This window comes from Pleurodeles waltl, chromosome 10 (genome assembly GCF_031143425.1).
Source record: "Pleurodeles waltl isolate 20211129_DDA chromosome 10, aPleWal1.hap1.20221129, whole genome shotgun sequence".
In the NCBI taxonomy this organism is placed as follows: domain Eukaryota; kingdom Metazoa; phylum Chordata; class Amphibia; order Caudata; family Salamandridae; genus Pleurodeles; species Pleurodeles waltl.
This window is the reverse complement of record NC_090449.1, coordinates 50,036,000-50,108,088: the sequence shown is the minus strand read 5'-3', so window position 1 is coordinate 50,108,088 and position 72,089 is coordinate 50,036,000.

Genomic DNA, 72,089 nt, shown 5'->3' with positions numbered 1-72,089 from the left:
TCCGCCCCCTGCAGCCACGCAAAGACAATTGTACTCACAACTGCGTTTTTATTGATTTCCCTACGCGCTGCCGATGCGTAGAGAAAATTGCTACCGATAGATTATTTAAAGTATATTGCCCTAATTTAAGCTGGGGTTTCACATCATGCGCGATGATGACATCAACGTCATGACAAGGCTCTCTTTTCCTTTGCCGTAGCTTGTTTATCCTGTCATTAACAGAGAAATGCAGATAGAAGTAGAAGTAGGAGTCATTCGTCTTCAGTGATCCATGCGCTGCAGTAAGTCTCTCCAACATTCCTTTTCCCCGTGTGAACTTGCTTTCTTATTGGGGACGGTTGTTATTATGAGATTTATGGCGGGTATTCTGGCCGCCTGAATGTGTGCAGTACAAAACAAAGGAATTCCCTGGGCTGCTGTTTCACATCATCTGGTCCAATACCATATAACAATCAGATACTACATTAAGGTGCTCGTTTATACTTTTACAAATGCACTCTCAAACAGTGCATGGGTCTGCAGTCTGTTCACCCAACCCTGCTGTCTGTGCTTTTCCAGACTCCCTCCTACCACCTCTAGTTTTGCCCAAACCTCCCTCCCCTACTCACCCCCATAGTATTGCTTCCCTGTCCCACCCTACTGCCCCTTCCCACTGTACCCCACCCTCCATGCCACCTCTGGACCTCCCTTTTGCACTGTAAAGGAGAACAGATGCTGCTGCTGAATACATTGTTTCTCCAACGTCTCCTTCTGAAGTTAGGCTTGTCTGAGGTTCATAAATGTCATGCATTTAATGTTGATCTCCAGATAGCCTTGGAAAGCAATCGATTATGTCTGCGGCTGATCTGAATCTCCGTCATGTGATCATTTACAGACGCTCCGTTTCCGTGTAAACATACCTGTTAGCTCCTGATAGCGAGTTTACACCAGCGCTTTATAAAGTATTATAGCAAGCCCAGAAAATGTAGCAACGGGGCTCTCTTACAAGAACTCAGGGAAAGGGACTATCTTGTTTTACATAGCACTTCACCTCACTAATACCATTGCGTCCCACTCTCAGCTATCACCTCTCACCGAGTCTCAGCTGTTTGTGTGCAAGGAACACGCATTTATATTGGAACTAGCAGATTGCTGTTGTGTCTGGTAAACACACAGACAACTCTGAAACTGCTGTTCTTTGTGCACGTTTATTTGTGGAGGTCAAACCCACATGCATCGCATGTCCTGATCCTCCTGCTACACAAACCATCTCACAGGATGTCTCCCATTCAATCCCATGAAACCATAAACATTTTTAAAACATTCAACCCCAACATTCTTAAAACCACAGACATTTTTATTTCAAACCAAACAACAGCTACTTCATTCATCTGTTTTTTGGTAGGTGGACCAACAACAACAATACATAAAACAAAGGAAGGAGGGACAATCCAAGAGAAGTCTGGTTTACGGAGTGTGTGAACAATGCCCATTACTGCTTACACAATAAAGGTGTACCTAAAATGTACATTGATATTGTGCAAACTTCTTTTATCTTTGTAAAACACATTAAATACATTATTCACTTATGAGAGCCAGTAGATGTTGTTTTTGCTGGTGGTTAAAATTAGGATGCTAAGTGGCAACATTTTCATTTTTTACTGCAGATAGAGGAAGAAGGTAAATGGAAGAGCTTTAGTTATATGCAGGGCCACTGGAATTATATGGCAGGAAAGACAAAATTATGAGGCAGGGTTGGCCAATCTGTGTGGCAAGAAATGTCCAGTTATGAATTTACAATACCAATCGCTCTAACTCAAGCAAATGCGAGACCTATTGCATTGCAAATGCTTGTTTATTTTGACATCAATAGACCAAGGACCAGATTTATCAATCCTATACGCAATGCAATGCAGCAAGACATTGCGCTGCAAGAAAGGGATAGTGAGGAATGTGCCATATTTACCAACTTATGACACATTCCTGCTCTGTGCCTGCCCTGGCGCACAATCTGCCGCCTAGTGCCAATGCAGTCACCCTTGCACCATAATGCAAAGGGCCTACATTGCAGACAGCATTGTTTGTGTGCAGGAAGGGAGCCTTCCTGCAAAGAAATACTCCAAGGCTTTTTCCCTCTTTCTAATGGTTTGCAGTACACTTAGGAAAAGGAAACAAGAGGAAATAAAGGTATTTCTCCTAAGTGCACCTCTCCTGGGAAGGTGTAGCATTTTGATGCATTTTCAGGTTTACCAGTCCTGGTGACACTGTGAATGCACCAAAATTCCTGGGTGAATATGTGGGAACACTCATTCTCCACCCATGGAATGCTTTCCCAGGGCAGGGTAATGTAAAGCAGAAAATTGATCTGTCTTGCATTACTTCATGTTTACCAAGCAACGCAAGGTGGCCTTGCGCTGCTTGGTAAATCTGACTTTAGCATTGCGTTGACCTTGTAACACCATGCATGATGCAAGAACATTGGAACAATATGATAAATCTGGCACTAGGAATCTTTCAGACTAATTTAGACTTCTTGGACCTCGATTGTTTGTTAATGTGGGCCTTTGATACCTGGGTCCACTCTGCCCTTCATAGCAGTGCCAGGCATGTGAAATATATATTGAACCCTGTAACAGCACAGAAGTTCTGATACATTCCTCTGGCCTCTCTAAGAAGGATGGGCTCCTTGGTCATATGCAGCAACAGCTCGCAGGAGGGAAAAGGGGAGGGGTGACGCGTGGTGGGAGGGGGGGGCACAATAAAAAAAATAATTGTGTATTAAAACAAAATACTTACCTTACGCGCTGCGCTGGTGATCTGCTCTGCTCCTCTCATCTCATCTACAGCAGGCCCAGGCTCCCATCCTGACCTGTGTCCAATCCTAACACTGCTTTCATGCTGCTGGCAGAATGAAAGCAGCGTTAGGATTGGATGGAGCGCCAGGCCAGGGCAGAGTGAAAGTATTTGCCTGTTACCTCCAACCTAGCAACGCATTTGCTGGGTTAGAGAGAGGCCAGTGCGCATGTGGGTTTGGCCAGCCCGAGACAGCCGGTCAAACATACATGGGCACAGAGTGCACAGCACTACCCCTTCATGCTCGTCACAGCCTCATGGCCCCGCCCTTTTTACTGTAAAACGATAATAAACATAGTTTATTATCGTTTTGAAGTAAATGTTTTGCAGCAGCTGCTGCTGCTGGGAGGGGGGGACAATGTTTCCAATGGTGGGGCCAGCTCATTCAACCGTAATTGAGGCCCTAAATCGTTTGTTTAGAACACATTACTGAGGATTAGAGTTACGTTTTCTGTAACAGAAGAAAAAAATATAAAATTATTTAAAAGTGGTTTCTTTAACACCTATAAAACATTGATGAAGGCTGGGCTGGTCGCCTGGTACATGGCGTTTTTTGTAGAGGTTTGTGTGACCCACACTGGTCCTGTGAATACATTTCAAATAACTTGGAAAAAAACTATTGAAACATTCTGCTTTGGATTACGGTAAAATCTTGGTGAGTGATGATGGACTTGCGTGTAGGAAATGTTCTGAAACCTTTCATAACTCGGAAATAGGAAAACAAGAAACCAACAGAAAGTTGGAGTGAAGATTTCTCCACGTTGTGCAAGTATTTCTAGGGTAATCCTGACCTTGAAATGTAAACAATTATCACACACACACCCGGGTCAGAGGTGCACAGCGCCTCGCCAATCTTTTTGTGTGGCCTCTTTATATGAGAAGATTATACCGTACAGGCTGTGAAGAAGCACTTTATGGTATAGCACTTGCTGATTTTGCTAATACTTTTTTATGTATATTCACTTTGGGCAGCAGGGTCTCTCTCATGTCTGGAAACACACTGAATATATAAGGCAGCTATTCAAAATAAAAAAAAGCTCTTCTGCCCATATAATCAATTCCCTATTATCATGAACCTTAAGATTTGCTATGCATGAGAACAATGCCTGTTTGTAATTTTACTTTTATTGCTCCCCGTTTTTCTCCATAACCCTCTTTCCAATCTCGGCCCACGCAGAATTAGATCCGCATCCCAGTGGCTGGTCTGAAAGTATAATGTTAACTTTTAATTCTTCTCATGTCTGATGCAGTTACATTCGGTACCTGATGAGGGCGGGGATCCAATTTTGCTGTAGGTGTTGTTCAACGAATTTATTGATACAAAGTGTTAAAATTCAAATGCATATTTTGTAAGCTATGTCTGAGTGCCTTTGCACAGTGGAATACTTTCCCATGCCACTGAACCCACCTGTTTGGTTGGCGATGCTCCCATCAAGGCAAGGCACACAGAAGAAACAGCATACCTGCCGCCCTATCATAGCAGACTTCCGGTACCCTGGAGAACAGCTATTACTGCAGACAGACAGAGGAACCTAGAATGATTAGAGGTTAAACCATGTAGGAATCAGTGCATTGAACATATTCTAATTGTATTTATATAGTCCTTACTACCCCTGATGGGGCATTGAAGCGCTTTTCGGTAAGTAGTACACTACTCTGGAACCCAAAAGGATTAGTGGTGGATTCGTAAGGGAAATATGAGTAAAGTATTAGTAGGTAGGTATGTGTTAATTTGAGCGGAGGACATGCGAGTATGTTAGTTGGATTGAGTAGAATAATGGAGGGATGGTGGAGGGAAGAATACAGAAGTGTCAATTGGGAGATCATTGTAGTAAAATGACATTTGGGGTGAGTAAAGGAGGGATGGAGGAGCAAAGAGTCTTTAGAGAGGAATTAGGGGGATTGTAGTAGTAAAATGAGGTTTGGGATGAATCAAAGGAGAGATACATGAGGGAGAATATAGTATGTTTGTTTGGGAGATCATAGTAGTAAACTGAGGTTTGGAGTGAGCCAGGAGGGGTAGAGGAGGAAAGAGTCTAGGAAGAGTTATTTTGGAGATCAGTGTGGTATGGAATGAGTGTGGGATGAGTCGGAGATTGGAGATAGAGGATAGATTGATAGCGGTATAGGGTGATGATGAGACACAGTAAAGCTTTCAAGAGAGTATTTTTTTTCCTCTTGTACAGTGGGACTAAAGTAATAGGTATATTATTCTGGACCTTTTCAGAACATTACACCATTGGTGCACACCTCAGTTAGTGAAGCTTGGTGTAAACCTCAGTCCATCATAACTACAAAACTATTAGGTTTTCAGAATAACTTCTCTTATAGCCGGGAGTACAAGACTGAGGGGTTCCTCGGCCCGCTCCTCAAACGTATGTTAGAGAGCCATCTTGCCATCATGAAATATTCCATGAAGTTGTTCTTCTCTTCCTCTCCAAACATTTATTTCCTACTTTTCATTGCTGTGCTACACTATCCCAGTATTCTTTCTTTCCAACGTCAACTTCTTCAATGCCCCTATTTCATCAATTGTGCAACCAAACAAACAACCAATTCTTCCTCCTGCCAATGTTTATATTCACACTTACATCAAGCAATTTGGCTGAAAAGGACTCGAAAGGTTTCTACAGGCCACAGTCAACTTTTGTGTTAAAATTACTCTTCGAATAAAGAAACAGTTTTTAACTCCAACTTTGGATCATCTTGAATCTCACTCGATCATTGATTGAGATAATTTGGCTTATTTATTAATTAGCTATGCAGTATTAATTTGAAACTTGGGAGTGTGAGGGGTTTTGTCAAAAAGACTGTAGTGCAGAAGGTCAACCCTGGGGCTGTTCTCAGGATGGGTTTGTGGTGATGTATCGCTTGTTTACTCGAGCACCTCAGATGAAACATGGTAGAATTTGGATTTTGTATGGGGATGGTGGTGTGTGCCATATCTCATAAGTACCTCAAATGTCACTTGCAAATTATCTCTCAAACACTGTGTCACTTCAAAGACTTCCAGGCACCCCTTACAAGATTAGAATAGCTCATTGTTCATCTTTCATCTTTCAACCCACTTAAATATCTTACAGGGTTACATAGCCACCCCTGTTTTCTCTTGAATCTTGCACTTTCCACTACATGGTGCAACTCACTTGGCAGACCTTTCCCATGTCCTTCCACTGTGGCTAGCTGCTGCTTTACTCTAGTCTCCAACACAGTAGATTAAATAAAGCCCAAACCTCCAGTGATGAAAGGTTGTTTGAGGCTGTGGGAAGATGTGGAATCATAAACAGATTAAAGTATTAGAACGGAGCAGAGGATACAAGAAGTTACCAGAAACTGTGGTGTAGACATTGGATAAATAAAGGATACAGAGTTGATGAAATGTAGCAAGGGATACAGTCATTGGCAGGTTGGAGGATGCAGGGAAGGCAGAAAGATAGGAATTACTAGTAAGAGTGTTGGAATAGGAAACATTATTAGTGAGAAGTATGAAATAGAAAAAAGACGTGCAGAGTAATATGTAAGATGATATAAAGTGACTTTGAAGATTCTTGTATAAAAAGATATGTAAGGGTCAAGCCAGACATTGCCTCAAATGGGCCATACGAAAACTAGGGTTGTACCTGATGGCTGCAAAATAATATACAGTTGTGGGGGAGTTTATGGATTTATTTAAATCCTGCACAATGAGCAAAAAAGTAAAGAGAAAAAAGAATGTTCTAACGAAGAAGAGAGGAAATTGGGAAAGAGCCTGAGGGTTCCGGCTACTATAGAAAGTAAAAACCTGACATGTTCCACAAACGCTATCTAAGAATAATAAAGTGATAGAAGTATGCCAACATCTAAATGCAGTTAAGTGGATAAGGCAAACCCAGTTTGATGCTATGTGGTTATTAAGGTATCACGAGGAGTCTAGGCCATGAGGTAGAGGAAAAATGAATGCAATGGGTGGAAGTGGACTTGAATCTTTGACTTAGACAAGCCTGCCTTCCGACAGTCCTATATGAGACAATGTTTAAACGTGTGTGGATGGAGTATGTAACCTTTGTGTCTTTTCAAAGTGTCGGGAGAGATCAGAGGACGGATGCTGGAAATCTGAATGTGGGGTCACATCATTGTGGTCAAAGTCCACACCAAAAGCAATTACATGGAAAAGAGTTGGGCTCTTCACAGAAAGATATTAACAATCTAGATTCAAGAAATGGGGACATGAGTTTATCACAGTTATTTCTGATGTTGCTAAGTTTGCAAAGGTAATAGAAGGGCTTTTCTTGCTAGCGATTATCATGGGCTAGTATAACTTGATGTCAGTCTCAGAGGCAGAACTGAGAAAGATAATTTAAAGGTATTTTCTGATAATAAATTGTAGATGGCACAGGCTGCACATGATAAGAACAAAAATACTATAGACTAAAATGAGAAAGGGTTTGAGGAAACTGGGGGCTGTAGGTAAGGGAAGACTGGAAGAAATTTAGAGGTAGTTGGTTGGTGCAGCAGCAAGAAGACTACTAGATGGCCCAAACATGGAACACTTGCCAGGTAAGTGTCCGGGCTTACTCAAATAAAATGAACTCCACCAATCCTACTTAAGAACTGGATGATACTTCGTGAAAGGGATGGGGACTCTAGTTCCATACTTAAAAATGGGAGTTTTTTTCTGGGTGACTAAAGAGAAGGAAGCAGATGGTTTACTGAAGTTCTTAGGTTGCCTGTTGGAGAAGGAAATGGCAACACTGGTACTGCAGATTGCCATTCTGGCTCGAGGATATCAAAAGCTAAAGGAGGTGCACTATCACATGTTGCAAGAAGTGTTTTTTTGTTGATGGGGATCCAAATCAGAAAGGGACTCGATTCAATCAGAGAGTCTGCCACCCTAAAGGAAGAAAAATCACAGCAAGGGAAACTAGTCATATCTTTGTCTTTACTGGATAACGTAGAGCTGATATTGTGATAACCTGAACAGCAGAATGAACAGGTGTGCGCCTTGTATTTTGTAAGGTCTCATTCTTCCTCGAATAAAATAAAATAACCTCTCAATGATGAACAAGTGTTATTTGGTCCTTTAGAAGATTTATCGCATGAATCATCTAAGGTTCCCATCCTGTGGTCCGGGGACCCGCAGGGATCCGCAAAGCCTCCTCAGGGGGTCCGCAACTGCTTAGAAAATTAAATAATATTAGCAAATAATATAGTGTATATAAATAAAGTGGCTAAATGTACAATTGAAATTTTTAAAACGTTCTGTAAATGTCCTTGAATTTGAAATTGAAGGCTAAAAATTAAATTTGTAACCTCAGATTGATTTGTGGGAGCAGTGCAAATGCATAAAACAGAACATAGTATGGACATGTGTGGCTTCAGTTGAATTTAGAAAAGCTCCCACCTTCCTTTTAAAATTGCTGTTTTATTTTTTAATTTATATTTGTTTGAAAATCAAATAAAATGTGTTATTTGTGTATGTGTTTGCTGAATGCTTATTTCTGTATTTTTTTTGTAATGTTCTGCATTTCAAATCATCGATAATGTTTAGGGCAGGGTCCCCGGCTTCCAGTAATGACTCAATGGGGTGTTCCCGGATTCCATTGATGATTCAGCGGGGGTCCCCGGGTTCCAGTAATGATAAAATGGGGGTCCACGGACATCAAAAGGTTGGGAACTACTGATCTAAGATGATTGGTTAGCCGAACCAGTAGGAAAATGAGCAGCATCAGAAGATTAACTTAATGCATCATTGTTATAATTCGATAACATTAATAAGATGCCCAAACATGTTAGTGTTACTCTGCTTGGTGGGATTAACGTAATGATCTTCCTTAGAAAATAATTGAGGACTGACTTTCAGATTAAACCCAGACCTCAGCAGTACGTGCATTCATTCACAGATGCATTTTGCTGACAAAGATAAACAATCAAAGAAAAGGTTCTGTTCTTTACCTTAATTCTTAAGCCAATCTGTCTCTATAAGCCTGACTCACAAAGGTAAGTTATACTTTTAAGTAAGTTTACACTTTGTAGTAAGTTTACTACTTTCGATAGTCTGAAACTCTGAGTGTAACTTTACTAAAAAGTTGCATGTTTCCACCTTCAGACTAGTGCAATTGGCTTGCTCTTGTATGAGTGGATGTGCATCCCTCCTTAAACTCCTCCCAGGCCCTCCCTAAACCTGTCTTACTTCTCCCTAATACCATCCCGATTAGTAGTAAGTCTGCATTTCTCAAACTGCAGTTTGAGAATCAGGCACATAATGTGTTCTGTCATCTAAGACAAGTGTCCTATAGACAGATCATAAGTACAGTTTTTGATATGCAGAACATTAAAATCATACTCACCCCTTGATATTTTCCACCCCATTGAATAGCGCTTTCATTAACGACTAGCTCTAAGCCTGTTAAAGCTCTGCCGTTGTAGATTCCCACTTTCACAAAACTGCTGGTGTCACTGGATGTCATGTGCCAATAAAACAACTCGAATGGTGGTGATGCGTCTCCATTTGAATCAAAAAGGAATTCAGTTCCAGCTGAGCTCCTCATGCCAACATTCCTGAGATAGTGCAACATCTGCATTCAAACCAGAACATATGACTTGAATAGGGATGAAGAAGAAATTTGTAAGGCAGTGTCCTAGATGTATTGGGTCTATACAAACCAGAGACAGTGATATGGCATGGAATAATACTCCATTTTTAATGAAAAAAACAGTGAAGTGGCAATACAAAGGTGCACTCACCTGCCATGGTTGAAAGTCCTTAGGATCTGCACAAAACTTGTTTGAAAATGGACCTTCTTGATGTTTGCAATGGAGTAGATCGTGCAGTGCCATGGCCAAGGCATAGGTGGCTTTGTGCGCATAGTAAGGAATGGTGAAGTCTTTCACCTCAAACACCGAAGCGTCAAGTAACTCCAGCTTCTCTGTCCCAGTGCAGAATCCATTCACAGCTGTCAAGTTCTCGCCATTTGTTACGTTTAATGAAGCCTCCCATATACAATTAAAAACCTGTTCCCAGAATGTCTTCATGAAGATATCCTCAGAGCCCTTCAGTGGATCAATGTTGTAAAGGAAGTCTTTGAACCCATGGATTTCACCCCTCTGCGTTATCATTCCTAGTGTGCCATTCAATGTTTTCCAAAGGTTCCTCTGTGAAAAAACTATTGAAGGAATCCAACTAGTTGATCCTACCCATATTTTTCTGGTGATCCCTTGCAGGGATTTCTCATTTAGAACTAGGGAAATATCCACTGCAGATGCAAAACACACAATAATATTAGAGGAGGATTTTTGGATAATGTTAGTGACACGGCCTAAGAGGGTCCTTTTGGTTTGTGTAGGGAGAGTTTCAAAGAATTCAAAGCAAATCCCATTTTTTGCTGCTTCTTCCTTAAATATTTGGCTGCCCTGGAGACCGAGGTCATTATCTGAGACCAGAACTCCAATCCATGTCCACCTATAGTGAAGAAGTAACTGCACCAAAGCCTCTGCCTGTAAAGTGGCACTTCCCACTGTCCGTAAGAAAGAAGGGAACTGGATTTTGTCACTTAACATGGGGAGTCCTGCAGCATAACTGATCTGTAGTGGATAAAACACTTTTTGTTGTTTAGAACGGTTTCTCTCAGTAAGTTCAACTCTATTATGTTTGCATTGGTAACGCAAACATTTTTAAAGGCTACAAATCACAGGGTACTTAATCATAAATGAAAACAATTGTGATGGGAAATAAAACAGTTAAGGAGGGGAGAAAGGGATGAAGGAAACAGATGGCGCAAGGAAGGAAGAGATGATAAAAAGAAGATTGGAACAAAGAGAGGATAGAAGGTAATAAGGAATAGAAGAAAGTAAGAGATCAAAGATGGGAAGAGGAAATGAGAGTCAAAGTAAGGAATGATCGACTAAATACACTAAGGTTAAGAAAATAGATAACATATATACAGCAATGGAGTATTCATAATACAAACCATGTACATTTTATTATTCAGCTAAAATATGCTCAAGATCTGAAAACAGAAGCTTGGCAAAATCTGTTTTCTGGTTGGCTGATGCAACATCTCCCAGCTCTTACCACAATGATTCTCTTTGTGCAGAACCCGGGAGCTCTGTCATGTCCAATGTTCAATACTGGATGAGTTTATCTAGATGGGACACAACAAGCCATGGCATGATAACAGGAGCTGGAGCTGAACAGGTTTACCAGTTTATGCCAGTAGACTTGGTCCCCTTAGTTCCCTATGGATCTCAGCAAAGCACTTTCTCTAGCTACAAGATTATTGCACATTGGTGCTTGTGCAGCAGTGATAGTACTCTCTAGATGAATGTGAGGTATTCCCGAGGAATGGTACAAATAATCATTGGTGCTACACTGGTCAGGTGGATGCAATACTCCCTTCCCCATCTCAAATGCTGCCAAAAAGGATCACAGGGCGAACAGCACACAGGAACAGGGGAAAGGTGAGAGACAGAGAGAACATGCCTCTTGGTATGCATCCACAGTCTGGCTGCGTACTGTGTGCTAGATGTGATGCACTGGGCAGACAAAACAGTGGAAAAGGCACACTGTTTTACAGATGGAACTGCTATGTGTTTCAATATCCCTCAATAGGGTCCTCTTTGTAAACCTCACCTACCTATAGATATTAGACAGTGCTGCGAACAGTATTCAATCAAACTTACCACTGGTCTGTTAAAGCTACTACTGAAACAACACTAACAACAAGTTTTGCAGACACATTCACCAAATCTAATGCTCATTCATGGTGGAAGGTTCTGGAAGTCCTTTTGCCTTTATCCATTATATCAAGCTTGAGAAAACTGAGAGAGCAGTAGGGTTATAAAATGCCTAGACTTGAAACAAACACCAATGGCATCTAGACAACTGGCGACCTGAAAACAACCAAATGTGAGGTAATTGTTGCACAACAAGGTCAGGTTTGTAATGCCTTGATAGTAGCTAAAAGTCTGAAGTCAGCATACTACAGCAACATGCTGTCCTTATGTACAAAACTGTGAAAAGTGTGCAAATGACGCAAATGAATCATTAACCAATTAACCAATCTATCTTGAATCCTGATCTTCTAGAATGTACTAAAGAACTGTGAACAAGTTTTCTGTCAGTCTTTAAAGAGAGATGCAGAATTACTATGAATCCTAGCCTTCTCTGAGTCTTTCTGAAGGTGTTGAACACACACCCACCTCAGCAGAGAGAGAGAGAGAGGGGGGGGTAACAGAGACGGGGAAGAGAAATATAGGAACACTTGCTGTTGCGGTTTTGGGTTGTTGTGTAACACAATTATTTATTTTAAGAGAAAAACAGCGATCATATACTTTCACACTTGTAATTTATCAATATATTTCAATTTTTTTTGATTTCATAAAAAAAAAATGATAAAAATGTAAAGAACACTGCTTTTTCAAAATATTCATTAATTTTAAATGGTTTAACAGTGTTCAGAGATCTACATCCAGATTATCCATATCATCATAATCATAATTTAAAACTGAAGAGGGCATGGCTTAGCGCAGATTCAAGATGGCCACATCTCCCTGAGCTCAGACGCAGTAGCGGGTGAAAATCGCCAGTTTTTCCTATCAGAAGGGACAAAATGGAATGTAAAGGAAACCACTAATAATGTTTCTGCTACCTGCAGGTTGGTTTTCTTCTACACATATGCCCTTCTCTTTATTTATTTATTGGAGTGAATCCTCTTAGGAGAATACTGCGGCCGCCATTTTGTATTTAAACAACTCTTCATTTTCTTCATAAACAATGCTGCTTTTGCTTTAATAACTTTAATCTTTTCAACAAAACTGTTTTTACTATCTGTTCCAGTATTTCTGGCTCCATGACTTTCATATTTTAACGCATATATTTTTGCGTTGTTAGATTCTGTCTGAATTTCTTGCAATTGTATTGTATTGGTTTATTTGTAGAGCACATTCCGGCAAGAAGCATTGAAGCGCTAATCTGAGCGAGAACACAGGGAGAAGCACAAGCTACCAACTAGGAGTACCTATTGAGAGAAGAGTCAGGTTTTTAGGCTTTTCCTAAAGATAAAATGAGTCGTAGTTTGTCGAAGCGTGACAGGCAGGGCGTTCCAAAGCCTTGCCGCTTCCACCGTAAAGGCACAGTCTCCCCACCTAGCCTTGTTACAGCGAGGAACCACAATCATATATTTCATATCAATATCTTCTATATGTGAAAATATTTTTTTCTCAACCTTCCCAATGAATAATTTTAATTAAACACAAACATATTTTATGGGAAGAACTAAGAGCCAGGCGCAATCTTCTGTTCCCGCTACAACTGCCAAGAATTTTTCAGATAATTCTTTCTCAATTCTTACAACAAATTTGGATGGCAATATTTTTGAAAATGTGGCATCCTCTTCTCCCAATGGGATTCTAACGCAAAATAATAAGTCACCTTCCACACAAAATGTGGGCATGACTTCAGCGACTAAACCTGTTAAAAAGAATCCTCCATCACCAATCAAATCTCCTAATACTATTTCAATGTTAGACAAAATTCGTGCCTTAAGACCCTTTATGGAAGAAACTAATAACCAGTTGCAGACTTTAACAGATCATTGGTCTCTTATGGAAAATAGAGTTACTCAAGTGGAACAACGAGTCAGTGATGTTGAAGATACAGTTCAAAGTTTGCAATTGCTTAAATCTGAAGTACTTCACCTCAGGAAGCATGCTGAAGATTTAGAAAATCGGAGTAGAAGAAATAATCTATGTATCTATGGTTTAACAGAAGGAACGGAAGGTTCAGACCCTATTACATTTTTTCAATCTTTTCTTCCTAAACTTTTAGACCTTCCTTCTACATCTTTACTGAATATACAACGGGCCCACAGATTAGGTCATTCAGCTCATCAAGCATCTTCATCACGAAAGCCGAGAGGTGTTATTATATACTTTCTGGAATATGTTGCACTCCTCCAAATACTTAGAGCCGCTAAATCGAAAGGAAAGATTTCATGGTCGGGTTCACATTTGTTCTTTTCAGAGGACTATGCTAAACCCACAGCTGACAGAAGAAAACAATTTTTGGACATGAGACCCGCTCTTCGTACTTTAAACTCAAGATTTGGACTTTTTCATCCATGCTCTTTTAAAGTAACATATAAAAAAAAAACAATGGTATATGAAGATCCCAAGTTTTTGCAACGCTTCATCAACTCATATAGCGGAGAAGACATGGACATTTCAAGCCAATCTGCAACTTGAATTTCATTCATTTCTTTTTCCCTTCTAGATAGTGTCCTTCGTTTTTCATGTTTTGTTATTCATTCCTATTAATATAAGTAATATTTTATCTTCTTTTCCTCATGTATCTCTTATCTCTTACTGATCTTTTGTCTTTTGTATCAGGTATTGGCTGTTGATATTATTATGATTACGTCATCGTCTCTGTATTTGGTCCGATCCCTCTCCTGTTGGCCTCGTCAAAGTTCCAGTTGCGCCATCTTCTCTCTGTGGAGTCACGACCTTCAATTCCTTCTGTGTTATATAGGTATGTTCATTTTGTTTGTTTATACCTTATGTCTTCTATTTTCTCTACATTACAACTTTTCTTGTTCTTTTTTCCTCCTTTCTTTTCTCTTTTCTTCATTACCTTATTTAAATTCCTTCTTCATAGCTCTATCTGTATATTTTGTCATCTTTTTCTATTTGTTTTTAATGATATCGCTTTACTTAATTTTTCAATTGTTATATATAACTAATTCTTTTCATATTATATTATATTTAGCTATTACCTTGTTGCTACCTTGTTTCAATGGTTAATTTATGTGCCTTTATGTTTACAAGTTCTTTCTTTTTATCCTAAGGGTTCTCTTCTAGATATTATTAGATTTGCTTATGTGTCTATCAATTATAGATATACTGTTACTTTTGTAGAGATTCTTAACTTTAATATAAATTATTACTTATGTCTCTTCGAATAATTATATAGAACGTTAAAGGATTAGGTTCACCTATTAAGAGACTAGGAGTTCTCACACATCTAGCCAAATTGAACACAGACACAACATTGTTGCAAGAAACACGTTATTGATACAGAAGTTAGTAAACTTAAATGTGATTGGGTAGGTTATGCTTTTACATCTCCTGGTACGGGTAAGCGTAATGGTGTTGTTGTTTTATGTAAAAAGAATTTACATGTTAAACTAGTGTCACAAAAAAACGACACAGAAGGCCATTGACTATTTCTAAAACTTATTATCAATAACACACCAATAACAATTTTGAATGTATATGCCCCCACTCATCTAGATAAAACGTTTTAGCCACATACTACCAATAGGTTGATGTCGATTACAGATGATTACTTAATTTTTGGAGGTGATTGTAGCCTTGTTTTTAATCCTTTTCTAGATAGTTCTTCTAAAATTAATTTTATTCCCACATCCATGCACAAACAATTTACTTCAGCCATTTCACAGAGAGCTCTTATTGATTCATGGAGATTTAGTAATCCCATGTTACGAGAATACACTTTTTTTCTCCCTTACACTTTTCCCAATCCAGGATCGATTATGTATTTATATCTAAATCATTACCTCAACATATCCTAGGTTCAGAGATTGGTACTATTCTTATTTCAGATCATGCTCCAGTTACATTAGATCTGGAATTACCTTCTGTTACTCCCAAAAGTAATCGTTGGCGCTTTAATACCTCTCTTTTAACAGACACTACTTTTATTAACAAATTTCAAGATTTTATAAATGAATATTTTTTATTGATTGACACACCTGAACTCTCGTTTCAGACAATATGGGATGCTTTTAAAGCTGCCTCGTGGGATTTTATTTTGACATATGTCTCCAACAAAAAAATCACTCAACATTATTAAACATATTAAATCCCTTGGATATATTTATTATACATCTGAAAACAAAAGAATGTCTAAATGAATTAGTCAAAGCTAAATTACAATTCAATAAACAATAAATTCTCTACGGATAATGCTGCCTCATTTCTTCTTAAATCTAGTGCCAAATACTATGAAGGACAGAACAAAGCAGGCCTATTTCTAGCAAACTACTTAAAAATTAAAAAAGATAGAACCAAAATTAAAATGATTCCACATGATGATCATACCCCAGCCACTAATGATAAAGATATCTTGCATGAATTTTCTGACTACCATAACAAATTTTATACACCAGAAAATTGTCCATCTAATCTGGACATCATTACATACTTAAGTTCTATTAAACAAGAGTTTGCCTCAAATATTGATTTTACCCCTCTAGGTGCTGATATTTCTCTCAAGGACTTTCAGGGAGAAATTAAGTCTATTAAAACAAATAAAGCCCCCGGTCAAGATGGTTTTCCTGTAGCGTACTATTTATCTTTCTCAAAATTGTTAATTCCCAAATTACACAAACTCTTCATCTTTTTTGCAACATCTAACAAAACGTCTGGCATTTTTCAGGATGCTTTGATTTGCCTTATTCCAAAAGAAGGTAAAGACTTTAAATTATGTGAAAATTATCGACCAATATCCCTAGTTAATACTGATTACAAAATCTTCGCTACAATTCTTGCAATTAGACTAGAATCCTTCCTTCCCACTTTAATCGGAAAGGAACAGTTGGGTTTTATTAAAGGTAGATATCATTCAGATAATACTAGACTTTTCTTTGATATTTTAAATACATCTAAGACTTATGCGAAATTATTAGCTGCCATATCCTTAGATGCCGAAAAAGCGTTTGATCGCATTCATTGGGATTATCTTTTTGCTACCCTTTCTTAGTTCGGTTTTGGCCAGAAATTTATCAAACTAGTGTCCATTTTATATAGCTCCCCTAAAGCATCAGTTTTTGTTAATGGTATAACTTCTTCATCCTTTTCTCTTTACAGAGAAGTCAGGCAAGGATGTCCCTTGTCTCCTTTGCTTTTTATCTTGGCACTTGAACCCTTTTTATCTTCTATTGGCCAGAATACTAATGTACAAGGATTTAAATATAGAGACATGCATATCAAATGTTCAGTATATGCTCATGATATCCTATTATATTTAACTTCCCCTGAACTTTCCTTATAACCCTTTTTAGATACAGTCTCAAATTTTGCAACAATTTCGGGTTCTAATCTTAACACTGATAAATGTGAGATTCTTCCACTTAATAAATGGTGCTTTAAACATGAACTTGCATTTTCAAACTTTCTTTGGAACCCCGTAAAAATAAAATATCTAGGCATCTGGTTTACAAATTCTTTGAAAGATACTGTTTCTATTAATTTTGATGCTCTGTTGTCTACCAATAAAAATCTAACAACAAGATGGAATCCTTTGTGTCTACGTGGTGGGGTAGACTCGATTCTATTAAAATGATGCTTGTTTCTGTAATAATTTTCTATCTCTCCAATATTCCCATTAATATTTCCTCTTCCGTCTTTAAGAAAATCAATTCTGTTTTAATCTCCTTTCTATGTAATAATAGGAAACCTCAAATGTCTCTTAATAAACTGCAACAATCTAAGCATGACAGAGAAGTTAATTTTCCACATTTTCAACTTTATTGTACTACTTTTTTCTCAAACATTCAGGGGCATATTTATACTCCGTTTGCGCCGAAATTGTGTCTTTTTTTTTTACGCAATTTCGACGCAAAACTAACTCCATATTTATACTTTGGCGTTAGACGCGTCTAGCGCCAAAGTCCATGGAGTTAGCGTCATTTTTTAGCGTGGACACCTACTTTGCGTTAATTATATGCAAGGTAGGCGTTCCCGTCTAAAAAATCGACTCCGAGGCATGTGCGTGGGATTTATACTCCCGGGCAAAAATCACGCCCGGGAGTGGCCGGGTAAAAAAAAATGACGTACGGCCGCTTTTGCGCCGTTTTTTAGCGCCTGCAAAAGGCAGGCGTTAAGGGAACTGTGGGCTCTGAAGGAGCCCAGAGGTGCCCCCCAATGCCCCCAGGGACACCCCCTGTCACCCATTCCCACCCCAGGAGGACACCCAAGGCTGGAGGGACCCATCCCAGGGACATTAAGGTAAGTTCAGGTAAGTGTTTATTTTTTTATTTTTTGTGGCATAGGGGGGCCTGATTTGTGCCCCCCTACATGCCACTATGCCCAATGACCATGCCCAGGGGACATAAGTCCCCTGGGCATGGCCATTGGGCAAGGGGGCATGACTCCTGTCTTTGCTAAGACAGGAGTCATTTCTATGGGGGTTGGGAGTGAAAAAAAATGTCGCAAATCGGGTTGAGGCGAAAAAATTGCCTCAACCTGACTTGCCCCATTTCTTGACGCCCAAGCTCCATATCCCCCTACGCCGGCGCTGCCTGGTGTACGTCGTTTTTTTTAACGCACACCAGACGGTGCCGCCGGCTAACGCCGGCTAAGGTAATTCAATAAATACGGCGCCCGCATGGCGCTTCAGAATGGCGTTAGCCGGCGCTAATTTTTTTGACGCAAAACGTATAAATATGAGCCTCAATCTATTTGTATCATGAAGATACTTTACACCAAAAAAATGTATGGGTTGAGTTAGAATTATCCTTTATTCATCCATTTTTGTTTAAGGAATTTATTTCTCTCACTCAAAGTCCAGCCAATATGTCATTACCTGTTCTTAAAACTGCTTGTAAAATATTACATCCCATCTTTACTTCTAAATTTTCCAGTTTAGATCAATTTCTTAATTCTTCAATTTTGTACAATAACTGTGTTTTTTGGAAGTCATGGCATGAAAAGGGTTTAATATAGGACAATCGCTCATTACTTTACTTTACACAGGCCAAACAATTATTTAATTTTATTTTCAAAACAAATATCACCTCTTAACCACAGCTATTTTACAATTGTATAGCTCTCTATTGTCCGTAACCTCCCAAGCTCCTACACCTTCCCCTGTATTACAAATTTTACCAACTTTTCTCTCAGCCTCAAAACTTTACTCTCATCTCAACTATTTAGCTCAACCGAGGCAGAAAACATTAGTGGAATTATAATGGGAACATGACTTACAAACCTCATATTCCTATTCCTTTATGGAATAAGATATGGACTAAAATTCGCAAACATCTCGTGTGGCTAATGCTACTCAAACATTATTTTTTCAATATAATAGATTACTACTTATACCACATACTTTAAATAAAACAAATTCTTCTATAATGTCAACATGTTGGACTTGCCAAATCTCTATTTCAACTCAAAAACATATGTTATTTGATTTTAGCTTCAGGTATGGACTCAAATTAATCGAATTTTCCATACCTCCATACCCTTTTCTTTTACAAATGTATTTTTGGGTAGCCTTTCTGATATTTGGATAAATTGTGAAATGAATGTGCAAATCTTGGATTTTTTAACTGCTGTAGATTTCCAGCAAATAACAACAAATTGGAAAAATGCTCTTAATGTTTCTTTTCAGGCATGGTGGTATGGTATTTGCTATGATCATAGATTATATACCAATTTTGTTACTCCATTGTCTTTAGCTATTAAAAGACACATTTGTTGGTTACCTATAACTAATATGCTAAATTGTTCTGCATTAAGAACTAATTTGCATCAACCCATTTCTGAAGAAGTGTTAAAACCCCCTTGAATCTCCCTTATTACCCATCTCAATGGTAATTGTTGAATTGGTTATAATTAATAATTCTTAAGTTACTATTTAATTTATAAGGCTAATATAGTTTTATATTACAAGGTATGCTTATTCACAGTTTATTTTCCTTTTTTATAATATTTGTAACAATTTATTTGTTTGATCCTATATTTTACTCAAATGTTTAATATCAATGTTCTTATTCATTTAAAACAGAATATTTGAATATTTTTACTAAAATTCTTGAAACTTAAAAAATAATTTAAAACTGAGTGCCTATCTTTTTGCTTCATAAGGACAAAACCCTTAATGCATTGAGATGTTATGGTATCCTTAATAGGTCTGTTCTATTTATGTATAGACCATTGAATCAGGAATACAGCCTCAGCCAACAGGTGCTTTATTGATTCATCCACTTCTTAAAGGCTGTGTAATAGCAAAACGAAAAAAAAAGAAAACACGCACATTGAGAGACAGTGAAAACATATTTGGCCTGATTTTGTTTTGCATTTTTATTATTTCATAACAGTGGTATCCATATCAATATATGTTTATATTTTTACTTGTATACATTACATGACCTTTGTAGGGTAGCAGGCAATCGTCTTGATAACATTAGGGGACAGATGTAGCAAACCATTTGCGAGTCGCAAACGGCGAAAATCGCCGTTTGCGAGTCGCAAAAGTGAGTTTGCTATGCAGAAATGCATTTTGCGAGTCGGAACCATTTTAGAGTCGCAAATAGGAAGGGGTGTTCCCTTCCTATTTGCGAGTCGCAGTGGTATGCAACTCCATTTGCGACCGCGTACGCAGTTACCATCCACTTGAAGTGGATGGTAACCCACTCGCAAACGGGAAGGGGTCCCCATGGGACCCCTTCCCCTTTGTGACTGGACCCCAAATTATTTTTTCAGAGCAGGTAGTGGTCCAACGGACCACTACCTGCCCTGAAAAAATCCAAAACAAAAGGTTTCGTTTTTTTTTCTAAGTGCAGCTCGTTTTCCTTTAAAGAAAACGGGCTACACTTGGAAAAAAAAAACTGCTTTATTTAAAAGCAGTCACGGACATGGAGGTCTGCTGACTACAGCAGGCCTCCATACCCGTGAGTTCCCAGAGTCGCTATGGGGCCGCAATTTGCGAACCACCTCATTAATATTAATGAGGTGGGTCTTTGCGACCCCATAGCGACACGCAGACAGTGTCTGAGACACCGTTCTGCATAACAAATTGCGAGTTGCAATTTGTGAGTCACTCGGACTCGCAAATTGCAAGTCGCAATTTGCAAAGTTCCTACATCTGGCCCTAATTCCCAAGATATCTTTAAACATATACTCCGGCAATTAGATGTCAGCTAACAGATTCAATAATTTTTTTCCAGAGTTGCCAAGTTTTCATATGGCTTATGTGTGACATTTCAGTGGTTTCAGGGTGTACATGAGTGACATTCTACTGCTAAATGTGTGACACTTTGAGTGACACTTCCTCGTGAGAAAATCAAAGAAACTAGGTTTAGTGTGCCAGCGAGTTCTCTGTTATTGTACCAGACATATAACACAAAACATACTCTAAAAAAAGCAAGACCAGTTGGCGTTGGAGTTGATGAATGAGCAACTAAAAAGTTTTTGTTGTGAATTGCAAATGTTAAAATATTAGACTGGATTAAACATTTTTAAGGTATGTGGAAGGGGAGTAGCCTTTAGAGTGCTTCGTTCACTCCCAATCACCCGTTCATATCACTTTCCTCTCCAAGTTCTCACTCTTTTACCCACTTGAATTCTTTCTCTCCCCACATTGTTTTGAAATTTTCCATATGATATCTCACATACCATCTCTTTCCTCTTCATCACTGTCTTTATGACCCGTCATTCTGCATGCCCCTACATGTCTCCCCTTTCTTGCTCAAACATGCACTCTCTCCTCACTTGTAAACACAGAGGGCCTCATTATGACCCTGGCGGGCGACAGTAAGCTGGCGGTAACACCGCCAACAGGCTGGCAGTGTTCCGCCAGCTATTATGACCATGGTGCAATAGCCACGCCCATACCGCCGGCCCCTCCACCATACCACCCAAGAACCGCTTCCCCGGGGATTATGAGTCCCCGACTGCCAGCCTGGCCACAGCGGTAAACACCACCATGGAAAGGCTGGCGGTAAGGGGGACTTGGTGGGCCCCTGCACTGCCCATGCACTTGGAATGGGCAGTGCAGGGGCCCCCAGGCATAGCCCCGTCGAGCATTTCACTGCCCGAATTTCGGGCAGTGTAATGCACAACGGGTGCTACTGCACCTGCTGCACATCAGCATGCCGCCGGCTCTATTACGAGCCGGCAGCATTGTTGATGTGACTTTTCCGCTGGGCCAGCGGACAGTAACACTGTAACCATCTTCTGGTCTAGGGGAAAAGCCGTAATAGGGAGCCAAAATACCGCTATTACCGGTATTCTGGCTCCCGCAGCCTCGGCGGTCTTTTGAAAAGTCAGCCGAGGTTGTAATGAGGGCCATATTCTTTTCCTTTGGAGCAGTCAATAATTAACAGTTGTGTAGTACCTCCATAAGCTTTCAAATACAATGATTAATATAATTTGCATTTGTGTTATAATCGCTCTGCAAAGAGGCCAAGGATTGGATGAGCAGTTAGTGTGACATCACACAGCCTAGAGCCAGTCGTAGCTTGCGGTGATTCCTGTGGGCGGGGTGGTGCATGGGGGGGCAGATTAATAACATTTAAAAAAAACTGAAAAAAATTTACTTCCGCTCCCACCCCTTGCCCCGCACCGCTCCTCTGGTCGTCTGCTGCACGCAGGCACAGTCTCCCAGCCTGCCCTGCAGCCAATCCTGATGCTGCTCAGGCAGACTGGGAGCCTGTGCAGGCTCTCTCCAACCCAGCAACTGTGTTGCTGGGCTGGAGAGAGCCCTGTGCACATATGTGTTTGGCTGGGCCGAGACGACCGGCCAAACACACATGCGCTCTGAGGGAAGTATGCAGCTCCCCCAATGCCCTGCCCCTTTCACAAGGAAAGGATAATAAACACAGTTTATTATTCTTTCCTTGTGAAAGGATTTGCAGCGCTTGCTGCTGGCGGGGGGACGCTCCTCCGCCCTTATGGAGGAGCCACCCCTGCCTAGAGCTCACAATCGTATTGCATCATTAACATCCAACCACGTCCCAAACTTGCCCAGACTCCTAGAGGTGACTTGGTCAGAGAATGCAGTGTATGTTGCTTGAAAAAACTACTGAAACACAACATTTGGTAAAGCCAAATACTCTTCAAGAAGTCAAGATGCTATAAACCACCTGAAATGTAAAGATGGACGGCATTGCTGGTCTAGATTACCTTTAGGAATGTTAGTGAATCTTGAGAAATCGATCAACACTTCTCCTGAAGTATAAGCGTCTTACTGGTCACATAGGGGCTCATTGTAAGTTTGGTGGACCGTTTACACCATCAGCTGAACTTCCAATGGGGTGGTTGATGCCATACAGGCTACCTCCCCGCCGGCCCCATTAAGAGTTTCCTGCTAGGTCAGCAGACAGAAACCTGAGTTTCCGCCCAGTGGCCTAGCAGGAAACAGCCTATAGCCTTATCTCCAGCAATGCTGTAGAGCACAGTGTGCAGACAGTGAACATTGCAATGGTGCTGGGCAGGGGGCCCCCTGCACCCCTTCTCCGCCAGCATTTTTATGGTGGTGGTACCCCCACCAAACAGCTGGCAGAGAAGGGGATCGAAATCCCCAGGGCAGTTCTGCTTTCAGCCCTGCCCTGGCAGATTAGGACCGCCACCACCTCCAGACCACCGGGATCTCCGATCCTGGTGGAGCTGGCGATTCCCTGGTGGCCCGACTGCCAGGGTAGTGATGAGGTGCTCCAACCGCCAGGCTCGTAATGAAGCTCTCAATGTCAGGCTTGCTGATAGTTTAGTGCATAAGGAAAAGCTCTGTGAACCCTGCTTTGCTGCTCAGACACTGCTGCACTGATCCTTGTAATTCTTCAGTGGCCCAGCCACCTATGATCTAGACTCCCTCTTGCCAAAACATGAGGAAGTGGTCACAGTAAGCCAGCCACATCATCTGTGAACTCAATTCACCTATCAACCTGTGATTCTAGATGTGGTGTAGAGGGGACATAGACCGTACTGTGTGGAAGAAAGTAATTCAACATACAGAGAGGAAATTGTTGCCCACTCTGTGCATTTACTTGGATAATCTCAGGGCCAGACGGGGCAACAGGAAGACACATGCATTATGTATCTATTTAGGGCACTACAAGGCACAAGAACACCCTGGGCCAGATCAGTGTGACATGTGAGGAGAAGGCCTGAGGCAGCTCTCTCCTGTGCCAAAGTGTTACAATAACTGTGTACCACACCTAATAAACAAGCTGGGTCCATGTAGAGAGGTGGTATCCACAGATAATACTCACCTTCTGCTCGACCTGGACTCTGCTCTGACAGTTCTGGGAAGCACTCTGGCTGCTCTAAGGCTAGAGTTACAGTGCCTTGTTTAAAAGAACTTTTAAATATTATGAGTGATAGCACATTTTAATGTGGTGATGCAAACACCTCCATTAAAATGAGTTATACTGACCTACGGTGTATGGCACTTGGCTGGGCTGCTTTTCTGTTGCGGTCTTTGTTTAATGTCAAAGAAAATAGGTGACGTGAAGAGATAACATAGTTTATTTGGTCACAACACAAGAAATTGAACTACCCCAGGCTGCTAGCAGGCACCTTCTCACCACTTGACCCAACTCCCTTAATAATCAAACCTCACCAACATTCCACATAAAGTCAGCACCACAGGAATCCAAGAGAGAACTCATGAACAGAACACATGACCTTCCCTTTTTTTATTTAATAACAGAGAACAAAGTCAATTTAAAATAACCATGTTGAATAATTCTAAAATAATCTCATTTCAGCTAGAGTAACTAAAGTAAAGATAAAAATACTATGTAAAAAAAACAACCTGAAGTTTGAAAAAAAAAGGAGACGAAAACAGAAAAAGATACCAGTGGTGAGAAGGAAACAGATAAAGATAGGAAAAGATACCGCTGGGGAGTAAAAACAGAAAATGATAATCTGCAGTGAGGTAAGTATTCACAAACTCAGAAAAGAGTGCACAGATTCCGAGGAAAGTTCAACATTATCTATATCTCAAAGGCAACCTGTGATATCTTACACTCTTACACATCGATTGAGGCTCATGAACAGTGACCTACAGACCTGTGCCTCTGATTTTTGAAAGGAGAATCATAATGCCCACCATCTTTTGAGATGAGTATTGGTTAGAAGAAACTTTAACCAATTTAGTGACTTTACACCAATGGCATCCATCAACCCGTGTAGCTACAGATTTTGTCTACCTTAACTGGTTCTGATAATTTGGCATCACCCTCTTGGCAAACATCGCTTTGTTTATACGTACATAATTGGCCACGATAATCGTTTTCACACCCACACTTTTCTTTTGATCATAATACACTTTTTGCTTATGCTGGGCTGAAATTATGTTTGATCGCACAACTGAATCTAAATTATCGATAGATGTTTTGTCGTTTAACAACCTTGCCATCCAATTAGGTCTGAATTGAGTTGCAGGTTTCCTGCCCTTTAGTAATTCAAAAGGCGATACATAGGTTGATGAAGGCAGGTTAGCCGATGGTTTCTTGAGGAGTGTTTTGACTTCTGCATGTTTCCAATTTTTGGGAAAAGGGGCCATGGCAAGTGAGGAGTTGAAGAGGGTGGTAAGCTTGCTGCTGATCCTGTGGCTTCTGAGGTTGAAAATGTGGTTCAGGCAGGGATCTGTGGGGGCTTCTGAGTGAATGGAGTTCATGATGGTGGTGGTGTTGTGGGGGTTGAGCTGGTCCCATGAGGTAGGTCAGTGGTCTCTGTTGATTTAGGTGAGTGCATGAAGGTGAAGGAAGTCTGAGGGCTTGGTATGGGGTTCGAATGTTGTTATAGATGGTGGTGATCTTGTCTTTGAAGATGTTGACTAGTGTGTCACATAGTTCTTGGGAGGGGTGATACTGTTGAAGAGTAGGTGTGGATGAAAAATTCTGCTCTGCTAGTGGAGTTTGCAGAGTTTTGCTCACTCCGCACTCCACTTGGAGCGTGGAGTTCCAGCAAAAGCTCCACCAACCGCCACATGGTGGACTTTTTTCTCACATGCAGCTCGTCAATGTTAAGTTGGCAAGGGCTATTAAGAATTTGCATGCCTTAGCATGAGATTTTTCAATACAGGCAGTCGCGGCAGGTTGGCACCATTTGTTCGGAGAAAGCTGCTGCTCGAGTAGAAAATCTACTCAAGTGGCAAAAAGAAGTAGTGCCCTCTGGCACACCATGTGGTGCAGTTCACATTGGTTTTACAATGTGGGAGGAACTCCTGATTCTAAAAATCAGCACAAGCTTAGCGATGCTTGTGCTGCCCGGTTCTGCCCACTTGTGCAACTCTGCTGAATCTCGCAGAGTTTTTCTATAACCTCTCAAATTCCGTGGCGTGAAACTCTGCAAATTCCATCCAGGCCTATTGAAGAGTACTTTGCTGTGGCTCGAACTGGACTCAATGCAGTTGGCTAGGGCTTTCCTCTTTGTCTCGCTCAGTATCTGGTGGTAGATGTTGAGGGAGGTATAAATGTTGGTCCACTCTGATATGTACTTGCCTGTGGGCCATCTTCTTTTCTGCTCCTTGTAGTGGCGTTTTGCTGTTCTCAGTTCCTTGGTGTACCTTGTTGCCTGCTTGGTGGATCTCCTGTTTCTGCTAGTCTTAATGGGTGCAGTCATGTCAGCACAGTTGATGATCCAGGAGTTGAAGTTTTTGACAGGTTGGACCAATTGATGCAGTGTTAGGGCATAATGTGTTGAGGGCATCGGCCCGTTAACTCTCTGATACTTTTCTCCATCTGTGGTTGGGGACAGGGTAGCTCGAGAGTGGAGATGAGGGGCTGGAGATGTTGAAATGTACAATGGAGTGGTCAGTCCAGGTGAGTTTGGTGATGTGGCTGTACTTGACACTGTTGCTGGAGGTGAAGATAGGGATACAGTGTGTGTCCTGTGTTGTGGGTGGGGTCAGTAACAAGTTGGGTGAGTCTGATGTTGTTTATGCTATAAATGAGGAGGCTGGTGGTGTTGGTATTATTGAGGTCATCAAGGTGGAAGGTGGAAATTCAGATCTCTGAGGAAGATGTGGTCTTTGGAGTCAATGGCGAAGTGAGCGAAGAAGTCAGGGATGAAGGTGCCGAAACAAGGGTGAGGTCAAGGTGGTCTGTAGGTGAGGGTGCTTCTGATGGTGTTTTTTCCATCTGTTTTGGGTTTGAAGTTGAGGCGTTCCAAGGCCTGGAGGGTGCCTTTTGTCAGGTGGTGCAGTGGATGTTTTCTTTGTGGATTATGGCGATCCCTCCTTTGGGTTTGTTGGTGCAGTCTCAGTGTATGATCTAGTATCCATCAGGTGTTGCTGCGGCAATATCAGGAGTGCATGCAGGTGTGAGTCATGTCTCAGTGAAGAAGATGATATTGGGGATGAGGGTGGTGATGAGGATCCAGATCTCTGTGGTATATTTGCAAAACAAGTGTGTTTTTTGAAGGCAGGCAAGTTGTTGTGAATTTGGTGCGTTGTGATAGTTGGGTTTCATGGTGATGGATGGGGTGTTGGTGGGTTATCTGATGATGCAGGAAAATGAGCAGTGGATGCAGGGGAAAGGTAATACTGTGGTATGAGGGGAGGTGTGGTTGCTGCGGTTATCATGGCATCCATGGTTTAGGGCTCAAAGTTCGGTGGTGGTGTAGCTGTGGCGTTTAGGAGAACCAGAATCCTGGCACTGGGTGTAGTCCAGAAACAGACAGGTGTAGACAGGCTTGCCTTTGGCACACCTATTGGATGCCAGCGGCACAACCACCCAGTGGCCTCCTTTAGTAGGTCCTGGGAGAAGGGAGTGGTGCTGGGTGGCATTGGGTGGGGCTAGTGGAAGGCAGGAAACAGGTAGCAGCAAAGAGAGAAAGGGGATAAAGGAAAAGGAGGGAAAAACAATGCACAGGCAGGCATAAAAGGGAAAGGTTCTAGGGCAAAGAGAAAAGGCACAAAAGGCAAAGACCAGAAGAAAGGGAAAACAAAGACCAAGGAGGGCCAATCGTGGTGTACTGTTTTTAGCATTAGTACCACTGAGAATAGACACCAAAGACTTGTGATCTGGTTGAAGTACAAAATGCCTTCCCCATAGATAACATTTGAATTTTTAAATGGCCCAGCAGCCAACAGCTCCTTTTCAATCACTAAATAATAAATTTCGGTACCAAGGAGAACCCTGGAGGCAAACCCAATGGTGAACTCTTCATCTCCAGAGTTCTGCAATAATACTATACCCCTACCCAAGTTGCTGGCATCAACCATCAAAGACCATTTGAGGGTAGGATCATATGATTTGAGAACTTCAACACTTGACAATTGATGTTTGACATCCTTAAATGCTGCTGCACATTCCGTCCCCCCAAGAAAAATCTACTCTTGCCTCCATTAAATTAGAAATGTGTCTGATTCGGGATGCAAAATCAGGAATAAATAGTGCATAAAATTCACAAAGCCCCAAGAAAGACTTGACACCTATCTTATCAACATGAGGTAGTGCCTCAATGATAGCATTGAACAATCCAGGTTTAGGCTGAACACCATCACTGCAAATTTTATGCCCTAAATATTCGACTTAATCCTTTAAGAATTGGCATTTGTTCCCTCTTCAACTCCACTCAATTATCACTTAAGACCATGAGAACTTGTTTGAATATGGCATCATGGGTAATGCTATCATGGGTATATATCAGCATATCATCTTGAAAGATAGTCACATTGGTTATGCCTTTAAGCATAATAGACATTACCCATTGAAACCCTAAGACAGCTGATGCTAGCCTGAACGGCAGTACTGATAGGTACCCCACGGGGAAACAAACACCATCAAATAATGTGATTATGGCTCCAATTCTGTCTGGTGGTATGTCCATGATAAATCCAATTAAGTAAGATTTTATGCTGAAGGAATTGTTGATAACATCTTGGTAATCTTAGGGAGGGCGTGAGAGTAAGCCCAGATCTCTCTCAAGAGAGCTAAAAGATTGACACACACACTCTCAACTCCTCATTTTTTTCTGAGCAACCACTAAAGGAGAAAGCCAAAGTGAGGTTCCAAAGCCTCAATAATGCCTTTATTACACAACCCTTAAAATTTATTTTCCAAGTCATCCCTTGTGGTAAAATATACCTCTCTCACGTTGTGTTTAATGTGTATGGCATTGTCTTTTCTTCTTATCTTATGTTTGTACCCTTTTAATCTCCACAGTTCATCTGAGAACACACTGGGAAACTAGTTCTGTGGTTCCTCAACCAAACTGCTGTTATATACAACTGCCACTTGCTTTCTTGTTCCAGGCCATAATATCAAGCTGGAAAGTCCTTGGTGAAACCACCCAACTATGTTGAAACCCTTTCACTGCAACATCCATTTTCCCTTAAATATGCCTCCTTTTAAACATCAAAATGTCTTCAAAATATACCATTAACTCAATTTTGCGACCTTCTGACAGGTGGTAACAATGGTCGATTGTCCCAGGTCTTTTGGAACAGCTCTTGTGTGATCAGGGTGATCCTAAAACTAGAATCCATTAATAACCTTAAAACTTTGTCCCCACTTGAATATATAAATAGGAATCTACATAGTCCATTAGATCACCATTTCACTCATCACCCCCACTCATGACCAGCACTATGGGGGTCATTATGTACTTGGCGGGATGCCCCACTGCCAACTGAGGCAGTGGTCAACAAAAGACCGCCAGTGGCAGCGGTCGGCATCCCGTCAAATAATGGCGCATGGTGCCTCACCGCCATTAATAGCTGGTTGTCGGTGGCGGGGGTGGATGCTGCTCCACCCTCACCGCCACATCACTCCCTACACTGCTACGCCTATAATGAAGCAGTTATTGGTGTGGCAGCGTATGGAGAGGTGGCGATGGTGGTGTAGCAGCATCCAGGGAGCCCGTTCCCTCCTGAAGCAGCGCAATGGAAAAAGTAAGTTCTGTCTGAGAGGGAAGGGGGAGGGGAGTGTGAGTGTGTGAGTGCATGGGGGTGTGCATGGGTGTATGTGGGGGGATGTGTGTCTGTGTGCATGTATGCATGTGTGCATGTATGTGAATGGGTGCATGTGGATGTGGGGGGGTTGGGGTTTTGGGGGACCTGTATGTATAGGTGGGGGGTTGGGGATCATGAGGCTCGGTGTGGGGGGCCTACATTGGGTTTTAGGGATGGAGGGTTGGGGTGGTCGGTTTTTGGGTTTCGGGGGGTGGGGTGGGGGCATTTCTAGGGGCTTGGAGGGATGGGTAGTGATTGTGGAAATGGGGGAGGGGCCTGGCATGTCACATACAGGTGACAGGAATGATTATTCCTGTCACCTGTATGATTTCCCCCACTGATTACCTGGCGGGGTAACTTGCCAGGGAATCCCTGGTGGAAAGGGGATCATAATACCACAGCCTGTCTAGCCTCCACCACCGGGTCAAATGTTCTCACAGTCGGCCCAGCCATGGAATCTGGCCTGCGGTGGGTGGTGGTGGACTGGGTGCTTTGCAGCCAGTTCACTACTATGTTCAGAATATGGCGGTCTGGACCGCCATGCCATTGGTGGTAATGGCCGACATTGGTGGCGTCGCAGGCCAGACCGCCAAGTTCATAATGACGCCCTATGACTTGATTGTCACTGATCGAATCCTTCACCTCAATTTCTTTATCATTGCAGACAACTGCAATGTTACCACTCTTCTGTTTAATGCTCTGATACACATTACTAAAGTGGTCAATTTTACTACACAATCAACAATGTACGTTTTTTGCATTGATCTCCCACTTTTGTGTGAGACTTGTTTCCACATCTGAAACATAGGTTGGGCTGTTTAAAAAACATATTGTTTAGATGGGTGTAATTTGTCGAAAAAGACAAAAAAAAATCCTCTCCACCTTTCTCCCTTGCTATGAACTGCATTTATATGTTCCGTGGCTCTGTCATCCAGCTCTTTTGCAAAATCGATGGATGTTTATATGCTTTTTGAAATATGGATAGTTTCAGACAATGTAGGATTACCCATCGATAGAGATTTCTCCCTTATTGTCCTATCTGTGCAGTTACAAATGAACTGTAAGAATCAGTTGGTCACTAAAGTCTTTGAATTGGCATTCCCCCACTAGCTTGTGCAACACTGATATGTGCATGTTAACATCCTTACTTTTTGTCTGCACTCTCTTGAAACTACCAGACTTAAAGGGACATCAAATATGTCAGTGAGTTTTTTTACCGCCTCCTGAAATTCATCCAATTCCTCACCCTCACTCACTTAAATTTCTGGCAAGTGCTTAAATGTAGACCTTCCTTCATTCCAAAAGAATGAAGATGGAAGAATTTCTTCCATTTTGATCTAAACCCAGATGTGCCAATTGCCCCAAATACGTTTCAAATCAATCAATCAAAATTTTTTATTAAGCGCGCTACTCACCCGGTAGGGTCTCAAGGCGCTGTGGGGTGGAACGGGGGATGCCCATTTGCTGTTCAAAAAGCCATCTCTTGAGGTGTTTTCTGAAGGTCAGGAGGTCCTGGGTCTTGCGTAGATTGGTGGGGAGGGAGTTCCAGGTCTTGGAGGCAAGGTAGGAGAAGGATCTGCCTCCGGAGGTGGTGCAAAGGATGCGGGGGACTGTGGCGAGGGCGAGGTAAGCGGAGAGGAGCAGACGAGTGGGTGTGTGGAACTTCACTTTTTCGTTGAGGTAGGCTACTCCAGTGTTGTGGAGGCATTTGTGGGCATGTATGAGGATTTTAAAAGTGATCCTTTTGCTGATGGGTAGCCTGTGGAGGAATCTTAGGTGGGCAGATATGTTTTCATGGCATGGGAGGTTCAGGATGAGACATGCGGTTGCGTTCTGGATCCGCTGGAGTTTCTGCTGAAGCTTGACTGTGGTACCAGTGTAGAGGGCGTTTCCGTAGTCTAGTCTGCTGCTGATGAGTGCATGGGTGACGGTCTTCCTGGTTTCTATGGGGATCCATTTGAAGGTCTTACGCAGCATGCAGAGAGTGTTGAAACAGGAGGAAGTTATAGAGTTGATTTGCTGGGCCATGGAGAGAGAAGAGTCTAAGATGATGCCGAGATTGTGTGTGTGGGTGGAGGGTGTTGGAGGTGGTCCTAGGGTGATGGGCCACCAGGAGTCGTTCCATACTGTCTTGTTCGGATGAAGATGATGATTTCAGTTTTGTTGGAGTTGAGTTTGAGGTGGCTTGCTGTCATCCATTTGGCGGTGATGAGGAGTCCGGCGTGGAGGTTTGTCTTGGCGGTGGTGGGGTTCCTGGTGAGGGAGATGACGAGCTGGGTGTCGTCTGCGTAGGATATGATGGTGATTCTGTGAGGGCATAGGATGTTGGCGAGCAGGGCCATGCAAATGTTGAGGATAGGGCTGAGGGAGGACCCTTGGGGGACCCCGCAGATGATCTTGGTTGCTGGGGACTGGAAGGGAGGGAGGCAAACTTTCTGGGTTCTTTCGGTGAGGAAGGAGGTGAGCCAGTCCAGGGCCTTGTGTTGGATTCCTGCGTCGTAAAGGTGTGTTCAGAGGATTTGGTGGCAGACAGTGTCGAAGGCTGCAGAGAGGTCCAGGAGGATTAGTGCGAAGGTCTCGCCCTTTTCAACTCTGGTTCTGAAGTCGCCAGTGCAGGCGATGAGGGCGGTCTCAGTGTTGTGGTTATTGCGTAATCCAGACTGGGAGGCATCAAGTGTGTTGTTTTCCTCTAGGAAGTGAGACAGGTGGGCGTTCACTAGCTTCTCCGCGACCTTGGCGGGGAAGGGGAGAAGAGAAATAGGGCGGTAGTTCATGAGGTCATCCGGGTCTGCTTTGGGTTTTTTGAGGAGTGAGCTTACTTCGGCGTGCTTCCAGGAGTCTCGGAAGGTGGCGTTGTCGAAGGAGCTGTTGATTATGGCACGGAGCTGGGGAGCGATGATTGGGCTGGCCCTGTTTAAGATGTGAAGGGGGCAGGGGTCCGTGGGGGAGCCTGAGTAGATGGAGTTCATAGGTATTTCAGTTTCTTCATCGTTGGTAGGGGCCCAGGTGTGCAGTTGGTTGGAGTGGGGGGGTGGAGTTGTTGGTCATGTCGGTGGTGGTGATGGTGGGTGCAGGTGGTGTGAAGTTGTTGTGTATGTCTAGAATTTTGAGGTGGAAGTGGTTGGAGAGGAAGTTGCAAAGGTTTTGTGTGTGAGTGGGGTCGATGTTGCAGGATTTGGGTTTGGTGAGCTCTTTGATGATGGTAAAGAGTTCCTTGCTGTTATGTGAGTTACTATCTATGCGTTATTTGTAGTAAGCCCTTCTGGTGGTTCGGATGAGTTGGTGATGTTTGCGTATGGTGGTTTTTAGGGTGGAGAAGTTGATCATGGAGGGTTCTTGGCGCCAAGCTTTCTCGGTCTTGGGGCATTCACGCTTGGAGGCTTGCGTTCAGTGGTGAACCAGGGGGCGGTCTTGATGTTGCGGGTGATGTTGTTACTTTTCAGAGGGGCGAGAGAGTCTGCGCAGGTTTTTATCCATTGTGTGAGGTTGTGGGTGGCGATGTTGGGGTCGTTGGTGGAGGGGGAGTTTGTGCAAGCTTGGCATGCAGGTGTTCTGTGGGGATCTTGTCCCACATATGGTAGGGTGTAGTGTGCTGTCGGTAGTGGGTGGGGGGTTTCGTGAAGGAGAAGTGGACGCAGTGGTGGTCGGTCCAGTGGAGTTCGGTGGTGTGTGTGAAAGTTATGTGGTTGCTGGAGGTACAAATTGCACCTATCATGTGTTCTGCTGAGTGAGTGGGTGAGGTGACCAGTTGTTTGAGTCCTAGGTTCGTGAGGTTGTCTAGCAGGGTAGTGGAGTTGTGGTCGTTGGGGTTTTCTAGGTGAAAGTTGATGTCACCAAGGAGGATGTAGTCTGTGGAGGTGAGGGAGTTGGGGCTGATGGTGTCAGCGTTGGCATCACAGAAAGGGGGGCGAGGTCCTGGTGGTCTGTAAATGAGGGTTCCACTGAGGGTGGTGTTGGCGTTTATGTGAATTAAAAAGTGTAGGTGTTATGCGCTGTCTAGGGTGTCGTGGGTGTTGGTGGTGATATTGATGGTGCTTTTATGTATGATGGCGATGCCTCCTCCCAGTTTGTTTAGGCAGTCTCTACAAGAGATTTTGAAGCCTTCTGGGATGGCTATGGCTATGTCGGGTTCAGATGAGGGGTTCATCCAAGTTTCCGTGAGGAAGGCGATGACAGGGGAGTGTGTTGTGATCAGGTCCCAGAGCTCGATTGCGTGCTTGTGTATGGAGCAGGTGTTTAGGAGTATGCAGTTAAGGTGCTTGCGGGGGCTGTTGTTGTTGTGGAGTGTGTTGGTGTTGTTGTGGAGCGTGTTAGTGTTGTTATGGAGCGTGTTAGTGTTGTTGTGTGGCGTGTTAGTGTTGTTGTGGGGTGTGTTATAGTTGGTGTGTGGCATGGTAGAGTTGGTGTGGAGCGTGTTGGTGTTGTTGGTGTTTGTGGGGGTGCAGGAGGAACGGCATGTATGACATGTAAAAGGTCCGTGTGTGTGCTTGGGGTTGGCTTGTGTGCAGGAAGGGTGCTGTCCTCGGTTGAGGACGTGTAGTTTAGTGGAGGAGTAATGCTGCCTTGGGGGTCGGGGAAGCGAAGGCCAGGGATACTGGCGCTGGGCGCGGGCCAGGCGCGGACGGGCACAGACCGGCAGAGATACAAAAGCAGCAAAAATACAGAGGGGGCAGAAATATACAATGCAAAAATGCTTTTAGTGCGAAAGTGAAAACGAAAACGAAAAAACAAGGAAAATAAAAGCAGAGCATAACAAGAAATGCCTACCACTAGGCACCAGGGATGAGGCGCAGGCAGGTGCCTGCAGGTGGTGGAGGGCCTCGAACTTCAGTCCAGGCGGCAGTCGGCAGGGTCAGGGGCACAGAGGCAGGCTGGTGGAGCCAAGTGGACTCCTGGCCAGAACCAGGTCAGGGAGTCACACAGGGCTCCGCGTAGCGGGCACCATTAAGAGGGGGAGGTGGGAGGGTGGAGCAGCTGGGAGGTGGGAGGGGAGGGCCAATGGGTGCTGGAGGGGGGTGGAGACATAGGGGACTCAGCGGCAGGGCAAAACAGGACCGGCGAGAGCCGGCTGAGAAACGGGTGAGCAACGCAAACAAATCGGTTTGCAGAAGGGACAGAGGGGCACAGATACAAAAGCACCAAAAATACAGTGGGGGCAGAAATATACAATTCAAAAATGCTTTTAGTACAAAAAGTGAAAACGAAAACGAAAAAACAAGGAAAATAAAAGCAGAGCACAACAAGAAATGTCTACCACAAGGCACCAGGGATGAGGCGCAGGCGGGTGCCTGCAGGTGGTGGAGGGCCTCGAACTTCAGCCCAGGTGGCAGTCGCCAGGGTCAGGGGCACGAAGTCAGGCTGGTAGAGCCAAGTGGACTCCTGGCCAGAACCAGGTCAGGGTGTCCCTGGAAGTCCAGCCATGCATGTCCAGTTCACATCATCCACTCGTAGTACGTGTGTGCACACCACATACAGGAAGTACGACCACCAGCCGCAGCATCACATTTCAAATGCAGTGAATGACTGTCTCCTAGGGATAGGTGGGTCCAGGGATATCCAGGAAAGGTGGTGGTGGATTAACAACTTCATGTTAGTTTTCACTGCACCACTTAAATATTGAAATGCAGAGGAAAACAAATCACACAAATGGAATATGATGAGCCTGTAGAGCAAACAGTATCTAGTCTGGTATACAATCTACAGTGTAACACAGCACTGAATTAAGTACTCCATCAATGGCAAACCAGCAGCTAGACAGATTACTTGAGAAAGCTCAGTAGTGTACTCGACCAGTACAAATAATGTTTCCATGAAATCTAAACTGTGCCTGTCATTGTAGTATGACATCAAACAGGCTGGCTTAAAGCACACAAAACAGTATGGGTGATGCTGTGTACACAAAGCCCAGTCTTAAAGATTAGATGATGCTGGTGCATTGGTTGAACTAGCATGTATATGGAAGAACTCATTTGTGTGGTAGATTCACTTAAGAATGCTAAGCTCATGCATTGCTGCTGGTTTGACTTCTCCCCAAAGTGATAAAGTGGCTGCTTGTGCTTTACCAAAGTGACACTCAACTCTTCACAGTGTCTACAAACAACATGGAAACATTGTTAACGCTATGAGTGCTTCCCAAAGGTCTTTTAATGGATGCCATGATGTGGCTGTCGTCATTGTATACTTGGGAAATAGGGCCTTGTACAGTTGGTGACTTTCATCGGTGGCCTATTACCGCCCACTATGCTCTTCGCATGCGGTCACAGGGGTGACTGCTGAGACAAAATATTAGAGAAATACTTGTGTCTCTCTCAATCTGTCCGCCGTTGGTTTGCTGCTGCAAACTTTCGGTTTGACCTGGCACAGCAAACATTCACTTCCTGGAATTTCACAGCGTCAACAGGATCTGTTCTGGAACGTCATACAGGTACGCATGCAGGATTTTTTTATTTTCAGGGTGGTTCTGCTCCACTCTTCGCGAAGAATTGAAGTGGCAAGGAGAGGTAACATAGTTTACTTGGTCACAAATGCAAGAAGTTGAACTGCTCGGAGGCACCTTCTCACTAATCTACCCAATGTCCTTAACGATCAAACCTCACCAACATTCCACAGAATGTCAGCATCAGAGGAATCGAGGAGAGTACCCTTGACCAGAACACTACACTTTGTCTGTCATAAAGTGAAAGAATCCAATCTGAAATATAATGAAACACAAAATGAACACATGTATTGAGATAGTGGCCCTCATTCCAAGACCGGCGAATCCAAACCCGCAAGCAGACGGCCAGTGCTGTCGGTCTGCAGACCTCCATCTTATGAGTTCTGGCAGCCGTCCGCCACATTTGTGGTGGAAAGTCGGCAGCACTTTTGCTGGCAGTCGACGGTACAGAGGAAGGTGCATCGCCAGCACCGCCACGGCAGCAGGACTCCACCTGCCATATTACAAGCCATAATATGGCTTGGTGGAGTCCTGCTGCGTGGTGGTGCTGGCGGTGCAAGACCGACAGGACCCATCCCCTTCCAGATGTCCTCCTTGACGGAGAAGGTAAGTGGGCGTACGAAAGGGAGAGTGCAATGTATGCATGCGTGGAAGGGATGGGGGTGTGAATGATTGCAGATGGGAGTGTGTGAGCGATTGTTTGAGGATGGGGTGGGGGTGAGTGAGTGTTTGTGGATGGGTAGGTGGGAGGTGTTTGTGGGTGCGCGTGTGCGTGTGCATGTGTCTGTGTCAGTGAACGGGGAGAGCAGGTGAGTGTATGAATGCAGTGCAATGTGTATGTCAGTGTGAGAGCGGGTGGGGTGCATCAGTACATTTATGTGTGCGGGTGAGTAGGGGTGTCTGTCTGCAAATGTGCAAATGAGTGGGGGTGTCTGTGTGCAAGTGTGCGGATGAGGGGGGTGTATGTGTGTGTGCGTGACTGCATGTGTGAGTGCGTGAATGCAGAGGGGGAGGGTGTAGACTGTGAGTGCGTGAATGCAGAGAGGGTGGACTGGGAGTGCGTGAATGCAGAGGGGGATGGTGAATGCATGCGTTTATCTATTTGAATGTGAATTTAGTGTGCGCCACTGGGGGTGTCTGCATGTCTGCGAGTGAGTGGGGGTGTCTGTGTTGATGAATGTGAGTGAGTGGGGGTGTCTGAGTGCATGTAGGCATCTGCTGAATGGGTGTGTATGTGAATGCATGCATGTGTGAAGGGTTGTGGTGGGGGGTGAGTGTGTGGACGAGTGGGGGGGATGTGTGCATGTGTGGGGACATGTGTGCATGTGTGTTCTGGTGACAGGAATGGATATTCCTGACGCCAGGTGTGTGACCGCCACAGAAAGCCTGGCAGTTTGGAGCCTCGTAATCCAGGCGGCGGCCTGAAGCCTGCAGCCAGGTTGGAGGTGCTCACCGCCAACTGCAGCGGTGTGCGACCGCACCGACGGGCCAGGCAGGGTTGTGGAGGCTTGGCGTCTGCCAGTCTTTACCACCGGCTCCGCGGCGGTAGGACTGCCACAGTTAGGCTGGGGCCTCATGACAGCCAGTATCGTAGTGAGGGACAATATCCTTTCATACCCAGTTGAGCCTTAAGATTCTTCTCTATTACTACTTGTTATACACTAATAGAGCTAACCTCAATATAATATAGTCTTATAGCCTTCTGTAGAGGGCTATACAGACCATTACAGGCACACTCCAGTGTTAAAAGCCAAAGGCAAAGACCTATAACCAGGGAGCAGGTCTTTAATGGCCAGTGTAGCCCACTACGGTGGCTATAAGGCTATTAGTACATTCCACCCATTGAGGGCAGAATTACCTAATTATAAAAAACAAAGGCCTCCCTAAGCTTGAGGGGGGTTGAAATCCCTGAAGCTCTGATGACTTTGATTCACAGCTGTTACTGTGATTGTCCTACAGCTAACTGCCATGTGCAGTGCAGTGAAAGGGCATTGAAATCAGCCGCTGGTTCTCTCTGAGATTGGCTAAACTGCTTTTTTCATTCAGCTGGACCAGCGAGACCCAGGAGCTCAGCAGCATTTCCCTCCCTCCTTCCGAGGCTCAAGTGATTCTGTGAGCTATGGCAGAAGGGAGCGGGAAGGCTCCAGTGTGCCCTGCATCACAGCCTCTGCCATTTGCTTTCCCCTGCCCACTCCATCTACTTTGGAGCGGCAGGGGGAAGAGAAAGGCAAAGGCTGTGGAATACAAGATTGAAATGTTGAAATTAGTAGGCCTATATCAGTTTATATAGGCTGCTGCTGCTCCATTGTCTTCAGTGGAACTCTCAACATTACAATTTTCTAATCCTTATTACATGCTTCTTTGACAGCTACTAACTTCCATGATACAAAGTCTAAAAGAAAACATTTTCAACAAATAATTTAGATTACTTAGATAGCAACTCAGAGGATAGCATAAATATTTGGCAAACAATCATTGATCTTTAACTCCTTTGGTGCCGAGGACAGCACTGCGCCGTCCTTCACACCTGCGCTCGTGTGCCAAGAACAGCTCCAAGCCGTCCTGGCATACAAAATCTCTCTGGTGCAATGACAAGAGGGATTACCTTTCATTCAAAATAGCCTAGGGAGCTGATGAAGAGCTTCCCAAGATCCCAAGGCTACTCAGTTTTTTTCTCTGAGATCACAATGTAGGGACAAAACGTGCTGAAGTCATGTCAAAGAAAGTGAAAGTGATGTGAGCCGATCAACTGATTTCACTTTCAGAGCTGGCGTTAAAAGGAGCACACCATTGTTAACAATGGGCCTCAATGGGCTTTGCAGGATTAGCATCAACATTTTTTACACTAATCCTGCAATGCTCCTAACTAGTGTCAAAAATGTTGATGCTAGTTCCCCTAACTACCGCCATGGTGTGCCATATCTTAGAAATAGTGCACATGTGGTGGTGTTAGGGGAGCACTAAGGGGTGCAACAAAAGTGGTATTGCACTGGGTGCAGCGCCACTTTTCTTAACTCAGGCCCTAAGTTCTTTCTAGAATGAACTAGGTAGTTAAAATGAGCATCACGTGGATCACACCATCCATTAAGATATTCTTTATATTATGAAGGTGATGTTAAAAATATTTTTAACCTCAGATACCTTATTTAGTCCTAAGAGGAGGCTTAACATGGGCAGAATTGAACTTGGTTTAGACAGTTGATTCTCAGTGACGTACAGAATGCACATTTTGGGGTAAGTTCATCTGTTCTATTGCTATTGCAAAGTTTAACAGGAATAGACAAAGAGCCCTCAAACTATAACCAACACTACAAGCATAACATCAGTAAAGCAATTACCCAAGCCTATCCGCACTATAACCAACATCACAAGCAGGAAGTCAGTAAAACAACTACCCAAGCAGAAACATGCCACTTCTCATAAGGAGCAGCTCGGCAAGAGACGATGTTATGTCAATGCATGTATTATTTTAAATGTGTTTTATTATATTTCATATTGGATATGTTACACTTTATAACCAGCTGCTTAGAACCAACAGATCTAAAAATTAGTTTAGTGCTGCTTTAATTTGCATTTGTTTTGGACTTGCTCATCATTGTCTTTATGAATCATACTATCACCTGCCATTGTCATGTTCTGAACTAACTAATTTGATTTTCTATGTAAATATGTTACGACTAGTTATTGTTGAATAATTTTAGAGATACTTACATTGCTATCACCACTAATTCTGAGTGTTTAGATTAGGGCCCTATGAGACAATCCAGATGTAATATTGAAAGATCCTAACAGAATAGGGGTGCCCAATTTGTACATTGACATATATTGTTGAGCTATGTGTACTTATATGAAGCTATCTGGAGTATTAACATGATCATGAAAATTGCCTACCATGCTACAAATGTCACTTCAAGTCTATCATTTGAAATATGAGTATATGAATACGGATATCACTGTTATGAAATTATAACACTTTTCTAATACAAATAACATCAGAGGCTAATTAATTTTGTCACTGTCTCTATACATATGTTTTCTCTATTTTTTTCCATCCATGAAACACATGTTGGCTGTATTAAGTATTCAATGGGTGATTACTAAGTTGAACAGATCCATTAAGGATATTAAATACAGCAACATTTCAATGAATTAGAGATTTTAGCCTTATGAAGAATACCAATCTGGACTCATAATCAAAACCTGATTATGATAAAAATGGATAAACTGGATTTGATTTCTGAATACTGTCAGACCATTTGAAATCAGTGGGCATTGAGTGGTGATGGTAATGATTATTACCAACAACTGTTTTGCTTTGAATTTTAAATATATATTTTTTACAATACAATTAAAAGAGAAATATTTTTGATCAATTACAAGAGGGAAGTTTATAATTGTTGTTTCATCTCTATAACATATTTTTTGTTTACAAGTTAGATTTCTGGTACACTTTGGGTTAAGATGTGCAGGGCAATGAAGGATTACTAAACCCAAAAGTGTTAGGTTACTCATGTTCTAGTTCAGAGAGGATATGATTGTGCAGTGTGGCCCTCTCTGTTTGTTCTTATTGAAGCAGGACCAAGGCTGATTTGCATGTGCCTGGGTCTATATTGAGGTAGCACAGTGGGCAAAAAAACAGTGGACTGGGAAAAGCCCCCGATTAATCAGCAGTGATCAAGATTAATTATTAATTCAAGCATTCCATCACTTTTTAGAATCTTCATTTTGACACCTGAATTTTGAAAGAATGGCCAGATGTGTCTACTGTGGTCCCTGTGCCACTGGAATGAAGATGAAAACAAATTATGAGGCGCAAATAGAGCAAAAATAGTCTTGGGTTGCTTGTGTTCTGTTTCAGAAAGGACCTGGAATCACAATGTGGATAGTGAGCCCAACTTCCATCCCTCGTGCAGTGGTAATTTGCTAAAGTTAAAAAGAAGTGGACACTCAGACATGGTGTGAGGTAACAATAAATCACTTATTTTTACCAACAAGGAAAAGAGCTCATGTTATTGTACATTTTTCTACTGATGGAAGTGCAGTGTGAAGATTTGTCAATTATGTTTTGATTTCAGGATTCAGGAGCAATGCAGCATGAGAAAACAGCACAAAAATAAAATCTAAGAGGCTAAGTTGCAACTGGCACCAAGCCCCTCTGACCTGATGGACTCTAATAAACAACATAGCAAGTTTGGATTGTTTTTGGGGGCAGAAATGGGGTGAATGATTGCATTTAAACTTTGGTAGACTAGCCACTAAATAGCCAGAGTTTTGAAGGTACTGTTTGTGCCATTCCAGCTGGTCAGCGAGCTCAGAGGACTGGCACCCAAACAGCTTGAGTAGTTCCCACTTCCTTGGGGAGAAAAACTATGCTGTGAAACCACTGACAGCAGGTTCACTATGCCACATGGGTATGTCAAACATGTTGACTCCAATGTCAATTTTAAAAAAAGCCTCCAAAGAGGAAGTTGGTCTCTGGAAATGATACAATCATAGAGCCAGAAAGGAAGCTAGTTCATACCACGTCTATCTGAATGCTGGCATTTGTCAAATGGTTGACGAGCGGCTAATCACCCATGAGGGTCTCAAGGCGCTGGAGGGTAATAGGAGATCAGAATAAGAGCCAGGTTTGGAGGTTCTTCTTGAATTGAGGTAGTGAGGGTGATTGCCTGAGGCGTGACAGAAGAGTGTTCCAGGTCTTTTCCTTTGAGGTAAAAGAAGGATCTTCCACCAGCTGAATTTTTGCGTATCCTTGGGGTCTTGGCGAGGGCCAGTTGGGTGGAGCAAAGGTGTCTGGTGGGCGTGTGGAAGGTCAGGCAGTGGTTGAGGTATGCAGGTCCAATGTGGTGGAGGGCCTTGTATGCATATGTGAGAAGCTTGAAGGTGATTCTTTTGTTTATTGGGAGCCAGTGAAGGTCTCTTAGGTGACCGGAGATGTGGCTGTGCAGGGGGATGTCCAGGATGAGTGTGGCCGAGGTGTTCTGGATTCTCTGCAGTTTCTTTTGGAGTGCTTAGATGGTGGTGGCATAGAGTGCATTTCCCTAGTCTAATTTGTTGGTAACGAGCTTCTTGGTGACTGTTCTCCTGGATTTAATCTGGATCCATTTGAAGATCTTTTGGAGCAGGTGTAGTGTGTGGAAGCATGAGGATGCGACAACATTGACTTTGTGGTTCATTGAGAGCGAGGAGTCCAGGATGATGCTGCGGTTGCGTGTGTGGTCAGTGGGGTGGTTCCGAGCACTGGAGACAACCAGAAGTCATCCCAGGCAGACGGCGAAGAAACCAAGATGAGGACCTTGGTCTTGTCGGAGTTGAGCTTCAGGCAGCTATCCTTGATCCAGGCCGCTACTGCCCTCATTGAGTTGTGAAATTAGCTTTTTGTGGCTGTAGGCATTTCGGTGAGGAAGATGATGTTGGTGTCATCGGCATAGAAGACAATGTTGAGTCTGTAGTTTCTGACGGTGCTAACAAGCAGGACCACGTAGATGTTGAGGAGGGTGGGGCTCAGGGAGGAGGCCTGAGGAACTTGACAGCTGATCTCTGGGCAAAATTTGTTACATGAGCAATTACCCCTGAATGGGACCTGGATACACACTGTTTTGGAATGTGATAAGTTTCACTGTCCCAGTTCAACAATCTGAAAGGCAGTCCTTTATAGACGAGGACCTGTTTCAGTTTTTTGTAAAAAAAAAAAAAAAAGAACTGCAGTGAGAGTTAAAATACACCAGATCCAGCATTTAATAACATATAGGCCATCATTACAACCCTGGCGGTCGGTCTTAAAGCGGCGGTAAAACCGCCAACATAGACAGCCACTTTAACACTCCAACCGCCACGGCGGTACAAACAAACACCGCGGCGGTTACCGCCAACAGACAGGCGGAAGACAATGTACCGCCCACACTATTACAACAGGCCAATCCACCACCTTTTCCGGGGCGGATTCACCACAAACAAAAACACGGCGGAAACAGGACTTGGAAGGGAAAACGCTCACCTCTACACACCCCATGAGAAACCAGGACGCCATGGACCCAGAACTCCATATACTACCTGCCTTTGTCTTCCTGCTCCTCTACCAAAAGCATGAACGCCGGCGGCGAAGACCACGGTGAGTACTGCACCTACGACACAGGGGAGGGGGGATGGAAAAGAGAGTGACACACACATGCAACACGCAAAACCCCCACCCCCACACACTACAACACACACACTAATACATGTTGATACATTACAGTTACACCCCCAACCCTCCCAGAAGAATACAAAGACAAAAGGAAATTATTGTAACGATTGTAATCAATTAAAATCCAATACTCAAAAATATATATATATACACCATTAACAAATATATACACCAAGAATACAAGTCCAGGTACTGCACCATTTATAGTCCGTGGACCACTGGGCCTAAAATGCATGGGCGAAGCCCACACAAGATACCCGATCAAATCGGAGAGAACACTGCAGGGGCATCATATAGAAATACAACAGACACCTCAGGGGGAATGAAAGGGGGGCACCTCAGCCGGATGAGTGCATGACGCCAGATCCACGAGGGGGCTCCATGCCCACTGCTGTATCCTGGGAAATGGAAAGCCACAGTCTCTCAAGTCTCTCCAGTGGGTGGGTTGCCCACTGCTTTATCCTGGTGAGTGCAAAGCCACAGTCTCTCAAGTCTCTCCAGTGGGTGGTTTGCCCACTGCTTTATCCTGGGGAGTGCAAAGCCACAGTCTCTCAAGTCTCTCCAGTGGGTGGTTTGCCCACTGCTGCATCCTGGGAGTGCAAAGCCACAGTCTCTCAAGTCTCTCCATTGGGTGGTTTGCCCACTGCTGCATCCTGAGGAGTACAAAGCCACAGTCTCTCAAGTGGATAACAGTCTCCACTGGTTCTGGAGGGGGCTTTGTGCCCAGAGTGCTTCATCCTGCCAAGGACTGAGGTAGTGGATGTCAATCTCCACTGGTTCTGGAGGGGGCTTGGTGCCCAGAGTGCTTCATCCTGCTCGTGGCGGCCTCAGTAGCGGCGGTGCTTGCGGCGCTCATTGGCCTGCGGTGCTGGTGGGTGGCTCAGTGAGCGTGCTGGTGGCGGTGGTGTCCTTGGCAGCGGTGCTGGTGGCGGCGGTTTCCTGGGCAGCGGGGCTGCTGGCGACGGTTTCCTGGGAAACGGGGCTGGTGGCGGCGGTGTCCTTGGCAGCGGTGCTGGTGGCGGCGGTGTCCTTGGCAGCGGGGCTGGTGGCGGCGGTGTCCTTGGCAGCGGGGCTGCTGGTGGCGGTGTCCAGGGCAGTGGTGCTGGTGGCAGCGGTGTCCTGGGCAGCGGGGCTGCTGGCGGCGGTGTCCTTGGCAGCTGTGCTGGTGGCGGCGGTGTCCTGGGAAGCGGGGCTGGAGGCGGTCTTGTCCGCCGTGCAGGTTGGCGGCGACTTCCCTTTCTTTCTGTGCCCCATCCCCACCTTGGATGGTGGCGCTGCTGTCTTCCCACTCGCAACTTTAGTCCTGGGAGAGCCCTTGGTGGCAGGTGTTTTGCCCTTCTCCCTCCGGCCAGTGACCAACTTCTTATGCTTCTGAGGTGGGGGACTGTTCGTGGTCTGGCTCCTTGGCACACTGGCTGCCCTGCTGCTTGGCGCACTCCAGAAGCCGGTTACTGCTGGCACCACTGTTCCCGCTGATGTGGTGGCTGAGGTGCTGGGTTGGGTCCTGGAAAGGTGTTCCCTAGGGGACTGAAGGGGTGGGGGAGGTGAGGGGAAGAAGTCAAGGTTGGACAGGAAAAGTTTTTTAGACACAGTGGGACGGGTAGATGGAGGGGGTTTGGGAGTGGAGGAAGAGGTAGTGGTTGTAGGAGGTGTACGTTTGCTGACTTTGGGTGAAGGTGCATGGGCTGGAGGCTGCTGTAAGGTGGATGGCTGTTGGGTGGGTGTGTGACTGCGTTTTTGTACCTTGGGAGGTGGGCTGACAGACACAATGGGAGAGGACACAGGGGATGTGTGAATGGTAGTGGGGGTGGTGAGTGCATGTGAGCGGTGTGTGGTGATGGGCGTGCTGGTGATGGAGGTAGTGGATGAAGATGTGGTGCATGCAGGTGTGAGTGGAGACGTGACAGGGAGGGAGGAGGGAGACGAGGAGGAGGGGGACACAGTGGAGGCAGTGGAAGTTGATATATCTGCATTGGTACGATGCTTGTGTGAGTGCCTGTGGGATGTGTGGTGCTTATGTTTGCCAGAGCTTCCCTTTTATGTTGAGGTGTGTGCATGCTAGTTTGATGGTGTGCTTGGGATAGGCTGAGGTACAGGGGTTTGGGTCTGGGTGGAGGAAGTTGGAGGGGGGAGGCTGGAAACTGGGACAATGGCTGCCATTAGTACTGAGGCCAGAGTCTGAAAAGCTCGCTGTTGGGCTGCCTGACCAGAATGAATGCCCTCCAGGTATGCATTTGTCTGTTGCAACTGCCTCTCTACACCCTGGATGGCATCCAGAATGGTAGACTGCCCAACAGTGAGGGATCTGAGGAGGTCAATAGCCTCCTCACTGAGGGCAGCAGGGCTGACAGGGGCAGGGGCTGAGATGCCTGGGGCGAAGGAGATGCCCACCCTCCTGGGTGATCGGCCACGGGGCACACAGTGAGGGGCTGCTGGGAGGGCGGTGCTGGTAGGGGGGGTGGCGGCTGTACCTGTAAATGCGGGGGCACAGAGGGACCCGCCACCGCAAGGGAGACCCCATCAGAGGAGGAGTCTGTGTCGCTGGTCTCAGCTCCTGTCCCCGACGTGGAGATCCCCTCGCCCTCCGTCCCACTGGTGCCTTCAGACCCGATGTCTGGCCCTCCAGGGCCATGTGGGATGCAGCTTCCTCCTGCTCCGGTGCCACTGCTCCTCCGCCTGATGATGCTATTGCACACAAAAACAGGGAGACCAAAAAAGGGGTGGGGAAGACAGAAGAAAGACATGTTGAGTGCATGCAATACCGCTACCGTTGGCAGACACTACAGACACAGAAGCCCTCTTCACTACGCTATGCACTTAGAGTTCCCTAATTCATCACATGGACATGGGGTACAAGGCCTATGCCCGATTGCTGCACACATGGAAGTCACAGCAGCCTGACTAGGTGTAGTTGGCTCTGAACACTGGTGGGGTGCCACATGGCCTGCCTTACGAAGGGACCTTGCCTACTAAACTCGCCCTGGCCTAGGGGAACCCACAGCCCACCTCCCCCACCCAGGCACCTCGTAATGCGCGCTGATTCAGCTGAATGAGGGTGTACTCACCCCCTTGTGGCTGCTGTGATGCTCTCAAGCGCCCATCCAACTCCGGATATGCCACCAAACGGCTCTGGAACATCAGGGGGGTCATGGTGCGACGGGCACCCCTCCCACATTAGGAGGCCATCCCCAACTGGGCCTCCGCCGTCTTTTTGCTCCAGCGGCGAATGTCCTCCCATCTTTTCCGGCATTGGGTGCTCCGTCTGTGGTGGACTCCCAGGGTCCGGACTTCCTTGGCAAAGGCACGCCAAATATCCTTCTTCTGGTGGGCGCTGACCTACAGGAATAGTACAGGGGAAAAGGTACAACATTAACCGTCCGGACCGTCACAGTCATTGGCCCACGTTTCCACCCTTGCCATGACGCACATCCACTCACCGTTGTTTCATGCACGCCTCATTCTCCCACCCTTATCTTCCATCCACACCACTCCACACAGGCATTGCCCATCCATCATGTTCACAGTGTACTTACCTGTTTGTCTCGAGGACCGTAGAGTAGCGTGTACTGGGGGAGGACCCCATCCACTAGTTTCTCCAACTCCTCCGTGGTGAAAGCAGGGGCCCTTTCCCCAGACACATGAGACATTGGTGGTCATTACAACCCTGGCGGTCAGAGTTAAAGCGGCGGTAAGACCGCCAACAGGCCGGCGGTAAAAAAATTGCAATTACGACCGTGGCGGAAACCGCCAACAAAGACACCCACTTTAACACTCAGACCGCCACGGCCGTACAAACAAACAGCGCGGCGGTCACCGCCAACAGACAGGCGGAGGACAATGTACCGCCCACACTATTATGAGAGGCCAATCCGCCACCTTTTCCGGGGCGGTTTCAACGCAGATAAAAACACGGCGGAAACAGGAATTTCAAAGGGAAAACGCTCACCTCTACACACCCCACGAGGAACGAGGAGACCATGGACCCGGAACTCCAAATTCTACCTGCGATAGTCTTCCTGCTCCTCTACCAGGAGCACGAATGCCGGCGGCGAAGATCACGGTGAGTACTGCACCTACGACACAGGGGAGGGGGGAGTCAAAAAACAGGGACATACACACGCAACACCCCCACCCTCACCCATTACAACACACACAAATGCATATCAATACATCACAGTTACACCCCCCGAACCCCCCGGAAGAATGCAAGGACAATAGAAAATTAGTGTAACCATTGTAATATATTAAAAACAAGTAGGCAGAAATATATATATACACCATGTACAAAATACATACCAAGCATAGTAGTCCAGGTAGTGCACTAAGAAAGTCTGTGGAACACTGGGACCACACGGTATGGGCGAGGCCCACACAAGATTCCCGACCATGACGGAGAGAACACTGCAGGGGCATCAGATACCAATAAAACATGCACCTCAGGGGGAGGGAAAGGGGGGACACCTCAGCCGCTAGGGTGCACGACGCCAAATCCACGAGGGGGCCACAGGCCCACTGTTCTATCCTGGGGAGTGCAAAGCCACAGTCTCACAAGTATATACAGTGGGTGGGTTGCCCACTGTTCCATCCTGGGGAGTGAAAAGCCACTGTCTCTCAAGTCTCTACAGTGGGTGGGTTGCCCGATGTTCAATCCTGAGGAGTGCAAAGCCACAGTCTCTCAAGTCTCTACAGTGGGTGGGTCGCCCACGGGTCAATCCTGGGGAGTGCAAAGCCACAGTCTCACAAGTCTCTACAGTGGGTGGCTTGCCCACTGTTCCATCCTGGGGAGTGCAAAGCCACAGTCTCACAAGTCTATACAGTGGGTGGCTTGCCCACTGTTCCATCCTGGGGAGTGCAAAGCCACAGTCTCACAAGTCTATACAGTGGGTGGGTTGCCCACTGTTCCATCCTGGGGAGTGCAAAGCCACAGTCTCTAAAGTCTCTACAGTGGGTGGCTTGCCCACTGTTCAATCCTGGGGAGTGCAAAGCCACAGTCTCACAAGTTGATGACAGTCTCCACTGGTTCTGGAGGGGGCATGGTGCCCAGAGTGCTTCATCCTGTTAAGGACAGAGGTAGTGGATGACAGTCTCCACTGGTTCTGGAGGGGGCATGGTGCCCAGAGTGCTTCATCCTGTTAAGGACAGAGGTAGTGGATGAGGGCATGGTGCCCAGAGTGCTTCATCCTGTTAAGGACAGAGGTAGTGGATGACAGTCTCCACTGGTTCTGGAGGGGGCATGGTGCCCAGAGTGCATCATTCACCCCGTGACGGACTCAGTTGCGTCAGTGCCCCTGCCGCTCATGGGCTAGCGGTGCTTGAGATGGCGGTGCCCTGTTCAGCGGTGCTTGAGATGGCGGTGCCCTGTTCAGCGGTGCTTGAGATGGCGATGCCCTGTTCAGCGGTGCTTGAGATGGCGGTGCCCTGTTCAGCGGTGTTTGAGATGGCGGTGCCCTGTTCAGCGGGGTTTGAGATGGCAGTGCCCTGTTCAGCGGTGCTTGAGATGGCGGTGACCTGTTCAGCGGTGCTTGAGATGGTCGCCATTGCAGGGTTTCAGCTGCTGGCGGGCCTTCATGGCCCAGCGGGCCTTTTGCTGGCGGTCCTTCATGGCCCAGCTGGGCTGGTGCTGGCGGTGGCCCCCTGGGCAGCTGGGCTGGTGCTGGCGGTGGCCTCCTGGGCAGCTGGGCTGGTGCTGGCGGTGGCCTCCTGGCCAGCTGGGCTGATGGCGGTGGCCTCCTGGGCAGCTTGGCTGGTGCTGGCGGTGGCCTCCTGGGCAGCTGGGCTGGTGCTGGCGGTGGCCTCCTGGGCAGCTAGGCTGATGGCGGTCTTCTCCGTCGTGCTGCCCTTCCCAGACTTGCCGGGCTTCTTGTGGCCCTTCCCCACCTTGGAAGGTGTCACAGCTGACTCCACACTCCCAACGGGACCCCTGGGAGCGGCTTTGGAGGCTGGAGTCTTCCCCCTCTCCTGCCGGGCACTGGCCAACTTCTGATGCTTCACAGGTGGGGGACTGTCTGTGCTGTGGCTCCGTGCCACAGTGGCTGCCCTGGTGGCCGGTTCACTCCAGATTCTGGTGACTACAGGCACCACTGGTCCCGGAGATGTTGTGGCTGAGGTGCTAGTTTGGGACCTATGAGACGGACGGGGTGGGGGAGGTGTGGAAAAGAGGTCAAGGTTGGACAGGAAAAGTTTTTGGGACACACTGGGACGGGTAGCTGGAGGGGGTTTGGGAGTGGAGGAAGATGTGGTGGTTGTAGGAGGTGTACGTTTGGTGACTTTGGGTGAAGGTGCATGCGCTGGAGGCTGTCGTGTGGTGGATGACTGTTGGGTGGGTGTGTGCCTGCGTTTGTGTATCTTGGGAGGGGGCGTCACAGACACACTGGGAGAGGACACAGGGGACGTGTGAATGGTAGTGGGGGTGGTGACTGCATGTGAGCGGGGTGTGGTGGTGGGTGTGCTGGAGAGGGACGTAGTGGCTGTAGAGGTAGTGCATGCAGGTGTGAGTGTAGACGTGACTGGGAGGGAGGAGGGAGACGAGGAGGAGGGGGACACAGTGGAGGCAGTGGATGTTGGTGTGTCTGCATGTGTGTGATGCTTGCGTGAGTGCCTGTGGGATGTGTGGTGCTTATGTTTGCCTGAGCTTCCCTTGTGTGTTGAGGTGTGTACATGTTGGTCTGAAGGTGTGCTTGGGATAGGCTGAGGTACAGGCGATTGGGTCGGGGTGGAGGAAGTTGGAGGGGGAGGCTAGAGACGGGGACAATGGCTGCCATCAGTGCTGAGGCCAGAGTCTGAAAAGCTCGCTGAAGGGCCAACTGACCAGAATGAATGCCCTCCAGGAATGCATTGGTTTGTTGCAACTGCCTCTCTACACCCTGGATGGCATTCAAAATGGTAGACTGCCCAACAGTGAGGGACCTGAGGAGGTCAATGGCCTCCTCACTGAGGGCAGCAGTGGTGACTGGGGCAGGGCCTGAGGTGATGCCCACCCTCCTGGGCTAGTGGGCACTGGGCAAAGGCTGAGAGGCTGCTGGGAGGGTGGTGCTGGTAGGGGGGGTGGCAGCTGTACCTCTAGATGCGGGGGGCACAGATGTTGCCGCCACCACAAGGGAGCTCCCATCAGAGGACGAGTCCATGTCACTGGTGTCAGCTCCTGTCCGCGCCGTGGAGCTCCCCTCGCCCTCCGTCCCACTGGTGAATTCAGACTCCGTAGTGTCGCCCTCCAGGGCCATGTGGGATGCAGCTCCCTCGTGCTTCGGTGCCACTGCTCCTCCGCTTTATGATGCTAATGCACACAAGAACAGGGAGACCACAAGAAGGGGGGGGAGACAGAAGAAAGACATGTTCAGTGCATGCATTACCGCTACTGTTGGCGGACACAACAGACACAGAAGCCCCCTGCGCTACGCCGCGCTCTTGGGCTCTACTGTTCAATTCCTGGGAAATGGCCTACAATGAGAGTGTACTCACCCCCTTGTGGCTGCTGTGATGCCCTCAAGCGCCCATCCAACTCCGGGTAGGCCACCGCCAGGATCCTGAACATCAGGGGGGTCATGGTGCGACGGGCACCCCTCCCACGTTGGGAGGCCATCCCCAGCTGAGCCTCCGCCGTCTTCTTGCACAGCGGCGAATGTCCTCCAATCTTTTCCAGCAGTGGGTGCTCCGTCTGTGGTAGACCCCCAGGGTCCGGACGTCCTTGGCGATGGCACGCCAAATATCTTTCTTCTGGTGGGCGCTGACCTACATGAAATGTACAGGGGAAAAAGGGAAGTTATTACCAACTGCACCGTCAAAGTGATTGGCCCACATCCCTACCCTTGCCATGTGGCACATGCATTCACCATCTTTCATGCACGCCGCACTCTCCCCCCTTCCTTCCTACATCCAGCCCTCTCCACACAAGCATAGCCCATACAACATGCTCCCTGTGTACTTCCCTGTTTGCCTGGAGGACCGTAGAGTAGCATGTACTGAGGGAGGACCCCATCCACGAGCTTCTCCAACTCCTCCGATGTGAAGGCAGGGGCCCTTTCCCCAGACTGTCGAGCCATTGTCTCTTCCAGACCGAGGTCACAGCAGCACTTGCAGTGTAGGTCCTCTCTTGTCGAAGATCAGGTATCAAGTGATTAAACAGATAGAATATGGCGGTCACGTCTGCGGCAGTGCGTACCGTCACCGCCGGCGTACATCGCCATTGGCTCCTTGGACCCATAGGGTCCAATGTTAACCAATGCAGCATTGCACCACGGTCTTCGACCGCCTATCGCGATGGTGTACAACAACAGCGCAGTTACCTCACATCCCATTGTCCCACTTTACAGGTCAGGCAGCCGCCATTTCAGGGGCCCACATGGCTTAATTTCCAACTGCATCACACATACCTAGGCTTAGACTCAACACACATACAGGCCACCTTTTGTGTATGATTGGTGTTCTGTGTAGACTGTGGGTACGTACCTCTGAGTTGTTTGACTCTGTGCTCGCTTTTGTCCTTCATAGGCACCGTCCCCTGGAACATGTGAGGAGATGGCGGCATCCTCCGGTGTACCCACCGTTGGTGGACCTGTCGCAATGGAGGAGCGACATTTGATTATCACATACAGGCTTGACGGTGCCACAATCCAAGAACTGTGTACCCAGTTGGAGCCAGACCTGATGTCAGCAATCCGCCATCACACAGGAATCCCCCCTCAAGTGCAGGTGCTGTCAGTGCTCCATTTCCTTGCAAGTGGGTCATTTCAAACAACAGTGGCCATAGCATCAGGGATGTCCCAGCTTATGTTTTCAAACGTATTGTCCAGAGTGTTGTCTGCCCTTCTGAAACACATGCGGAGCTACATCGTTTTCCCTCAGGTGGAGGATTTGCCTACAGTGAAAGGGGATTTCTATGGCCTGGGACACATCCCCATCATCATAGGTGCCATTGATGGGACCCATGTGGCTTTGGTCCCCCCCCCCCACAGGAGTGAACAGGTGTACACAAACCGGAAGAGTTATCATTCTATGAATGTACAGATGGTATGTTTGGCAGACCAGTACATCTCCCATGTGAATGGCAAGTTCCCTGACTCAGTGCATGACGCCTACATCCTGCGGAATAGCAGCATCCCTTATGTGATGGGTCAACTCCAGAGGCAGCGTGAGTGGCTATTGGGTGAGCACCTGGAAGCAAGTCAGTGGGAATGGTTGTCTGGGTCTGGGGATATCCCTCCAGGTTAGGGCATGTCTAACAGTTGTCCATCACCATTTGCAGGAGACTCTGGTTACCCCAACCTGTCATGGCTACTGACCCCAGTGAGGAATCCCAGGACAAGGGCAGAGGAACGCTACAATGAGGCCCATGAGCGAACTAGGAGGGCGATCGAGTGGACCTTCGGCCTCCTGAAGGCCAGGTTCAGGTGCCTCCATATGACAGGTGGATCCCTATTCTACTCACCAAAGAAGGTGTGCCAGATCATCGTGGCCTGCTGTATGCTTCATAACTTGGCTTTGCGACGACACGTGCCTTTTCTGCAGGAGGATGGTCCAGATGGCGGTGTTGTTGCAGCTGCTGAGCCTGTGGACAGTGAAGACGAGGAAGCAGAAGAAGAGGATATCGACAACAGAAACACGGTGATTCATCAATACTTCCAGTGAGACACAGGTAAGAAGACATCACTGCCTGCTACATCTGATACACTTGTTCTACCTCTCATCTGTCTGTCACTTTCACCCAGTGTATGGACCCTGAGTTGTCACTTTCCCTTTCAATTTCACAGATGTGGGTCCCACTGCGTGACATCTGCTTTGTTTCCTCATGGACTAGAGCTGTGTGACATAGGTATGTTGACAATACAATGGATATTGCATTTTTCCTCAGTTATTGCAAATACACATTTTCAAAAGCACAGACTGACTCCAAGTTCTGTTACGCTACTGCCCTTCTACATCCCTCTGACTGCACCCCCTTCTGAGTAACTAGAGCCTGTATCATTCCAGGATGCAGAAGTGTAACCTGCGCATGTTATCAATGAAGATTCTAAGCCCCAGAAGTTTGTCATTCATTCTAAAAGTATTGCTTTGGTTCTTGTACTGAATTAAAAAAACTTTCTTTTCACATTCTACACAAGGACTTTTATTCTCTTTCACTCCACTACTTTTATGTTTGTGCCCGAAAGCCTGAGTTTTCAATGTGTATCTATAGCCCATTTTCTCTGGCTATTAGATAGTGCTCATTTCACATGATGTATATTTCTATGCAACAAACGACAGAGGGCTGGCATGTGTTCAATAAAATTAAACTACAAGATGTTTTTTTTTAAACTAATATCATTGTACTATACTTCAATAATCCACACAATTATATGTTTTAAATCTTTGAGGGCATGCAAGGACAGCCCACTGAGTTCCATCAGCATGGAACTCCGTGAACTGCCTACAAAAGGTGAAGCCACGTACGTAGTAGTTTGTCACCAAAGAATAACTGTGTTTAAAAGTGATGTGTAAGTCTTTCATACTCCAAACTGTTCTGCAGTTTAAAAAGATAATCTATCAGAAGGTGTCTGCTGTTTCAATTAGTGCAGATCTGTATCCAATATTAAAGGAGATATGATCTGATGAGCTGTACCAGGATTTTCACCCCACTACCATTTTTTGCGACAATTGCCTTAGAACCGTCGCTTTTTCAGCAAAATATTGCAGCCATTCTTGAATTTTTGTAACCATATTAACGGCCAACTCCAGAAGAAAGCCGGTAGGTTGCAGAAATCAATCCCATTAAAGGCACCCAGACGAGACTCTGTCATAAGATCAGCTAATATTAAAAGACACATTCCATTTATAAAACAGCTTGGAGGGGATCGACGACCACATAATAAAATATTGAAGTATTGGCAGATTATTGTATCAATGGGTGGTTAGATAATATTTCCAAATATCAATTTAAGATGGTTGTGAGAAGAGATTTGATGAGATTAGGGAAATTAATGTCAACCATCTATGTTAGCTATCAATTTACCAAAGATATGTGAAATATTATAGGAAAAGGCTAAACAATTAGTTTATGGATGGCAGATCAATGATTGATAAAAAGGCTGTAATTCTTACTACAATTTGGTCAGTTGACAATACGAAAACCAGCTAATGGATTGAATTGTATTTACTTCACAAGAATATATCTTAATTATGTAACAAACAGCTTTAAAGTATATATCATTTTGATCGAGACCCCTCTTCTTTTGATACAAATAAAGGAGTATGTGCCATAAACATTTTTTTTCTAATTTAGTTTATCAGCAGCCAAATATAGATTTCAGGTGATTGAATACTTACCTATTGTTATGGTGAAACTGTTTTATGAATGGTTGAAAACAAAAGTAATCATGCTATATATTAATGTTTATGTATATTTTTATGGCATGTGTTAGAAATGGGGTCTTTGGTTGACAGTCAGGTTACTCCCTGTTCAAGCAAGGACCCTCACTCTAGTCAGGATAAAAGAGAATCACCCTCAGCTAACCCCTGCTTACCCCCTTGGTAGCTTGGAAGAGCAGTAGGCTTAACTTCAGAGTGCTAGGCGTAAAGTATTTGTACCAACACACAAAGTAACTTGATGAAAGCACGACAAAATGAGACAACACCAGTTTAGAAAAATAGGAAATAGTTATCTAAATAAATCAAGACCAAAACGACAAAAATCCACAATACACAAGTCAAGTTATCAATTAAAAATCAAAAAAAGTCTTTAAGTAGCTTCAAACACACACTAATGCTGTCAGCGTGAAAAAGTACCTTGGGCGTGTCAAAAATAACCCTGCACAGGCGAATGTGCGTCAAAAAGGGCTTACAATGCGTTGATTTCATTCACAAGTGGAACCTTGCGTCGTTTCTCCTTTTGCCGGGTCGGGCGCGTAGTTTCTTCTCTCCGCAGGAGAGCGATGCGTCAATCCGGTCAGCACTCTCCGGTACAGGCAGGCTTTGTGTTATTTTTCCACACCAAGCAGTACTTGAGTCGGAAATCCAGCCGCACGATGATCCGAAAACCCCGCAGCGCGGGTTGTGATCTCCCAGCCTCCGTCAGCGATGCTGCGCATAGTTACTCTTGCTCCGTGCATCGATTCTTCGGTCACGTTCACTGCGAGCGTCGTTTCTCAGCTGCGGAGCCGGCAGCACGTGGTTTCTTCAGCCGCAGATCAGAGTCCTATTGATCTTTTCTGCGCACAGCGCTCTGTGCGTGGATTTCCTTGTCTTTAGGCTGCCAGCTTCTCCTTTCAGGGTCCCAGGAACTGGATGGACACCACAGGGCAGAGTAGGAGTCTCTCCAGAGACTCCAGGTGCTGGCAGTGAGAAGTCTTTGTTGTCCCTGAGACTTCAAACAACAGGAGGCAAGCTCTAAATCAAGCCCTTGGAGATTTTGTTCTCAAGATGGAAGACACACAAAGTCCAGTCTTTGCCCTCTTACTCTGGCAGAAGCAGCAACTGCAGGATAGCTCAACAAAGCACAGTCACAGGCAGGGCAGCTCTTCTTCCTCAGCTCTTCAGCTCTTCTCCAGGCAGAGGTTCCTCTTGTTTCCAGAAGGGTTTTCTAAAGTCTGTGGTTTTGGGTGCCCTTCTTATACCCAATTTCTCCTTTGAAGTAGGCCTACTTCAAAGTAAAGTCTCTTTTGAATGTGAAATCCTGCCTTGCACAGGCCAGGCCCCAGAGACTCACCAGGGGGTTGGAGACTGCATTGTGTGAGGGCAGGCACAGCCCTTTCAGGTGTAAGTGACCACTCCTCCCCTCCCTCCTAGCACAGATGGCTCATCAGGAAATCCAGACTACACCCCAGCTCCCTTTGTGTCACTGTCTGTTGTGAGGTGCAACCAGCCCAAATGTCAAACTGACCCAGACAGGGAATCCACAAACAGGCAGACTCACAGAAATGGTGTAAGCAAGAAAATGCTCACTTTCTAAAAGTGGCATTTTCAAACACACAATCTCAAAATCAACTTTACTAAAATCTGTATTTTTAAATTGTGAGCTCAGAGACCCCAAACGCCACATGTTCATCTGCTCCCAAAGGGAATCTACACTTTAATCAGATTTAAAGGTAGCCACCATGTTAACCTATGAGAGGGACAGGCCTTGCAACAGTGAAAAACAAATTTGGCAGTATTTCACTGTCAGGACATATAAAACGCATTAGTAGATGTCCTACCTTAACCATACACTGCACCCTGCCCTTGGGGCTACCTAGGGCCTACCTTAGGGGTTTCTGACATGAAAGAAAAGGGAAGGTTTAGGCCTGGCAAGTGGGTACACTTGCCAAGTCGAATTTACTGTTAAAACTGCACACACAGACACTGCAGTGGCAGGTCTGAGACATGATTACAAAGCTACTTATGTGGGTGGCACAACCAGTGCTGCAGGCCCACTAGTAGCATTTGATTTACAGGCCCTGAGCACCTCTAGTGCACTGTACTAGGGACTTACTAATAAATCAAATATGCCAGTCATGGATAAGCCAATTACATACACATTTTGTAAAGGAGCACTTGCACTTTAGCACTGGTTAGTAGTGGTAAAGTGCCCAGAGTAACAAAAACAGCAAAATCAGAGTCCAGCACACATCAACAACCTGGGGAACAGAGGCAAAAAATTAAGGGAGACAACGCCAAGGATGAAAAGTTTAACACGTGTCCCCCGCAGTTGAAAGTGGGGAGCAACTACCCAACCTCATGAGAGTTCTCATCACTAAGGCGGAAGAACCTGGACAGACCATCACCATTGGCGTGTTCTGTACCAGGACGGTGTTCCACAATAAAGTCCATCCTCCGTAGGGAAATAGACCACCTCAACAGTTTGGGATTCTCACCCCTCATCTGCATTAACCATCTGAGGGGCCTGTGGTCGATCTGACCTTGGAAGTGAGTCCCAAACAAGTAGGGTTTTAGCTTCTTCAGTGCCCAGACTACAGCAAACGCTTCATGTTCTATGGCACTCCACCTTCGTTCCCTGGGTAGTAACCTCCTGCTAATGAAGGCTACGGGTTGATCTAGGCCCTCTTCATTAAGCTGTGAGAGTACTGCTCCAATACCCCTCATCTGCATTAACCATCTGAGGGGCCTGTGGTCGATCTGACCTTGGAAGTGAGTCCCAAACAAGTAGGGTTTTAGCTTCTTCAGTGCCCAGACTACAGCAAACGCTTCATGTTCTATGGCACTCCACCTTCGTTCCCTGGGTAGTAACCTCCTGCTAATGAAGGCTACGGGTTGATCTAGGCCCTCTTCATTAAGCTGTGAGAGTACTGCTCCAATACCATGCTCTGAGGCGTCTGTTTGCACAACAAACTCCTTGGAGTAGTCAGGTGCCTTCAGCACATGTGCTGTGCACATGGCAGCCTTCAGGGCATCAAAAGCGTTCTGGCAAGCCTCTGTTCAGATCACTTTCCTGGGTTGCTTCTTAGAAGTAAACTCAGTTAAGGGGGTAACAATGGTACCATACCCCTTAACAAACCTCCTGTAATATCCTGTGTGACCTAAAAAGGCTCTCACTTCAGTCTGGGTCTTGGGAGGTTCCCAAGCCAGAATGGTATCAATCTTAGGCTGTAGGGGTGCCACCTGGCCACTCCACACTTGGTGTCCTAAGTACACCACCGAACCCTGCCCTATTTGGCACTTGCTCACCTTAATATTGAGGCCTGCCTTCTGCAGGGTAACAACACTCTCCAGAGGTGTTGCAGGTGTTCCCCCCATGTGGAACTAAACACAGCAATATCATCCAGGTAGGCGGCACTGAACTCATCCAGTCCTTCCAACCCCTGGTTGACCAACCTCTGAAAGGTGGCAGGGGCATTTTTTATCCCAAATGGCATCACATTAAATTGAAAGTGGACATCTGGTGTAGAGAATGCTGACCTCTCCTTGGCCCCCTCAGTTAAGGTAATCTGCCAGTACCCAGATGTTAAATCAAACGTACTGAGTTACTTGGCAGCGCCTAACCGGTCAATGAGCTCATCAGCTCGGGGGATGGGGTGTGCGTCAGTCTTGCTGACCGCATTGAGTCCCGGTAGTCCACACAGAACCTGAGTTCTGGAGTAGCACCAGGTGCAGCAGCCTTTGGGACCAATACCAGTGAGCTGGTCCAAGGACTGCTGGAGTGCTCAATAACCCCTAGGGTAAGCATTTTGGATACCCCATCCTTAATGCATGACCTGACCCTGTCAGTCACCCTGTAAACCTTCTGTTTAATGGGTGTATTGTCCCCAGTGTCCACATCATGTGTGCACAAGTGTGTGACTCCTGGGATCAGGGAAAACAGTGAGGAAAACCGTCCCAACACGTGGTGACAGTCACCTTGCTGCTCCTCAGTCAGGGAGGCTGAGAGAATCACTCCCTCCACTGACCCATCTTTTTCTCCTGCAGACAGGAGGTCAGGAAGAGGGTCAATCTCCTCCTCTACCCCATCAACTGTGGCAAGGAGCATGGACAGTTCAGTCGCTCAAAGTGAGGTTTGAGGCGGTTGACATGCAGGACCCTTAAAGGGTTCCTTGGAGACCGCAAGTCCACCAGGTAGGTGACTTCCCTCTTGCGCTCCACCAACTCAAATGGCCCAGTCCACTTATCCTGGAGCGCCCTAGGCTCCACCGGTGCCATCACCCACACTTTTTGTCCAGGTTTAAACTCAAACAGAGTGGCATTCTGGTCATACCAACATTCCATGTCCTCCTGGCTTGCTTCCAGGTTCTCCTGAGCGAGACTCCTGAAGCGGGCAGTCTGGTTTCTCAAAGCCAGCATGTAACGGAATACATCTTGGGGGGGTTTAATAGGAGCTTTCTCCAAAGGTTCCGTAACCAGACTCAAAGGTCCCCTCACAGGGTGGCCATAAATCAGCTCAAAGGGACTAAATCCAAGTCCCTTTCGAGGCACCTCCCTGTAGGCAAACACAAGGCATGGCAAGAGGCAATCCCACTTCTGCCTCAAGGGCTCTGACAGGCCCATGATCATGCCTTTTAAGGTGCGGTTGAATCTCTCAACCAGACAATTACTTTGGGGGTGGTAAGGGGTGGTGAACTTGTAGGTTACCCCACACTCCTTCCACAGAGACTTCATATACGTGGATATGAAGTTGGTACCCCTATCAGACATCACTTCCTTGGGGAACCCCATGCGGGTAAAAACCCTGATCAAAGCACGACCCACCACAGGGGAAGTGATTGATCTTAAAGGAATGGCTTCTGGGTATTGTGTGGCATGGTCCACCAAGACCAGAATAAACCTGTTGCCCATGGCTGTCTTGGGATCCAGAGGCCCTACAATGTCAATTCCTTCCCTCTCAAAGGGAGTACTGACAACAGGCAAAGGCTGTAGGGGAGCGTTACATTTCCTCCCACTCTTGCCACTTGCCTGACAAGTCTGACAAGACCTGCAATGTGCATCTGAGTGCCTGTGCATTAGGGGCCAGTAAAAGTGGGTGACAAGGCTCTCAAAGGTCTTGTCCTGCTCCAAATGTCCAGCTAAAGGCACATCATGAGCCAACCCCAGGAGGAAGGCCCTGAAGCACTGGGGTACCACCAGCACACGGGCTGACACAGGCTCAGGAACCTTAGGCTCGCTATACAGGAGGTCATCCTCCCAGTAAATCAGGTGTGATCCTGTCTCCTTGCCAGCTGCCTGGTCTGCGGCCTGCTGCCGCAAACCCTCCAAACTAGGGCATGTCTTCTGTGCTGCACAGAATGCTTCCCTGGTGGGCCCCCCTTCCTGCTGCCACCGCTACAGCTTAGGGACCTCCCCCAGTTCAGCCACCTTCTCCCCTGTAGGCTCTGGGGTGCCACCCTCAGGCTCCTCCTCCTCCCGGACTGTGGGAACTTCTGGGGCCGGTTTCCTGCGTCCCCTGCCCTTCCTCTTCTTGGCGGTCCCCTGGGCCTCTGTTGAAGGCTCCAGGGGCTCTTGATTACCCTCACGGTCTGCCATTGACCGGGTGGATACGCACACCCACCCAGGCAGACCCAACATCTCCAAGTGAGACCTATGTTCCACCTCCTTCTAAGGGGAATCCTCCAGGTCATTGCCTAGCAAACAATCAACAGGCATGGTTGGACTCACAGCTACCTTCAAGGAACCTGACACCCCCCCCATTCAAAGGGAACCTGCACCACTCTGCACAGGCGCTCTGAGTTGTCCACTACAACTACTTGGTGAAGTACTCAGGGATCAATCTGCTCTTCAGACACCAGCTGACTCCTCACTGTAGTCACACTGGCTCATGTGTCTCTCAGAGTCTCCACTTTCTGTCCATTAATGGTCACCCACTGCCTGTACTTCTTAGTGTTTTCAGGCACTAGGGTTCTCTGGACCATCTCACTGTCCCCAAGTGAGACGAGGGTCATCTCAGCTGGTCCCGACCCACCTGAAACCAACTCCTCCCCGAGCGCTACACTGGCCAGACCCTCGGACGCACACCAGTGGGTGCCAGTGTACTTTTAGGGCATTTGTGGTTCCCCCTCACATGACCCACCTGGTCACATGCATAGCACTTACGTGGGGGACCACCTGCAGCTGGCTTCCCTTTGGAGAACCATGGCTTCTTTTCACTGGGGGGTTGGGAATCCTTAACCTGGGAATCAGTTTGGGGCCCTTTAGAAAACTCACCCTGTTTACCCTTATCCCCCCTTTCTTCTGAGAGGGACCCTGCCCACCCTTGGCGTGGTCTCCCCCATACCTCTTTTGGACCCTGGTGCTCTCCCAGCAGTCTGATTCCTGTGCAAGCTTCCTGGGGTCAGTTAGATTTATATCAATCAGGTGCTGGCGCAGCTCTGGAAAACATAAACTGTACAAGTGCTCCCAAGCAATCAGATTGTAAAGCCCCTCATACGTAGTTACCTTAATGCCCTTCACCCAACCATCCAGTGACCTGCAATAAGAATCAACACATTCCAACCATGTTTGGGATTCCTTCTTCTTGTAGGACCTACACTTATCCTTGTACTGCTCAGAGGTAAGACCATACCTTTTAAGCAAGGCATCCTTCATGCTAGAGTAGGTGAGACTCTGAGCATCCCCTAAGGCTGTCAGTGTATCCCTCCCCTCTACCTCAAAGTGCTTCCACAGACCCGCCCCCCAATGATCTTCAGGGACCAGATTCATGTGGAGAGCAGACTCATACCCCTTGAACCACAAGTATATGTCATCCTCCCTCTTGTAATCTTTCACAAGGTCTTTAGGAATGTGCACCCTCCTCTCAGGCTGCACTGTAGGGTTGCTGCCACCATCTCTACTGGACTAGCTTCTATGATACATCTCTCTCAAGCTAAGCTCATGAGCCATCGCTAACTTCCTCTCCTCAAGGGCTAGCCTTCTCTGCTCCAATTGGTACTCCCTTTCTGCCTGTCTGTCTTGTAACTCCTCAGGTGTCAGACCCTTAGATGAGACACTGCTACCTGTCCTGGAGACCTTCTCCCTGGACATAACAGGTCCACCCACAATACCATTGTGTATGGAACACTCTTCCTCCTCCTGCTCATCTCCCTCATCCTCTGTGTGCCTTTCAGTGCTCTTGGCTGTCACCCAGGCCCTCAGCGCCTTTTGCAACTCCTCCTTCCTGGATGAGCTCCTAATGGGACAGTTAAAACTTTTACAGAACTGCTTCAACTGAGCCTTGGTATAACTCTCCAATTTCTGAAGGTCAAAGTCAGCTCCAACTGATGCATCCCCAGCTTGGGACATGATGAATATTAAAAAACAAGTGCAAAGTTCCAAAGGCAGAAAAACAAGTTCCCAAATGAAGTTCCGAAGCAAGTCAATCAAGGAATCAGCGAAAAAATGGAAGTAGAAAAAAACAGTCCCAAAGAGAAAAAATCTAAATCTCACCAAACAAGTAGTATGTGGTCACGTAGTGGTCTGCACTCAAAAAAGTAGTGTACACTTAATCACTGTATGTCAAGTACAAATACAAATACAAATCCCAACCGCTGATCACCAATGTTAGAAATGGGGTCTTTGGTTGACAGTCAGGTTACCCCCTGTTCAAGCAAGGACCTTCACTCTAGTCAGGGTAAAAGAAAATCACCCTCAGCTAACCCCTGCTTACCCCCTGGGTAGTTTGGCAGAGCAGTAGGCTTAACTTCAGAGTGCTAGGTGTAAAGCATTTGTACCAACACACATAGGGGGTCATTCCGACCACGGCGGGCGGCGGGTGCCGCCCGCCGGGCGGAGACCGCCAGAAGACCGCACCGCGGTCAAATGACCGCGGCGGTCATTCTGACTTTCCCGCTGGGCGGGTGGGCGACCGCCAAAAGGCCGCCCGCCCACCCAGCGGGAAAGCCCCAGCAACGATGAAGCCGGCTCCGAATGGAGCCGGCGGAGTTGCTGGTGTGCGACGGGTGCAGTGGCACCCGTCGCGATTTTCAGTGTCTGCAAAGCAGACACTGAAAATCTGAATGGGGCCCTGTTAGGGGGCCCCTGCACTGCCCATGCCAGTGGCATGGGCAGTGCAGGGGCCCCCAGGGGCCCCACGACACCCGTTCCCGCCATCCTGTTCCTGGCGGTAAAAACCGCCAGGAACGGGATGGCGGGAAGGGGGTCGGAATCCCCATGGCTGCGCTGCTTGCAGCGCCGCCGTGGAGGATTCTCTGGGGCAGGGGAAAACCGGCGGGAAACCGCCGGTTCCCCTTTTCTGACCGCGGCTTTACCGCCGCGGTCAGAATTGCCCCTGAAGCACCGCCAGCCTGTTGGCGGTGCTTCCTCCGTCCCCGGCCCTGGCGGTCCATGACCGCCAGGGTCGGAATGACCCCCATAGTAACTTAATGAAAACACTACAAAATGACACAACACCAGTTTAGAAAAATAGGAAATATTTACTCATGAGCTGGACCTTGCGTCGTTTCTCCTTTCGCCGGGTCGGGCATGTCGTTTCTTCTCTCCGCAGGAGAGCGATGCGTCAATCCAGTCAGCATTCTCGGGTCCGGGCAGGCCTTGCATTGTTTTACCACGCCCAGCAGTACTTGAGTCGGAAATCCAGCCGCACGATGATCTGAAAACCCTGCAGCGCGGGTTGTGATCACCCAGCCTCCGTCAGCGATGCTGCGCTTCGTTTCTCCTGCTCCATGCGTTGATTCTTTGGTAGCGTTTCCTGCGAGCATTGTTGCTCAGCTGCGGAGCCGGCGGCGCATCGTTTCTTCAGCCGCAGATCGGAGTCCTATCAATCTTTTCGGCGCACGGCGCTCTGTGCATGGATTTCCTTGTATTTAGGCTGCCAGCTTCTCCTTTCAGAGTTCCAGGAACTGGATGGGCACCAGAGGTCAGAGTCTGAGTCCCTCCAGAGACTCCAGGTGCTGGCAGTGAGAAGTCTTTGTTGTCCCTGAGACTTCAAACAACAGGAAGCAAGCTCTAAATCAAGCCCTTGGAGATTTCTTCTCAAGATGGAAGGCACACAAAGTCCAGTCTTTGCCCTCTTACTCTGGCAGAAGCAGCAACTGCAGGATAGCTCCACAAAGCACAGTCACAGGCAGGGCAGCTCTTCTTCCTCAGCTCTTCAGCTCTTCTCCAGGCAGAGGTTCCTCTTGTTTCCAGAAGGGTTTTCTAAAGTCTGTGGTTTTGGATGCCCTTCTTATACCCAATTTCTCCTTTGAAGTAGGCCTACTTCAAAGTAAAGTCTCTTTTGAATGTGAAATCCTGCCTTGCCCAGGCCAGGCCCCAGACACTCACCAGGGGGTTGGAGACTGCATTGTGTGAGGGCAGGCACAGCCCTCCCTCCTAGCACAGATGGCTCATCAGGAAATGCAGACTACACCCCAGCTCCCTTTGTGTCACTGTCTAGTGTGAGGTGCAAAAAAGACAAAGGTACACAGTTCCAAACAATGGGTTCTGTACAGATCTCCAGCAAAGAGCCCCCACGAGGGGCCCGTCAGGCATTGCACTGCCAGCCTCATGAGGAGCAAAAGTCCGATGACGAAGCATGTCACCATTTGGTGAGTCAGGGCTCTTGTTCTAAATCAAATAGATTCTTAGGGTCCATTGTTTACTTTTTGAACCTGTACAGAACCCATTGTTTGGAACTGTGTACCTTTGTCTTTTTTTAAGTTTGATGGGAGTAACATACACAGGACCAGTTATTCTCAAAACACTCCCGATATATTAGCCCTCTCTTGGTTGTTTTCGATAGTGTGAGGTGCAACCAGCCCAACTGTCAATCTGACCCAGACAGGGAATCCACAAACAGGCAGAGTCACAGAAATGGTATAAGCAAGAAAATGCTCACTTTCTAAAAGTGGCATTTTCAAAAACACAATCTCAAAATCAACTTTACTAAAATATGTATTTTTAAATTGTGAGCTCAGAGACCCCAAACTCCACATGTACATCCGGTCCCAAAGGGAATTTACACTTTAATCAGATTTAAAGGTAGCTCCCATGTTAACCTATGAGAGGGACAGGCCTTGCAACAGTGAAAAACGAATTTAGCAATATTTCACTGTCAGGACATATAAAACACATTACTATATGTCCTACCTTAACCATACACTGCACCCTGCCCTTGAGGCTACCTAGGGCCTACCTTAGGGGTGTCTGACATGTAAGAAAAGGGAAGGTTTAGCCTGGCAAGTGGGTACACTTGCCAAGTCAAATTTACAGTTAAAACTGCACACACAGACACTGCAGTGGTAGGTCTGAGACATGATTACAGAGCTACTTATGTGGGTGGCACAACCAGTGCTGCAGGCCTACTAGTAGCATTTGATTTACAGGCCCTGGGCACCTCTAGTGCAATGTACTAGGGACTTACTAATAAATCAAATATGCCAATCATGTTTAAGCCAATCACATCACATACACATTTTGTAAAGGAGCATTTGCACTTTAGCACTAGTTAGCAGTGGTAATGTGTCCAGAGTAACAAAAACAGCAAAAATCAGAGTCCAGCACACATCAACAACCTGGGGAACAGAGGCAAAAAGTTAAGGGAGACCACGCCAAGGATGAAAAGTCTAACAGCACGTTTTACATTGGTGTAATTTAATGTTTGTAAGGTTTATTTTTAACCAGTGAAGTAAAACCAGTATCTGTAGAAGCATAGTTGTAGCAAGGGTATTTGGAGGAAACAGGTAAGTAAATGTGCCCACTCCATGGGATGTGTTATGTTATGACTAGTGTTTTATTAGGTATTATGCTCATATCATACCTGAGGGAACCTGCTGAGACCAAGTATTCTGGCCATAGGAAGAGCTTCTGCTGTTGGACCAGCTCCGATAATGCCGGCCAATTTGGGACTTAATTGACAGCAATAGTTAGGAGTTGTCTTCTTCCCTCCTGAAAGCTGCTGCAAGGTGCCTCCAATAGCACCAATAGCAGAAGAACACAAGTCATAAATTTCAAATCCCAATGTGGTGTTAGGTAGGAGATAAGGGCTTGCATTGATTTCATTGATGGCAAACACCATAGCAAGGACATTCTGATAGTAATTTGGATTAAACCTGGAGATAGGAAGGAAATGCATAATTGTGAAATCCAATCCATAGCACTGGCTAATATCAAGCTTGAGCACATTTTTAGATAGAAGTATTTGAAAAAGTTTACACATCTGAATGAAACACATCTAATTTACATATTCAATTATACTTTTCAAACAGTGTCTTTCTAGGGTCCAAACGAAATTCAAGTAATCATGTTTCCTTGAGAAAATTTAGATTCAACAGTGACTACAACAGCATTCGGTACTAGGTAAGCCAGAATTAAGGGGGAATAAGATGTCATTTGCAAGGGAGTAGATGTGTGGGATGTTTGTTATCTTTAGGAGAGCAGAGGATGTTGTGGTTAAGTGGTATGCATGATGATTTAACTGTCAAAAGTGGTAGATATGGTGCACATGCTTCCTTGTTTGATATTGTTTGTGGTCACAAGTCCTTCAGCTGGGGAAATTAATCCATTCAGGTCAACTTCTTTCCATTATGTCTTGCACCTAGTTTTCATGTACATAATTCTTAAGTCCCACATTCATTCTATAGCAGGAAGTGAAAGCCAGAATTCTGTGGCAGGAAGTGGAAACTTTCAATGTTCCATGATCTTAGATTCCACTGGCCCTTAAAATAGTTCTATAAATGTGCACATCTAAGCAACATGGCTGGTTCACCACTTCATGAGGGTTCATGCAACTTCCCTCCACTTTAACTGTTCACAATTTGATTTAAAAAAGTGTGCTGATAGACAGGCCTTCTTGATGCTATCAGCCCAAACACAGTAAAAGAATCTCAAATCATACAATTTTGTTTGTAATACAATGTAAGCAAATAGCAAAGAAGAAATTCTATGGACAGATTAAGGATCTGATGAAACAGGAATCAAGTCTTATAAATGCCATGAAACACCTGGGCCTGGCATATTTCCTAACCATTGCAGAGTGTGATTGGCATGCACTACAAATATATTTTCAAAACTTATGCTACTAATGAATGTTTTTTATTTGTTAATAAGATGAGCAACACTTTTTTAACTTCTGAATGTATAAAGTAGCACTGTATTGTTTTGTTTCACAAATTTTAAATAATTGTAGCTCTTGTTAAAGGGATGAAGGTATGAAGATAATCCAAAATGCATAGTTGCAATGTTGAAATGTATTTTTTGAATCATTGATATACAAAGTGTTGGAAAAGATTGACTGTATTGAAACCACTGAAGGCCTGATTTAGCATTTGGTGGATGGTATTCTATTACTAACGTGACAGATATCCCATCTGCCTTTTCAGAAGTGCGATAATGAATCAATGAGTGAACCATTTGTACAGTGTACAGTTGTCAAACAAACATCCCAGGGCTACCTTATGTCCAAAATAGGTGGATTTAAAATAGCCAGGTTTTCAGTTGTTTCAATAATATAATGCACTTGTAATAGGACATATGAGATATCCATCTGCCAAACTCTAGATTAGGCCCTATGCTTGCTTTTAGTAACGTGACATTTGTTTTAAATCAAGCTTGAGTAAATGAAATTGGGGTTGTCATTCCTAATGTAATCTGTGACACAGTGTATGAAGACATGCATTGGTTTGATAGCTACAGATATTGTTGCTTAGTTCGCCACTTTTCACCCTAGATGTCATATTTCAATAGTTTTTAGGGTTTGATATGTAACCAAAATGTTGTTTCAAATTTCGACTTATAGGTGTTTTTTCTGTTCCCTCATTTTCTTGGTAGGTATGAGATCTCTGTTATTGTGAAATGATTTTTTATGTGCAGGAAGGGACACCTTCCCGCACATAAACAATCATGCCTGGCATTTTTGCTCTTTCTAGATAGAAAAAGCAAAAAACGAGGAGGAATAAAAGTATTCCTCCTTGTTGTGCCGTGCTAACGCCACCCCTGGGGTGGCATTAGATTTTGGCGCTGCCTCAAGTTTATGAAAATTCGTAAATCTGAGGCTGTGTCAAAATGCAATGGGTGTTGCTGGGGTATGCCCACAGCAACACCCATTGCACACCCCTTCCACGCTAAGGGCTGCATGTGAAGGGGCCATATTTACAAGGTGGTGTTAAGCCACAAAATGTGGCTTAACACCACCTTGTACATAGGGCACAGGGCATTGCAAAAAGTGACGATCTGGTGGCGCTAGGGGCTCATAAATATGCCCCATAGTTTTCAGACATGTTTTGTGGGCCCCGTCTGTAGCATGCTGTGTTCAACCCTGCCATGTGCCAAGATCCTACATTCTAAAGCCCAGTGTAGATGGGTTTTGTCTGACCTCAGCAGACACATGCAATATGGTTTGGCCTTTAGCCATATATATGCAGAACTTTATCTAGAATATCAGAAGCAGGCTGTCAACATCCAGCAATCAGATTGGCTGCAGTTGTTTCATTCTGGTTGGTCAATGTTAGCTGACATCAATTCAAACCATTTCCAGTCTCTAGGTTCTCTGAGCAAGCTGGGACATTTTTCAACAATGACCAGTAGACCCTCAATTCAGTGGAAAGCCATCAGCAACACTCTATACCTGGTCACTGTGCACCAGAGTCCTCAGTGCACAGGTGCACTGACTGCAGGATGTGGGCCATCTTCTGTGGACAGACCTCATTGCTAAAGAGCACGTTTGTCCATGCCCATTATTGTCTGGCACAAAAGGTAACCTTTCGCCACTCTCTGCATTTTCTTCCCCAAACCAATGAGCTTGCTGTTCGTTGCAGTTGGTGGAATCCAACAGACTATGGGGCATAATTACAAGTCCCTAGCGCCACCAGAGTGTCACTTTTTGTGACGCTACGGTGGCGCTGTGCCCTGCACCACATTTACAAGGCTGCCTTGAGTCACTTTTTGAACCTTCACACTGCCTTCTAAATATGGAGCCCCAAATTAGTTTTCGCCTGTAGAGGGGCGTGCAATGGGTGTTGAGGTGGGCATACCCACGCAACACCCATTGCTTCTTGACACTGCCCCAGATTTGAAAGGAAATGTAAATCTGAAACAGTGCCAAAAACTATGGCGCAATGAGGAGTGTTCTGCAGCACACATAGAAAGAGCAAAAGCCCATTAATGATTGTCTATGTGCAGGAAAGTGTCCCTTCCTGCACATAAACAATCATTAAATAATGACGATTTGCTACTTCGATGTGTGCTGCTTTCTGCAGCACACATAGGAGTAACAAATCGCCATTATTGATTATTTATGTGCAGGAAGGGATACCTTTATGCACATAGACAATCATCCCTGCAATGCAGGCACCCATGCACTATAGTGCAAGGGTGCCTGTATTGGGGCTAGGCAGCTAAATTTAGCACCAGCGCATGGGGCAACACAGGGTTGTGCCGTATTTTGTTAATACGGAGCATCCCTGTGTTTCTGAAGTGACGCAGCACTGCCAATTTTGGTGAGAGCGCCACACCACTTCCTTGTAAATATGCCTAAACCCTATGCTGGGTCTCCTTGAATCCATTTATGTCTATAAGATACTCTATGAAAGACCTTACATTCAGCAGGACAAATATCAAGCAACTAAGGGCCTGATTATGATCTTGGTGGATGGGATACTTCGTCACAAGCATGACATATATCCCGGCTGCCCTATTACAAGTTCCATTATATCCCATGGAACTTGCAATATGGTGGACGGGATATACGTCACGTTTGTGACGGAGTATCCCATCAGCTAAAATGTAATCAATCCTACGTCATCCAATTACAGGAGTCTGCAGGGCTTAATCCTAGGCCATGCACTATCTGTTCAGGGTCAGTGGCTAGTATTTGCTTACTGAATAGAAAGGTCCTGTGCTACCAGAATGCACTGGGAACAGCTCTTAGCCTTGCCCCATGAGTGCCCTAGTGCTCCGTGTGCTGCAGGACTCAAGCTGCACCTCAGTAACGTGTCTCAAATAGGCCAAAACTGGTTGGGTTGCCTGTGTTCCTGCCCAGAGGTTACCTGGACAGGCAGTTCGGGATTGACTGTTCCTTTTGGAGAAGGAGCATGGCTTGTTTATATATGGCTGGTACCTGTTTGAGGTGGTATGGTGTGCAAAGAAATACTAGAGTGCATTGTGACCCAGAGTAATTAACAGTGCCTGAGAATAATTCAGCAAATGTGCCCAACCCATTTTTATTCTGCTGACCGAAGTATCCCGAGGTATGGTATGAACACTAAGTCCAATATGCAGTGCCTCTTCGCTTCTAGGTTTTCTGACAATTCTACACACAGGGCAGGAATATTCAATGTGCAGGTTACAATTTAAAAATCAAGGTTTCTGATTACGGAGACTGTGTAGTGTAATGCATTTGTCCAGGAAAGCTAGTATTAATCATTTCAAGATTTCAGGTTATTTAGACCCATTCTATGTTTGTAAAGTGGTCAAAAAACGGTATTCGTGCCCCTTTTTAGCACTAGCAGCAATTACAAAATAAGCGGAAATTGTGCTTTGTGCAGTTGTATTCTCATTTAAACAATATTTTAATGGGGTTAACGACATGCACAAAAAAAGGAAAAAACGCGGCTATAGTAGTACATGAAAATGTCTCAGTGGCATATATCTAGAAAAGGTTGGCTTTTATTACTGCACTAATCCTATGGTCGCAGCATTGCAAAAGTAGGAGAAACACTAATTGGTGTGAACTTTTAAAGAGAAGGTAGTCACCTTTGAAGGCGTTTAAAGCACCCTTCGACTGAAGGGAAAGTGTGGAGTCACGGAATGTGTCTATGTATGTATGTATGTGTGTATGCAAGTATGTATGTATGTATGTCTGTGTGTATGCAAGTATGTATGTATGTGTGTGTGTATGCAAGTTTTTATGTATGTGTGTGTGGATGCAATTATGTATGTATGTATGTGTGTGTATGCAAGTATGTATGCATGTGTGTGTGTATGTAAGTATGTATGTGTATGCAAGTATGTATTTGTGTGTATGTGCAAGTATGTATGCAAGTATGTATGTATGCATGCAAGTATATATGTGTGTGTGCATGCAAGTATGTATGTATGTGTGTGTGTATGCAAGTATGTATGACTGCAAGTATGTATGAGTGTTTATGCAAGTATGTATGTATGTATGTGTGTATGCAAGTATGTATGTAAGTATGGAATTTCTAGAACTCGACTCAGAGTGATCATTTGCACCAATAATTTTTTTACAATTGAGATTTGTAAAGTTGTCGATCTTCTTGTCCATCAACTTTTCAAATCCTGACCAAAGAGTGATGCTGAAGAAACTAACAAAGTTTTAAACAAAGAATGATGTGAAAAACAGAAAAATTGTACTTGCTATAAAACAAGACAAATCTTTTAGAAGGAGAAAGCTACAGTTAAAGATTTTGATTGAGACATGAAAAAAACATTTGCTGTGTCCTGCAAGTGAAGCGCATCAATATGGAACGTCACAAAGGGGGAAAATTGTGAACTTCGTGCAATTCCACCACCAGAGTTTAAACTTTACCCAACGATGTGATAGCCTCCATATTATCACTCAGCACAGTTTACCAAGAAAAGTGCAGTGAAAGTGGAAGTCTACTTACTTTCGACAGCGCCTGGGGGCAGGAGGTTCAGTGAATAAGGATTTTGTAGCAGGAGTGACACTCTCCAAGTGAACTGAAGCCGGAATCCCAAAGATCACATCCCCTTCCTTGGAATAAGACTCCATGTTTGGTGTGAAGAGTCCACAGCGCTTGGACTGGTCCATGGCTGCAGCAGCAGGTATAGCTTTCCACGGGTACATTATGACTAGCAGATGTGTTAGGACCATTCCAAAGTACAGAACTTGTTGGGAATAAGTTATCCCCTTCAGCAGACTGGAGGTGACGCTGTGCTTACAAAAAATAATAAGTTAGGTGAGAGTGAATCTGCATGTTAAATGTAAATACTTTTTCTTTCTTATAACCTACCGATATTCTATTTGAGTGTTAGATTTCTCAGATTAAGAAGTTCAAATCCTGCATAGGAGGAGTTTGGACCTGCTACTGATCTGAGATCAGTTTCCTGTCTCCCCACATCTGTTCAGATCCAACGGGGCAGATTTACTATTCTTTCATACAAAGCAGCAAGACCACTTGATGCGCTGTCTTGCATGGAATGGAGAGAACAGAAATGCACCATATTTGCAAAGAAGTGGAGCATTTCTGCTGTCTCGTAGCACTGGCACACTTATGGCTGACTAGCTCTAGTGCAGGAACTCTTGCTCCTTGGTGCAAAGGTGCCTGCTTTCTGGGCAGGATTGTTTTTGTGCAGGAAGAGGCACTGATTATCACTGTCATTTATTACCCAAACTGCAGTCAGGTGGCCCATTTATTTATTTGCACTAAGGCCCAAGGCAGCCTGGCCATGTTACTGGTGGTACACGAGCGACAGTAACGACAGCTGATTGTTACTGTATTTGAACAGGTGCAATGTAAATCAGCTAATGGAAGCCAAAATAATCGAAGGTACATACATTTATGTCAAGCCTGTAATATCAATTATTTTGTTGAATAATATTGTAGTCCTAGGGTGTGGTATATCCCCAACAAAGTTTCTGCTTTTTCAGGTTCATTGACATTTCA